This window comes from Struthio camelus, chromosome 5 (assembly GCF_040807025.1).
Source record: "Struthio camelus isolate bStrCam1 chromosome 5, bStrCam1.hap1, whole genome shotgun sequence".
Lineage (NCBI taxonomy): Eukaryota > Metazoa > Chordata > Aves > Struthioniformes > Struthionidae > Struthio > Struthio camelus.
In genome coordinates this window covers 6,655,119-6,723,007 of record NC_090946.1, presented here as the reverse complement: position 1 = coordinate 6,723,007, position 67,889 = coordinate 6,655,119, and the positions used below count along the sequence as shown (strand labels likewise).

At 59.1% G+C, this 67,889-nt stretch overlaps 1 long non-coding RNA gene across 1 annotated transcript; it reads left to right on the top strand.

The window, feature by feature from the left end:
- Window positions 1-37,904: 37,904 nt before the first annotated feature.
- On the top strand, window positions 37,905-40,159 carry LOC138067387 (uncharacterized). The gene is made up of 3 exons (XR_011141248.1): window positions 37,905-38,076; window positions 39,301-39,542; window positions 39,808-40,159. It is a non-coding gene; the product is annotated as an uncharacterized lncRNA (long non-coding RNA).
- The last annotated feature ends 27,730 nt before the right edge of the window (window positions 40,160-67,889 follow it).

Sequence of the window (67,889 nt, the reverse complement as noted above, 5' to 3'; positions counted from 1 at the left end):
GTGGTTTTAGGCTTGGCGGAGTGGTTTCAGCCCTGTCGCACTGCCTTTAGGCTCGGCGGAGTGGTTTCTGCCCCGGCGGTGTGGTTTTAGGCTTGATGTAGTGGTTTTACTGTCGGAGGAGTGGTTTTGGCCCTGGCACAGTGGTTTCGGCCCTGGCACAGTGGTTTCGGCCCCGACGGAATGGTTTCAGCCCCGACGGAGTGGTTTTCGGCCTGATGCAGTGGTTTCCGGCCCCGGCGGAGCGGTTTCGGCCCCGGCGGAGCGGTTTCGGCCCCGGCGGAGCGGTTTCGGCCCCGGCGGAGCGGTTTCAGCCCCGACGCAGTGCTTTTAGGCTTGATGGAGTGGTTTTAAGGTCAGCCGAGTGGTTTTGGCCGTGGCGGAGTGGTTTCAGCCCCGACGCAGTGGTTTCAGGCTTGGCGCAGTGGTTTCAGCACTGCTGGAGTGGTTTTGGCCCCGACGGAGTTATTTTGGGCCTGACGCAGTAGTTTCAGCCCCGACGCAGTGGTTTTAGGCTTGATGGAGTGGTTTCAGCCCCGACGGAGTGCTTTTCGACACCATGGAGTGGTTTTAGGCTTGGCAGAGTGGTTTCAGCCCCGACGGAGTGGTTTCAGGCTCGGCGGAGTGGTTTCAGCCCCGACGGAGTGGTTTCAGGCTCGGCGGAGTGGTTTCAGCCCCGACGGAGTGGTTTTCGGCTCAGCGGAGTGGTTTCAGCCCCGACGGACTGGTTTTCGTCTTGGCGGAGTGGTTTCAGCCCCAACACAGTGGTTTTAGGCTCAGTGGAGTGATTTCGGCCCCAACGGAGTGGTTTTAGGCTCAGTGGAGTGATTTCGGCCCCGACGGAGTGGTTTTCGGCTCGGCGCAGTGGTTTTAATATCGGCGGAGTGTTTTTGGCCCTGGTGGAGTCCTTTCCGGCCTGACGCAGCAATTTCCACCCCGACAGAGTGGTTTTGGTCCTGGCACAGTGGTTTCCGCCCCGACGCAGTGGATTTAGGCTCGGTGGAGTGGTTTCCGCCCCAACGCAGTGGTTTTCGGCTTGATGGAGCGGTTTCAGCCCCGACGGAGTACTTTTCGGCTTGATGGAGCGGTTTCAGCCCCGACACAGTGGTTTTAGGCTCAGCGGAGTGGTTTTAAGGTCAGCCGAGTGGTTTTAGCCCTGGCAGAGTGGTTTCAGCCCTGATGCAGTGGTTTTCGGCTTTGTGGAGTGGTTTCAGCCCTGACGCAGTGGTTTTAGGCTCGGCGGAGTGGTTTTAATGTTGGCAGAGTGTTTTTGGCCCTGGCGGACTGGTTTCAGCCGCGACGCAGTGGTTTCAGCACTGGTGGAGTGGTTTTGGCCCCGACGCAGTGGCTTTAGGCTTGGTGGAGTGGTCGCAGCCCCAACGGAGTGGTTTTCGGCCTGGCGGAGTGGTTTCAGCCCCGACGCAGTGGTTTTCGGCTTGGCGGAGGGGTTTCAGCCCCAACACACTGGTTTTCGGCTCAGCGGAGTGGTTTCAGCCCCAACACAGTGGTTTTAGCCTCGGCGGAGTCGTTTTAGGCCTTGCGGAGTCGTTTTGGCACCGAAGGAGTGGTTTAAGGCTTGGCGGAGTGCTTTCGTCCCCAGCGCAGTTTTTTTAGGCTTGATGGAGTGGTTTTAGGCTTCAATGAGTGGTTTTAAGGTCGGCCAAGTGGTTTTCGGCTCGGCGGAGTGGTTTCAGCCCCGACAGACTGGTTTTAGGCTTGATGGAGTGGTTTCAGCCCCAACGGAGTGGTTTTAGGCTCAGTGGAGTGATTTCGGCCAAGACGGAGTCGTTTTTGGCTCGGCGCAGTGGTTTTAATATCGGCAGAGTGTTTTTGGCCCTGGTGGAGTCCTCATCGGCCTGACGGAGCAATTTCCACCCCGCCGGAGTGCTTTTCTGCTTGGTGGAGTGCTTTCAACCCCAACGGAGTGCTTTTCTGCTTGGTGGAGTGCTTTCAGCCCCAACGCAGTGGTTTTAGGCTCGGCGGAGTGGTGTCAGCCCCGACGCAGTGGTTTTCGGCTTGGCGGAGTGGTTTCAGCCCCGACGCAGTGGTTTCAGGCTCGGCGGAGTGGTTTCAGGCCTGATGCAGTGGTTTCAGGCTCGGCGGAGTGGTTTCAGGCCTGATGCAGTGGTTTCAGGCTCGGCGGAGTTGTTTCAGCCCCGACGCAGTGCTTTTAGGCTTGGCGTAGTGGTTTTAATGTCGACGGGGTGGTTTTAGCCCTGGTGGAACGCTTTCAGCCCCGCTTGAGTGGTTTTGGCCCTGGTGGAGTGGTTTCAGCCCCGACGCAGTGGTTTTGGCCCTGGCGCAGTGGTTTCCGCCCCGACGGAGTGATTTTAGGCTTGGTGGAGTGGTTTCAGCCCCGAAGGAGAGGTTTTAGGCTCGGCGGAGTGGTTCCAGCCCTGACGGAATGGTTTTAATGTCAGCGGTGTGGTTTTGGCCCTGGCGGAGTGGTTTTCCACCTGATGCAGTGGTTTTAGGCTCGGCGGAGTGGTTTCAGCCCTGACGCACTGCTTTTAGGCTCGGCGGAGTGGTTTCAGCCCTGACGCACTGCTTTTAGGCTCGGCGGAGTGGTTTCAGCCCTGACGCACTGCTTTTAGGCTCGGCGGAGTGGTTTCAGCCCTGACGCACTGCTTTTAGGCTCGGCGGAGTGGTTTCAGCCCCGACGGAGGGGTTTCACGCTTGGCGCAGTGGTTTTAATGTCGGCGGAGTGGTTTTAGCCCTGGTGGAACGCTTTCAGCCCCGATTGAGTGGTTTTGGCCCTGGTGGAGTGGTTTCAGCCCCGACGCAGTGGTTTCAGGCTTGGCACAGTGGTTTCAGCACTGCTGGAGTGGTTTTGGCCCCGACGGAGTTATTTTGGGCCTGACGCAGTAGTTTCAGCCCCGACGCAGTGGTTTTAGGCTTGATGGAGTGGTTTCAGCCCCGACGCAGTCGTTTTAGCCCTGGCAGAGTGGTTTCAGCCCCAATGCAGTGCTTTTAGGCTCAGTGGAGTGGTTCTAGGCTCGGCGGAGTGGTTTTCCACCTGACGCAGTGGTTTTAGGCTTGGCGGAGTGGTTTCAGCCCTGACGCACTGCTTTTAGGCTCGGTGGAGTGGTTTCAGCCCCGACGGAGTGGTTTTCGGCCTGATGCAGTGGTTTTAGGTTTGATGGAGTGGTTTCAGCCCCGACGGAGTGGATTTGGCCCTGGCGCAGTGGTTTCAGCCCCGATGCAGTGCTTTTAGGCTCGGCGGAGGGGTTTTAAGGTCAGACGAGTGGTTTTGGCCTCGGCGGAGTGCTTTCAACCCTGACAGAGTGCTTTTCGGCTTCACGGAGGGGTTTCAGCCCCGACACAGTGCTTTTCGGCTTCACGGAGGGGTTTCAGCCCCGACACAGTGCTTTTCGGCTTCACGGAGGGGTTTCAGCCCTGACGGAGCGGTTTCAGCACTGGTGGAGTGGTTTTGGCCCCGACGGAGTTGTTTTCGGCTCGGCGGAGTGGTTTTGGCCCTGGCGGAGTGGTTTCAGGCTCGGCGGAGTGCTTTTAGGCTTGGCGTAGTGGTTTTAATGTCGACGGAGTGGTTTTAGCCCTGGTGGAACGCTTTCAGGTTTTGGCCCTGCTGGAGTGCTTTCCGGCCTGACGCAGTGGTTTACAGCCTGATGGAGCAGTTTCCGCCCCAGCACAGTGGTTTCAGCCCCGACGGAATGGTTTCAGCCCCGACGGAGTGGTTTTCGGCCTGATGCAGTGGTTTTAGGTTTGATGGAGTGGTTTCAGCCCCGACGGAGTGGATTTGGCCCTGGCACTGTGGTTTCAGCCCCGACGGAGTGCTTTTAGGCTCGGCGGAGTGCTTTCAGCCCCGACAGAGTGCTTTTCGGCTTCACGGAGGGGTTTCAGCCCCGACACAGTGCTTTTCGGCTTCACGGAGCGGTTTCAGCCCCGACACAGTGCTTTTCGGCTTCACGGAGGGGTTTCAGCCCCGACACAGTGCTTTTCGGCTTCACGGAGCGGTTTCAGCCCCGACGGAGCGGTTTCAGCACTGGTGGAGTGGTTTTGGCCCCGACGGAGTTGTTTTCAGCTCGGCGGAGTGGTTTTAGGCCTGACGTAGTGGTTTCAGGCTCGGCGGAGTGGTTTCAGGCCTGATGCAGTGGTTTCAGGCTCGGCGGAGTGGTTTCAGCCCTGACGGAGTGGTTTTAGGCTTGGCGTAGTGGTTTTAATGTCGACGGAGTGGTTTTAGCCCTGGTGGAACGCTTTCAGCCCCGACGCAGTCGTTTTGGCCCTGCTGGAGTGCTTTCCGGCCTGACGCAGTGGTTTACAGCCTGACGGAGCAGTTTCCGCCCCAGCACAGTGGTTTCAGCCCCGACGGAGGGGTTTTAGGCTCGGCAGAGTGGTTCCAGCCCTGACGGAATGGTTTTAATGTCAGCGGAGGGGTTTCGGCCCTGGCGGAGTGGTTTTCCACCTGACGCAGTGGTTTTAGGCTTGGCGGAGTGGTTTCAGCCCTGTCGCACTGCCTTTAGGCTCGGCGGAGTGGTTTCTGCCCCGGCGGTGTGGTTTTAGGCTTGATGTAGTGGTTTTACTGTCGGAGGAGTGGTTTTGGCCCTGGCACAGTGGTTTCGGCCCTGGCACAGTGGTTTCGGCCCCGACGGAATGGTTTCAGCCCCGACGGAGTGGTTTTCGGCCTGATGCAGTGGTTTCCGGCCCCGGCGGAGCGGTTTCGGCCCCGGCGGAGCGGTTTCGGCCCCGGCGGAGCGGTTTCGGCCCCGGCGCAGTGCTTTTAGGCTTGATGGAGTGGTTTTAAGGTCAGCCGAGTGGTTTTGGCCGTGGCGGAGTGGTTTCAGCCCCGACGCAGTGGTTTCAGGCTTGGCGCAGTGGTTTCAGCACTGCTGGAGTGGTTTTGGCCCCGACGGAGTTATTTTGGGCCTGACGCAGTAGTTTCAGCCCCGACGCAGTGGTTTTAGGCTTGATGGAGTGGTTTCAGCCCCGACGCAGTCGTTTTAGCCCTGGCAGAGTGGTTTCAGCCCCAATGCAGTGCTTTTAGGCTCAGTGGAGTGGTTCTAGGCTCGGCGGAGTGGTTTTCCACCTGACGCAGTGGTTTTAGGCTTGGCGGAGTGGTTTCAGCCCCGACGCAGTGGTTTTAGGCTCGGTGGAGTGGTTTCAGCCCCGACGGAGTGGATTTGGCCCTGGCGCAGTGGTTTCAGCCCCAATGCAGTGCTTTTAGGCTCGGCGGAGGGGTTTTAAGGTCAGACGAGTGGTTTTGGCCTCGGCGGAGTGCTTTCAACCCCGACAGAGTGCTTTTCGGCTTCACGGAGGGGTTTCAGCCCCGACACAGTGCTTTTCGGCTTCACGGAGCGGTTTCAGCCCCGACACAGTGCTTTTCGGCTTCACGGAGCGGTTTCAGCCCCGACACAGTGCTTTTCGGCTTCACGGAGCGGTTTCAGCCCCGACACAGTGCTTTTCGGCTTCACGGAGCGGTTTCAGCCCCGACACAGTGCTTTTCGGCTTCACGGAGGGGTTTCAGCCCCGACACAGTGCTTTTCGGCTTCACGGAGGGGTTTCAGCCCCGACACAGTGCTTTTCGGCTTCACGGAGGGGTTTCAGCCCCGACACAGTGCTTTTCGGCTTCACGGAGGGGTTTCAGCCCCGACACAGTGCTTTTCGGCTTCACGGAGCGGTTTCAGCCCCGACACAGTGCTTTTCGGCTTCACGGAGGGGTTTCAGCCCCGACACAGTGCTTTTCGGCTTCACGGAGGGGTTTCAGCCCCGACACAGTGCTTTTCGGCTTCACGGAGGGGTTTCAGCCCCGACACAGTGCTTTTCGGCTTCACGGAGGGGTTTCAGCCCCGACACAGTGCTTTTCGGCTTCACGGAGCGGTTTCAGCCCCGACACAGTGCTTTTCGGCTTCACGGAGGGGTTTCAGCCCCGACACAGTGCTTTTCGGCTTCACGGAGCGGTTTCAGCCCCGACGGAGCGGTTTCAGCACTGGTGGAGTGGTTTTGGCCCCGACGGAGTTGTTTTCGGCTCGGCGGAGTGGTTTTAGGCCTGACGCAGTGGTTTCAGGCTCAGCGGAGTCGTTTCAGGCCTGACACAGTGGTTTCAGGCTCGGCGGAGTGCTTTTAGGCTTGGTGCAGTGGTTTTAATGTCGACGGAGTGGTTTTAGCCCTGGTGGAACGCTTTCAGGTTTTGGCCCTGGTGGAGTGCTTTCCGGCCTGACGCAGTGGTTTACAGCCTGACGGAGCAGTTTCCGCCCCAGCACAGTGGTTTCAGCCCCGACAGAGTGGTTTTAGGCTCGGCGGAGTGGTTTCAGCCCCGACGGAGTGGTTTTAGGCTTGATGTAGTGGTTTTACTGTCGGAGGAGTGGTTTCAGCCCCGACGGAGTGGTTTCAGCCCCGACGGAGTGGTTTCAGCCCCGACGGAGTGGTTTCAGCCCCGACGGAGTGGTTTCAGCCCCGACGGAGTGGTTTCAGCCCCGACGGAGTGGTTTCAGCCCCGACGCAGTGGTTTCAGCCCCGACGCAGTGGTTTCAGCCCCGACGCAGTGGTTTCAGCCCCGACGCAGTGGTTTCAGCCCCGACGCAGTGGTTTCAGCCCCGACGCAGTGGTTTCAGCCCCGACGCAGTGGTTTCAGCCCCGACGCAGTGGTTTCAGCCCCGACGCAGTGGTTTCAGCCCCGACGCAGTGGTTTCAGCCCCGACGCAGTGGTTTTCGACCTCATGGAGTAGTTTAAGGCTCCGCCCAGTGGTTTTGGCCCCGACGGAGTTGTTTTAGGCTCGGCGGAGTGGTTTAGGCCCCCAAGGAGTGCTTTCGGCCCCCAAGGAGTGGTTTCAGGCTTGGCGGAGTGCTTTCGGCCCCCAAGGAGTGGTTTCAGGCTTGGCGGAGTGATTTCAGCCCCAACACAGTGGTTTTCGGCTCGGCGGAGTGGTTTTAGGCTTGACGGAGTGGTTTTAAGGTGAGCTGGGTGGTTTTCAGCCTGGCGGAGTGGTTTCAGCCCCGACGCAGTGCTTTTCGGCTCAGCGGAGTGGTTTCAGCTCCGACGCAGTGGTTTTAGGCTCAGCGGAGTGGTTTTAATATCGGCGGAGTGTTTTTGGCCCTGGTGGAGTCCTTTTCGGCCTGACGCAGCAATTTCCACCCCGACGGAGTGGTTTTGGTCCTGGCACAGTGGTTTCCGCCCCGACGGAGTGGTTTTAGACTCGGCGCAGTTGTTTCCGCCCCAACGCAGTGGTTTTCGGCTCGGCGGAGTGGTTTCAGCCCCGACGCAGTGGTTTTCGGCTCGGCGGAGTGGTTTCAGCCCCGACGCAGTGGTTTTCGGCTCGGCAGAGTGGTTTCAGCACTGGTGGAGTGGTTTCAGCCTCGACGGAGTGGTTTCAGGCTTAATGGAGTGGTTTCAGCCCTGATGCAGTGGTTTTAGGCTCAGCGGAGTGGTTTCAGCCCCGACAGAGTGCTTTTCGGCTCGGCGGAGTCGTTTCAGCCACCACGGAGTGGTTTTCGGCTTGATGGAGTGGTTTCAGCCCCGACGCAGTGGTTTTAGGCTTGGCAGAGCGGCTTTAACGTCAGCCAAGTGGTTTTGGCCGATGCACTGGTTTTGGCCCCGACGCAGTGGTTTTAAGGTGAGCCGAGTGGTTTTCGGCTTGGCGGAGTGGTTTCAGCCCCGACGCAGTGGTTTTCGGCTTGGCAGAGTCGTTTCTGCCCCGACGCAGTTGTTTTTGAACTGTCGCAGTGGCTTTAGGCTTTGTGGAGTGGTTTCTGCCCCGACGGAGTGCTTTTAGACTCGGTGCAGTGGTTTTTGGCCCCGACACAGTGGTTTTTGGCCCCGACGGAGTGTTTTTCCGCCTGACACAGTGGTTTCAGCCCCAACGGAGTGGTTTTCCACCTGATGGATTTTTTTTACGCTTGGCGCAATCGTTTTGGCCCTGACAGTGTTTTTTCATGCTCGGCAGAGTGGTTTAGGTCTCCGAGTGGTTTTCGCCCCGACGGAGTCGTTTCAGTCCCGACACAGTGGTTTTAGGCTTGACTGAGTGGTTTTAGGCTTGACTGAGTGGTTTTCGGGCTCACGGAGTGGTTTTAGGCTCGGCAGAGTGGTTTAAGTCCTGATGGAGTGGTTTCAGCCCCGGCCGAGTTTTCTCCCTAGCCCACCAGGCCCGGCAGCAGCCCGTACCATGTCTCCCCAGTCCCCACGCCTGGCACCAGGCTCCATCAGCCCCCCCACGCCCCGCACCACACTGCCCCTGCCCCCCAGCCCTCGCATCAGCACGGCCAACCTCCACTCTCCAGGCAGCAGGCAACATGGCAATGCAGCTCTACAGCCCAACACGTCCCACACCCAGCCACAGCCTCTTCCTCTGCTTCCCACCTCACCTCAAGCCACCTCTGCCCTCAGCGGCCCTGCCAGCACCAGCACCTCCAGCGCCGCCTCCGCCTCTCCGGCACCCGCTCTCCACAGGCTCCACACGCCGCCTTTCCCCCTCCAAGCGCTCCGCTTCACCGCACCGCCTGCCAAAACCAAGCACAACAAGGCCACGCGCAGCTTTCCTAGGGACCCTCTCGCACGGCCGGGCCTTTCCGTGGACAGCAGCCCCCCGACCCGCGCCTCCTCCAGCCTCGCCGCCCTCGCCGACACCCCGCCTCGCGCAGCCCACCCCCTCGGGCCTCGCGGGACACCGCAGCGCCTCGGGGGCAGCGCTCCCCCGCAACGCACCCTCCCGCCTCGCTTGGCGGCACCCTGCGCACAGCCCAACCTGCTCCCAGCACTTGGCCTTCGGCACCGGCCGCTCCAGGCCCGCGCCAGCCACCGCCGCTTCCTGCCTGCCCTGCCCGCAGCCCCTGCCCTGCCCGCGCACGGCGCCTGCCCTCCCCGCTGCCCTCTGCCGCCACCGACAGCCGACCGCCCTGCTCTCCTGGCCGCCTCGCCCAGGGCCACCAACCCCCGAGCCCAGCAGCTCCCGGCCCACTTGTTTTGCCAGGGGCCCCTCGGCCCGCTCTCGCCCTTCACCCCCACCAGAGCCGCAGCTCGGCCGAGGCGCCCGAGCGGCCCGGGCGGGCACAAGGGGTGGACGGGGTCGAGGGGACAGCGAGGGCGACACTGAGGGGGGACAGCGGGGACCGCGTCCCTGGCGCCGGCAGACCCCGCCCCGCCGCCCGCTCGCCCGCTCGGCGGCGCCCACGGCCGCCGGACGCCATCTCCGGCCTCTCTCCGCTCCCTCCTGCCCTCCGCCCGGGCCGCCGCGGGGATTGGCCGGCCGGGCCAGCTGCCTCTCGGCCATTGGAGGGCGCCTGCGCGCCGCCCGCCGCTGATTGGCGCCCCGCTCCCGCCTCTGGCCGGGCGGAAGGGTGTGGTCGGCGGCGAAGATGGCGGCGGGGTGGCTGGCTGTGGGGGGGCGCCTGGCGGCGAAGATGGCGGAGCGGAAGGGGAGGGCTCCCCATCCCGCCCCGTCCGGCCCCGCCCCGCGGCGCGGCGCAGTTGGAGAGCGGCAGGCTGCGGGACACGCGGTGGGTCGTGGCGCAGCCGGGCGGGCAGGGCTCGGGGGCGGTAGCGGCAGGGGAAGGGGGCGGGGGGCGGCGAAGGGGCTTTTCGGGGCCCGAAGGGCGGCGGCGCCTGCGCCGGGAGGCTGCGCGAAGGTGCTGGCGGCTGCGGGGCTGGTGCTGGTGCTGGTGCTGGGAGGCGGCGGGGTCGGTGCCGGGCGGGCCGGGGAGGGTTTGCGGCGGCCGGTCGGGCGGGGCCGGGGCCGAGCGGGGCTTCGGTGTCGCCCGGCGCCCGGCTGAGGAGGCCGGTGCGTCGCCGCTGGACGGGGGAGCGTTTGCGTCCGCCGCCTGCTCGCCCGGCGCCTGGGGAAGGGAGCTGAAGGGCGGCAGGGAAAGGGGTGGGGGAAGTAGGAGCAGGGTCGGAGGCGGGGCGGGGCGGGGGGGTGGGAGCGCGGGGCGTTTGCGGGGCGCTGGGCGGGAGGCGGCGGCGGCGGGAGGCTGGAGAGCGAGGCGGGGCGGGGGGCGGGTGGCGAGGAGCTGCTGAGCTCGGGCAGGCGGAGCGCGGAGCGGAGCGGGCGAGGAGGAGAGCGGGCAGAAGGGCGAGGTGGGGAGGGCGGGGCGGGGGCAGGAGGCGGCCTGGGGGCTGCTGGGGCGGGGCGGGGGCGGCGTGAGCGTGTGTGGCCTGGCTCCAGCTCGCCTGTCCTGTGGGTGGTGTTGAAGTGGTGTTTGTGTGCGCCGGAGACAGAGCTGGGTAAGCTGGAGCGAGAGGTGGGTTTTCCAGCTAGTCACCTTTAGCGGTGGCTGGTGCGTCGAGCTCTGAAGGTCGACACAGCGCGACTGGTGCGTGCTAGCAGTGTTGCCTCTTGTGTGTGTACTTCTGTGATGGGGGTGTGTTGGTTTGAACTGTGCCTGATGACATTGTTTGAGCTCGGTTGCCTGGTGGGAGTTGAGGAGCAGCAGTGGAGTGGGTGCTTTCAGCTGATGTGATGTTTGGTGTTGAGGGGAGTAGTGATGGCAGAGAGGTGTGTGCCTTGGGCAAGGCTTTGCATGGATGCTGGTGAAAGGAAGGGACTGGCTAAGTGTTTGCACCTTATAACAAATGGTTCAAACTGGCTCTGTCAGGGTGCTGCCTAGGATTGCTCCAAGAGCTCTTGCAGCGTGGTGCTGGGAGCCTGTGTCTTGTTCATGCCTGGGTGTATGTTGCTCCCTCGAGTGCAGTAGTGAGCAGGAGTTTGTGGGAGAGGGTGTGCAAGTACATGTGGTGGAAGATGCCTTTGGACTGGGTGTCAAAGGAGGTGAGCTGAAGTGATGGGGAAGGTGTCTGGGGGGGCTGCTTTTCAGCTGGTGGACTTGAAATGGGTGGAGCTGAGAGGGAGCTGGGTCAGGTGCCCTTGTTTAGTGGGGGGGGGGGGGGAAGGGAGGTTGTAGGTGAAGGCAGTGGAGTAGTTGTGGTTGCCCTGTGGCTGTGTCTGGAAGTGAGGGGTGGGCAGTGGTGCTTGGCCTATGGGAGTCGAGAGGCTTATTCCGGATGTGGGGTCATGTTACTTTGTCTGTTGGGTTTTTTTTTTTGGGGGGGGGATGGGGGGGATTGAACCTGGTTTGATTACTGTTGTGTGTTCCCTGATAGAGGGGAAGTAAGGCCAGGCTAGAGAGAGGGTTTGTGCTAGAACTAGTTTTCTGGAAGACCATTCTGAAGTTGAACTTTGTGTGCCTGCCCAAGAAAGTGGAGGCAATGTGTTTACTGCTGAAGGCCAAGAAGTTAGGCAATGACTAAGGGGAGTCTTTTTGTGTTGTTGCTTGCACCTGGTGTGTCTAGGTCATGTTTTGTGTTTGTGATCCTTGCAGAACTGTGTTTTGTAGGAGGAAGGTTTTGGGTGGAAAGGGTTGAGGGGAGCAGCTGATTTTCCTGGAAGGTTAAGAGAAGATGTGTAGCAACTTGTGTCCATTTGGGAAGTTGCAGTAGGGGACCAGTTTGGACTGGCTTAAACTTGCTGCTTGTTTGGGTGTGAAATGGATCTTTCACTTGAGGTCTTGGGAGTAGAGTAGCTTTCCATTGCGATATTGGTGGAATGAAGGTCTCTAGATCTGCTGCTTTTGAGCATGACTTGCTAATAGGCAAGCAAGCTGGCTTGTGTTTGACACATTACCCACTCACACAGTGGATGATGCAAATATGTTGTGTTTGTTAGCTATGGGCTCCTTGTATGGGAAGGAGGAGTGAAAAGGGAAGCAATGCTGAAGCAGTTGCTTGTGTTTTCCGAGGAAAACCTGAATGGAATATTGGCGACTGTTAGTCAGTGTTCATAACTTGGAACAGATTATGTGCGGTTTGGGCTTGGAATGTGAAAATGGCCTGAAAAAGGGTGTGTTAGGCATCGTGGATGAAAGGCAGAGATCTGGAATGGTTAAAATGCGTTTACCCTTTATGATGTTAGAGGAACTCTTTTGCTGTTAGGTGTTTCCTGTCTCCTGTGCCATTGTGGAGTTTCACTGGGGTTTGCTGGGCGAGATCCTGTGAGAGTTGGCTCTGTCTCAGCCAATGACTAGCAGCTGCATGTACTATTCTTGTTCTGAGTCAATGCAGGCTATCATCAGGATTTAGAGCTGCTGAAATGGTAAAGGAACTAGTATTGTAGCTAGGCAACAATTTTTTTTTTTCCTCTTGGCTTTTTTAATGTGACAGGAACTATTTAGACTTTGTTTGGAAAGACAGGACTGTTGTCTCCTGGTGTTACTTGAGTATACTGGCCTGTGTAAAAGCAGTAACTTTAAGATATTGCCCAGTGCTGTCATTGTTGAACAGAAATCAGTTTTAGCGAGTCACAAATGAAATACTTGCCCTCGATGTTTTTTAGTGGTTTCACCTGTGGTTCTAGTGAAGTAAGAGCTGCCAAACATTGCTCTGTAGTAAACATTTGGATTGCCCTAAGGTAGAAGAAAAAGTTTCAGGACTGGCTTTAAAAAGGGGGTCAAGGTTCTTGGAGATCTGTAGGCGTGTGACCTGGTGTAACATGAGATGCTTCTCCTGTTTGGACACTAGCAGATGTTGGTTTTGGAATTGTGATTCCTGGGGAAGTCAACTGCTAGCAAGAGAGGTGTGTGGCTATATCACTGGCAGAACTTGAGCTACTTTGAGTTTTCTATAGCTGAAGGTGTCTGTTGTGGGTTAGAGGTTTCTCTATAGCTTTTATAGTGTAGAGAAACTAAAATGTTTCCCTTTTTTTTTTTTTCCCTCCTCTCTTCCTGCTCTCCTAATGGTAGTGGAAGTACAAAGTTTGTATGACCCAAGACCCCAAGGTAGCATATTGGGTTTGTCATGGGGCAGTAAATGCAGGAGGATTTGCCTGACAAGTGTGAGCTTCTCAGAGCAGTGTTTGGCTAGTAGGTAGGTTGGAAGCAGTTTCTAAATGACATGTTAGTAGATGTGGGAGAGTAGGGAAGTAGTGCTGTAGACTCTCAGGCCTTGAAGCGACCTGACTGAAGCCTTAAAGCACAGTTGCTGCCTTAGTGGTTGTAAGCTGTGAGTTACCCATGTAAAGCATGGTTCGTGGTGGTGGTGGTTGTAGTTGTTGTCTCATTTCCATTGGCTAGCAGTTATGAAACCTAAGTGGCTTTACCTGTAGGGAGGGAGAAAAGAAAAGAAAGGATGTTGAGGGCTGAGCCTTGCTTTTTGAACTGCTGCCTTGTTGCATGCACGTATCGTCTTAAAGTAGAGTTTTGTAGCAGCTTCTGAAGATGATGCGTGGGAGAGAGGACATGGAGGTGTGAAGCCTTATTAATGGGCTAGAGAGGTTGCAGGTGCCTCATGCATGACTTGCCACTTGATGCTCAGGTTCATTGGATGTAATAGACATAATAGCATGTTGTTGTAGTTCTAGGCATTTGTGCAGGCTTTCTGGAAGAAATGACTGTGCCTGAAAGCAGACTAGTGACATGCCTGCGTTTCACCTTAGTTCTGCCTGAATGCTCTCTCTTGGTTTACAACTTGTGTAGTGTTTGTTTGTAATGTCAGCAAGGGCTTGATAGAAATTCCTCGTTTCTGCTGGTCTCTAGGGGTCAGTTGTTGAGCAGGACAAAATAAAATTAAAAAAAAAAAAGCAGGTGTTTGGGGCTAGAAGAACTTTCCTTCAGCAGGGGATCAGTCCTTCAGTGAGTAGTAGTGTGAAAGTGAGTGCTGGTTGAAGGGTATGGATGTTGCATGAGAGTAGCTTTGTCAGGGAGGGGGTACAAGGTGAGGTTCGCTAGAGTCTTAACAGCAGCTACCAGTAGTTATTTTTGTCCAGGAGAGAGTTTCCTGCTTTCCTGTGGGGGTTTTATTCTTCATATTCTGCTGGAAATTATTTTGGTACCAAAAAAAAAAAAAGGACTAACTTCTGCAATACTGTGGCTTCCTGGTGAAACTCTGTTGGAGATGTATATGGTGCTGGTATGAGTGCATGAGGAGGTGAGGACTAGATGGCAGGATGGTTCTTATCAGTTCAGAGAGTTGTGTGCAGGGTGCCAATTGTATTAGAGCAGGTAAATATTTGCAGGAAAGGCAGAAGAGGGAAATATTGGCTGTTATCAAGCTAGCATCTGGGATTGCCTGGCTAGTCAGTGTAGCTGGTGAACGTAAGTAATGGAAATATACTTGGGTGGACTTGAGGCTGAGCATGTGCATAGGTACGCGTTGCCAATTAGGCTTTATTTTTTGGCCCCCCCCTGTGGAACAGGGTTGCGTTTAGGACGTGAGTACTTTCCCATGCAAATCTAATGATTTTTTGTACTGGCTGCTGTAATGATGCTTCTTGAAGAAGGTTGTATTGAGTAGGCAGGACTGGAGAGAGTTGAGTGTGAGTGATCTTTTGCCCTTTGCTTGATAAGAGAGTTGATTTCCCAGGTAGGCCTCCTCAGCTTGGTGCAGTGAAATGTTAGGAGAAGTGGAGCATAACAATTTGAGAAGTGCTTTGAGATGCCTGCCTCGGTTCCTGTGCATGTCTCTGGTGCCTGTTGAAGGTGGGAGATGAACATTAGAGCAGAAGGCATCTGTCCGTGTAGCTGCTCCTGCAGTGGTCTGAGGCAGGAGTGCTTGTCACTGTGAATGGATGTAGGAAGCCTCTTTTGCCCTCCAGCTTTGTCTGAAGTGCCACTATGAATCTGCAGGCTAGTAATTGTAAATCAGAGGCAACGTGTGTATTGTGTTAGTAGGTGGAGACTTAATAAAAGCTTCGTGCTGTGCCTTTACCTGTCTAATTGGGGAATGGTTCCACCGAGGTGTATAAAGTGGAGACTGAAACTTGCCTTGCCTTGCCTTGCTGGAAGCTGGAGGCAAAGGCTAGAGAGGTCCAGGCTGCAGGATTATGGAGGAGCTGCAGGAGCTGCTGAGCCTTCAGCCAGGAATGTGTGCTGGAGGAAATGGAGTTTCCTCAGCATGAGGGTCATCAGTGTTTTCTTTTGGTGGGAAAAATGCAGTGGGTGATCCGTTGGCCGTAGAGGGGTGGCCAGGAGGAACGGGGTCGGTTTTGAGGAAGGTGGCTCCCGTTTAGTAGTTTTAGTAAGGCATAGCTAAACAAGAGATTTGAAAAGCATAGAGTGCTGTGAGTTTGGCACTGGAAGTTAATGCCATGCTGTCGAGTTGTTTAATTCTCGGGATGCTGATGTTTCAGCTTCAGTAGCCTGACCTGTCCTTCAGAGAGGAAGTGGTGATTTTTCCCCACCACTAAATGCAGGGAGCGTTTATGTGCAGCCTTCCGATGACTCTTTGTTCCCTCCTAGAATGTTAGTGTGGCCAAGACTGACGTTTTAAGCTAGAAGACTAGACTATAAAATAAGAGAGTAACTAGGAAAGGTTCCTTATGTGCAGGGAATCCGATAGCTTGCTTTTTAAAATGATGCCCTAGTTTGAGGCATCTGTCCTCGAAGCCACTGCAAGGAATTGTAAGTGTGACTTGGCGCATTAATTGCTATACCAGCTTTCTTTTACTGTAGCAGGATTTTGAGGTAAGCCTGGTGAACCTTCTGAGTGCCTCCTTCCCAGCTCTGTTTGTTTCAGTTATCCTGAAAGACCTGAAGCTCTCGGGTTAAGGAACGTTTAACGTCTCTTTGTGGGACCGTGTTTATTCACTGCAAGGCTAGTTGGGGAGTAATGTGAGAAGCTCGACTCGAGATGCTGAAATGCCAAGCGTTGGGCAGAATTGGTATGCTTTGGAGTCCGCAAGATGGCTTCCCTCTGTTCCACGTGTGACCTGTCCTGAGTCTACCCTAAGTGATGTCCTTCTCTGAAATGTAATCTCTAGGTGTGAATTATTTTTTTCTTACAGCCCAGTTTGTGAGTTGTGCTGCTGCTGCTTGGATGACCTTTGAGAATGTTTGTAGTGCTGCCATGCAATAGAGTTAGCATGTGTGCTTTGCTGTATTTCTACTTGTATGTGCTTATTGTCCATGGATGTCTTTGCAGTGTGGCAGAATAGCCAGCTTTAGAAACTGAGGAGTGCAGAGATCATTGGATATGCTGTTGATGCTCAAGCTTCTGTCGGTGAAGTCCAGTTGCCCAGCTACTTGTTGATGCTCGTTGCATGAACTTATCAGAAGAAGCAGTTGTGGATCTCTTTGGGGGGAAAAAAAGGATGGTAAGACGATGTGGCCAATCATGTTGAGAGTTTTGTTTGTTATGATATGAATGTCTATTAGGTAAGAGTACTTTTCAAATGTTGTAGTTTTGGCAGTAGTGTGTTGGGGATGTGTGAGCTCAGCAGGGGGAGCGTAGCACCAGACTGATCTGTTGCATCGACCCTTGAGTAACTGATGGGAAGAGTCTGTAGTGCTGTTCCATATGTTTCATTCATTCCAATGGAGGATTGGTCCGTGTGGGACAACTGGGCGTGGGACCGCCAGCACCTGAGGCAAAAGAAGAGGGGAACCCCGCAAAGAGTGACTCTGGCCATAGTAGGCGCAAGTATCCCGCGCAATGTACCCACAGCAACCGCTCCACCCTATGCCCCTTTGCTCTCACCTCCTAGAGATTTATCTGTCACTTGCTCTCTCTCTCTTTCTCCTACTTCTACTCTGCCAGCTGCTGGACTCTCCCCTAGGGGTCCCAATGTTTTACCTAATCTGGCAGCGTTATAGCTGGGCGTAGCAGGGGGAGCTCCCCCACCCGTTCCAGTGCTGCCTGTATTTACTAAGCAAGGCTGGAGCCCGAGTGATTTAGCATTGCAGGGAAGCAAGAAGCCCGGGTTGAGGGAAGACGCGGGAAGGTGTGCTCAGCTATTTTCTAATATGTGCACGGGGCAGTAGTATCGCCAGTTCTTGATGGAGGTATGGAGTGAACGCAAGTCCCTTCTCAGAAGAATGGGCTCGGTGGCAAGGAGCAGAATTGGGAAGCTGCTGAAGAATGCCTGAAGGTAACTAGGGGCCACACAAGGGATAGACAAGGGAGAGGCATTCTCGGCAAGAGGTATCTGTTTAGAAGCTGCATATCCAGAAAGGGAGACTAGGAGTAGAAAGGAGCAGGAGCTAAAGACAGAACTGGAAGGTAGGAAGGCAGCTGAGTTGTTGTTGCCTTTGACAACTGAACAGCTGCAGAATACCCCCCCAGGCAACTCCCTGCATGGGCCGAATTCATGCATGGCAAGGTTAAGCCCAGGCATGAAAAGGGCTGGGACCGATCTAACAGCTAAAAAAGGGAACCTGAAGCCCCGGGGGGAAGAGCTCATAGGGTGAGACCAGTGATATAGGCTCCCCCTGGGAGTAAGAACTAAGTCAAAGGGAAATAAGCCTCCAGACCCGTGAACAGGATATCGGGAACTGAGCAATGGGCTGTGGAGGAAAGCCTCAGGATTCAAGGTGGGCCTACTGGCGTTGTCTGGAGTGTGCTTGAAGCATCCCAGAAACAAGAGAATGGCCAAAGGTGTGGGGGGGTGTACTTTGACTCCTCCAGTGCCAGCTCCCAGAGAGAGAGACCTCCCCTAGGGAGGAATTGCAGGGCATGAAAGAAAAAAGAAAAGAGGAAAAAAACGAAAAAAGGGGAAAACCCCAAGCAATGCCCAGAAGGCAATTGGGTCTGCCTGTTGGGCAAGGGGAGGCTTATGAGTGGAGAAGTGATAATGGCCCATGTATCTAGATTGCAGTTGGTCCTCAGGGACAATTGGTGAAGTTGTAATAGATACAGGAGCACAAATGTCAATACTGACCCCACAAGGTGCCTAGGAGCTGGGTGTGTGACCCGGAGGGCAGAGAGTTAGAATTACTGGTGTGAAGGGAGCGAGTGTTGTGTGTGCCAAACTGCCAAGGGTTAATTCATGGCTCCCGGGCAAGAGGCGCATGTTGACTACTTGCTTTTTTGGAATATATTTGAACTTTCGATGTTTTAAACGGACGAATGTGGTGCCTGCCGGCTGGTGGTGTGTGTTCCTTCAGCTCAAACATGGGTACTAAGCCCCGTAGAAAGAGGGAGGCTGTAGTGTGTGTACTTTGCCCAGCCCTGCGCTCTCCGATTGAGAAATCGCTGGCGGACGACAATAGCCGGTCTCTGCTGCGGCGCGCAATGGGATTTCTGAAGCCAGAGCTGATTTGGAGAAAGGACAAATGATCTCCAAAGCCCACTCCCCATATGACCCGCCTCTGTGGCCAGTTGGGAAAGCAGAGGGGAAGTGGTGTTTGGGAATGAGTTATCAGGGCCCCCTTAACAGCTGCTGGACCAAATAGTGCAGCGTTAACAGCTGTATTGCAAGCAGCTGCACACCCCTGGATGGTGGCGCTAGCCAGGAAGGAGATGTTCTTTCTGGTCCCCTTGCAGGAAGAGGATAAAGAGGAGTTGGCCTTCCCTGGGGAGGGAATGCAATATGCCTTTACCAGACTTCCCCCCCACACACACACCCCCCACCCAAGGAGGGGGACAAGCATTCCCCCACGATTGCTCCTGCTGCCCTTGCTGAACTTGTACAGACAGTCGCACTGCCTCCAGATGGGAAACTGCACCAATAGAGAGATGGTGTTCTGATGGGAGGACCTTCCCCTGAGAAAGTGTGTGTGTGGGGGGGGAAGCAGCAGCAGCAGCAGCAGCAGTGTGGCAAGCACTACAGAAAGCAGAAATTGAGGTTCCACCTGAAAATGGTCAGGGACCAAGGAGGGGAGTCAAATGTTTAGGTCCTTGGTGGATAGTGGGCAGTGCAGGGATTCCTCCAGACGCGTCCAGAAAAATGAGAGAGCTGCAAATGGCCCAACCAAGGAAGGAGGTTGCAACAGTTGATGGGAGCTTGAGGCTCCTGGAGGAAGCGTGTGCCTGGGTTTTCTCTTAGTGCTTGTCCATTATGTTTGCCCTTATGGAAAGGCAAACCCTGGGGGTGGAAATGAGAACACAGAGAGGTGGTCCAAACTGGAACGGAAGAAATGGAAAGCATATCAGTCATTGGGACCAGTATGCCCCCGTGACCCTACTAGAGCCGAATGGGGTTTTGCAGAGCGTGCTACTTGATGTGTAACCTGTTCCAAACTGGCCCCGATCATGGCTGAGAGCATTTCTGAGCCTGAGTACGTGTTTGAATCGGATTGTAGATGGGTGCAGCTGCACACTTCTGACTTCATGTCAGAGTCCAATGCTCTGGGTTTTTTTAATATTCCACGTGTGGAGGGTTTAATGCTTAATAGGAAGTGTACTTATTTGAATTGTGTTGAAGTCGCACAGGATTTTGATTGAGCACAGTGTCCCAGCAGTGCACTGAAAGAACAATATACGCTTAGCAGAGCACAGCAATTGCAATATCCAGTTGAATCCCAGCATCAGTCTCCTGACCGGTCTCTAGAATATCCTCGTTGTCGCGACACCGAGTGTGTCCAGTGGCCAGGAAGGAAAATGGGGGTTGAAAGCAGCTCAAGCCTGCTGCTCTCTTCAGAGTTCCTTTGTTCCTTGTTGGGTTTGTAGACTTCGTGTTGGGCTGAACCACGTATGCGCTCCCCATCCTCGCCTGGCTGAGTAGTTTATAGCCAGGAGGTCTCCAGTGCCGAGTCTGCGTCCCATGCCTTATCACTTCAGGCCTGCACTTCTCTAAGTTGTACTCTGTGCCTTTGCTTCTCGAAGCCACTGCTGTTGTCCTGGGCCTATATTTCAGTGTGTTGAGAGTCATCAATAGCTGCCTGTACCTAGAAGGAGTGGGCCAGGCAGTTACAGGAGGAGTGTTTACACTTAGCTGATGTAGGCAGTTTGTCTAGAACAAAGGCATCTTGCAGTGTCCTTTGTTGTTGAGGTGATGTTAGCTCCTTGGCCAAAACTATGGTAAATCACTCCATCCTCTCCTGTGAGCCCTAAAGGGCGCAGAGTCTCTGCTTCTCTTGACAGCATTCCTCCCGTGTATTGGGGGGGGGGGGGGAAGATCCTCTGACCCCTGGTCATCCTTCACAGATGGGCTCCAAGCTGTGGGATAAGTAAAGCAGCTAACTTTCTTTGTGCCTTCTCCTTTGGAAGGCATTGTGGAGGAATTTTGGGAAAGGGGGCAGTAGTGAGATGGTAACAGGTGCAGTGAAATTTGAGTGCTACTAGTAGAAAGTATTCCGATGAGATTTCTCTCACCCATACAAGGATATTGGTGGTGATTAGCCCTAAAGCGAAAAGGAATAGTGTTATCCTCTAGTGTACGTGAGTACTAAGGCCAAAAAGTAATGCAAGCGAGTTCCTGGAACTGAGCTCTCTCAGCCAAACGTGCCCCATTGGGTAGAATTTTCTAGTAAGAAATAATCCAACTTTCTTTGTTTCAGGGCTTCTTCCCTGGGGGGGGTGGGGGGGGGGAAAAACGGGCGTATTCTCTCCTGTTTGCTAAGGAGGCAGCACTGGAAGAGATATTGTGACCTAGTACCCAGCCATGCTTTGAGACTTCTCTCTTGGTAGAGAAGCTTTGCTTAGTGTGCTGGCACCCTCAGTCCTTCTTCCAGGATACATGTTAACGAGCAGAAAACAAGCTCTCTGTATTCATTTCAAGTTGTTTGTCTTGGTTTCTGGGTGTGTATTTGTATGTATGTCTCTAGCTGAATACCCTCTGCAGTGATGTGTCTGAAAGGTCAGCTAAGGAGTTGTCCTTGTAGGGGCTAGGTCCTGGAAACATGCATTGGAAGCCCTAAAAGTGGCAGTGGTTGGAGACATCTGTAAATAAGCCTACTTTGAGAGGGGCTGATGATGGCAGAAGCATAATAAACATCTAAGCTAACATTTGAAAATGTTGAGCCTAAGATTCTCTTCCCTAGTGTTGGAAACCAACCTTGATTAGCTTGTGTTTGTTGTTGAAGATAGTCTACACATCAGCAAGGAGGTAGCTTTTGAAGAGCTGTGTTGTCTTGCCCTCAGCTTTCCAGGTAGCAGTGAAGGTAAGAGGCTAATAGTAGATCAGCTATGGTTCAACAAGGTCAGCATGACCAGTTCACCTGCTCCTGCGGCCCCTTTTTGGAAAAAGTCCTTCTACAATTCGTTGCCAGCTTCTCCTCTCCAGCGTTGAGGCAGAGGCCAGCTGGAGAAAGATGCTCTTGCATGTCCTAAGGTGAGGGGGACCCCCTTAGAACAGGGACTGACCCTGTGGGAGGACCTTTCCGCTGGGATCTGCCTTGGTTGCCCTCCATCTCAGCATGGAGCGCTTGAGGCAACAAATGGGCAATGCCAGGGCCTGTGCGCTGTAGGCCATAGTGCTAGAAAAGGTCTGGAGCTGCATCTCAGACCCCAGAGACCCTTTGACGGGACAGGTAAGCCCTGCAGAGCGCGAGGCCTGCTCTTGCTCCACCACGTCTCTGGAGAGAGCAGGGGACGCGAAAGCTTTTCTTCTCCTTGCCTCTTGGTTTTGCACCCCAGCAGAGTAGCTGGCGCTTTGTGGCAAAGACACTGTGTGTGTGTGAGTGTGTTCCGGCGGGAAGAGTGCGTGTCCTAGCTCTCGGGATGATCCTGATTCCTTCAGGGCCTGAGTTTTCTGCCGTTTAGTTTCCACCAAGAAAAGATCCCGACATGTGGTGAAGAGGCAGGGCTGCTGCTTTGGGGAAAGTGTAGCAGTGCTATGGAAACAGTTTGAGCCTAGGTTTCCAAGGAGCAGAGTCTCGCACAGGTCTAGCAGCAAAAGGAATTGATTATTTGTTGGTGGTGCAGCAAAGCAAGAGCTTGAGGTGGATGCCTCTAAGGAGGGACCCCGAACAAAGAGATTCTTTACAGTCTTATTTCCCTGCCTGCCAGGGAAGGTCTCGTTCAGTTTCTACTGAGTTGGTGGTCTCTCTCTTTCTGATTGGTCTTGGCCTACATCCCGGGCTGGTTGCCATGTCCTTGTCTTCCATGGTCCCTTGTCCTCTCAGAGGTGAACCACCACCCAGGTGCATCCCGTCTGGTCTCCTGTATGCATCCTGTTGTATGTCCTCATTAGGTAGTTGTGTGTCCTCATTAGCTGATTTGAACTGACCTTGTGGTTTTGTGGTCAGCAATGATTCTCGAGTTTGTTGACAGTTGGGCCTGGAGGCTTGCAGGCTTTGTTCACTTGAGATGCTAGTGCTAAGCAAGGGTTAGACTTGTGCTAAGCTAGTTACCATCTGAGTTACCATGTCCTTCTCTAACAAGCACAGGGTGGCCTGGCAGCGGCAGAGAGGCCAGGAAGCCCCCAGAGTTCCTTGCGCGCTCCGGTGGCGGCCATGGGCCGAGCAGGCCAGGCTCAGAAGTGAGCAGAGGTGCAGCAGCAAAGGCTGCTGTGTCTTAGAGGCCGCTGCCACCTCTGCCACTTGTTCCTGATCCAGGAGGAGAGGGTTCCTTGGCTGGCTCTGGCTGGAGACTTTGTCCTTGAAGCTCTCAGGATCAGGATGGTTTGGGCCACCAGCGAACAAGTGGAGGGCCTGACTCTCTTCTGCAAGGTTTCAAGGGCTGAAAGAGCAAGGACCAGAGCAGAGATCAACCCCCCCCTGGATCTGTGCAGACCCCAGGCTTCCCCTCCCCTGCTGCCAGGGCCGGTCCCACCTAGCTCTTCCCATGGCCAGGAGGAAGTGGGGGGACAAATGGCTCAGCTGCAAGTGTGTGGCCAGGAATGTCCCAAGGGCCCCTGAACTCTCTCTCCTCTCCCCCCAAGGCCCCTGCTGCGCAAGGGGAGCAGAGCAGTGGGGTGGGGTGCTCACTGCCCAGGGTGTGTCTTCCTCCCTGTCAGCCCTGGCTGACCTGCCACTGCCCTCACTCACCCTTGCAAATGTGCTGCAGCTCCTCCTCATCCTGCTCCCTCATCTGCCGTCCAATGAGCCCTAGGCACACACAGAGCCTGTCACAAATCCCGCTCGCCAGCGCACTGCCAGCAGCAGAGCTCCTTCCCAGCCCTGCTGGCGTGGCCGCGGGCCCTGCTCTGTGCAGGCAGGGCTGACTGCAGGGTGCTCTCCAGAGCGTAACACTCAAGGAGGCTGTAAGGGACTGGCCAAGGCCCCCACTATTCCCACTGGTGTGGACAAGGCTGGGAGAAGGTGACATGGAGCTGCCAGGCACGGGGCTTCCTGCACGGGGCAGGTGGGGCTGTGGCAGCCCCGGGGCTGGTTGTGGCTGCCAGCCCAAAAGCCAGGGCTGGGGCCAAGCTGCCCTGGGACAGAGAGGGACCCCAGCAGGGGTTGTGGCTCACCAAGGAACCTCACGGCTTCCTCTTGCAAGGGCTCCTGCGGGCTCTGCAGGTAGCGCAGGCTCTGGCGCAGGTATTCCGCTCTGTTGTTCTCCTTTGCCAGCTGGGGAGAGCACAAGGGTTGGTGGTTGGTGCCGAGCCTCCCCACTCAGCTGGCCAGCACCTCCACCTAGGAGCAGTCTCCCCTTCCTTCCCCTGCCAGGGCGTTCACGGTGCCCGGCCAGGAGGCGCGTAGCGCTCGGGTTTGGAGGGAGCAGAGGCCACAGTGTTCCCCAGGGATGATGAGGTGCCAGGTGGGCTGGAGTTGCCTGAGCATGCCAGAGGTGAGCGAGGGGCACAGCTGCCTGCACTATACACTGGGCCTGGAGGGGCCCAGGCCTTATGCAGGCTGGGTGCTTTGGGGCTGTGCTTACCAGGTACTCGCTGATGCGCCTTGTCTGTCCTGTCTCGGTGAGGTAGGTGAGCTGCTGCCATTTCAGGAACTTGGCAGCGCCCAGGAGGGCTTCCTGAGAGGCCTGCACAGCAGCAGAGAGTGAGAGATGCCACCGTGGCCCAGGGGAGGAGATCCTGTGCCCCCGTTCTTGTGGTGAGGCTCAGAGCCTTTCTTAGCCCGTGGTGGGAAGATGCCGCAGCTGGGCGCCAAGTCTGCCACTGGGTTCAGTGCCCCAGGCAGAGATGTGAGGCAACCACCATCTCAGGCGCCTTATGCTGCCAGGGCAGCAGGACAGAGATGGCCAAGAGGTGCTGAGCTGTAGCCAAAGCCAGGAGGAGGCTGAAGTGCTGCAGTCCCAGCGACGCCAGTGCAGGACTCGGGCAGAAGAGCCTCCCCTGGGGCTTCCCAGCAGGGTGCTGGGCTCCCTGTCCTGCTCAGTTGCTGTTGCCTTGTGGCCAGGCTCCAGAGCTTGGTAGCTGGGATGCAGGGCTGGTTCTCTGCCCTGATTGCAAGTGTCTGTGTCTCTGCCCTCCCCAGGCAGGGGGAGGCTGGGCAACGTGCTGGCTCTCGCAACCCCTTGAGGGTGCTGCACCCCTCTGCAGGGGCCAAGTGCCCTGGCCATGGGTAGGGTGAACTCTGTTGCTGTGGTGGTCATGCCTTAGAGAGCTGGGGCGTGCCCCAGCCCAGACACCTGTGTGTCCCCTGGGCAGAGCGTGGTGGGGCGGGAGGGGAGGAGGGCCGTGATGGGGAGAGCATAACCCTGGCTTTTTGACTCCTGCAGGACAGCTGGGAAGCCTGTGGGGCCTCGAGTGCTTAGGCTGTTTTGGCCATGGATGGCTGCCGAGCCTTGTTGGAGCAGGTAGAGGAGCTCTGGGAAATGGCCAGCTTCTCTGGGCCTGCCGGGGCTCTTGCTATGGCCCGCACTGGTGGAGGGCTGTAGGGAGGGAGCGGGGCTGTGAGGGGACCTCAGCTCTCTGTCCATCTGTGCAGGAAGAGGCATGGCAGGAGGATGAAGGCAGGGCAGTGGGTGGCTTGGTAGAGACAGGGAGGAGGCTCTGTGCCCTGCTCAGGGCCTCCGGAGGTTGGGCCTCAAGGTAACACCCATTCAAAGGGAGCGACTGCCGGCAGCCTTTGCTCTTGATGCTGAGGCCCAGCCAAGGTGGGGAAGGGGTCAGCATTGCCCTCCTGCAATGACTGGTCAGGTCAGAAATCCACACCTGGGCCACGCTCTGGACCTGGTCGTGCAAGTGGAAGAAGAGGAGGAGCAGGCTCCTCTGCACTTGCTTCCTCATCAGTTTTCTTGTGGTGCCCGCTACCATTGTCATCATATCTTTCAGGAGGTTGATGGAGAGGTTTCTGACGCAGCCGGACTCCTGGTGGGAAGGAAGAGGAGAGGAGCTCAGCCCTGGCTGCTCCAAAACCACGATGGGCAAGGGGCTCAATGTGGCTGGAGCAGCCTGGGCTGGCCATCCGCATCAGATCCTGGGGGACCCAGCGGGCCCCCGACTCTCTCCCGAGCCTTACATCATCGAAGAGTGGCAAGAGTTTCTCAGCCAGCTGCGGAACGATGAGGCTGGCCCTCTGCCCGTCCAGGAGATGGATCATGCTGCTGAGCAGAGCTAGGGCCTTCTCGCGGATGTCCGTGTCTGCGTCCTGCAGGCTCTCCATGAGGGCTGGCACCAGGGCCTGCATTTTCCTTGCCTGTGGGAAAGGCAACTTCCTTCAGCACAGCATTCTCGTGACTGAGGTGGTTTGGAGGTGGCTTGCTTGGTGCAGGGCTGGGGTCTGCCGCCGGCACCGGTGCCTTTCTCTTTGTGCAGCAGAGCCAGGGCCCTGTCCCAAAGGACTCCCAAAGTGGGCAGAGGAAGAGGACAGCTCTTGAGCTGTAAGCTACTGAGTTACCCAGCCCCTCCTGCCCAGCCCCAGGCCTCTGGCATGGCTTCAGCTGGCTGTCCCCGCTCGCTCACCATCTCAGGTCTCTCCCACAGCCTGAGGAGGCCCCTGAACACCAGCCTGCGCATCACCGAGCTCTGGCTTTGCAGGTATCTCAGGAAGAGGTTCAGGATGTGATGGTCCTCTCCTCTGAGGTCAGCACAGCCCAGCAGCTGAAACACACACAGCAGTGGCAGACTGACAAAGCTGCAGGACTCCCCATATCCTGCAGTGCTGGATCCAACCACCAGCTGAGGGCAAGGCCACCAGACCCGGGCAAGGGCCAGCCTGAAGGCAGCAGTGGTTGGGAGAGCCCCTGTGGCCCTGTCCTGTGCCTCAGGGCATGCTGTGCAGCTAGCTCGCTTGTTCCTCCAGGCCAGGCCACCAGCTGCAGCCTCTTACTGTCATGCCTCTGAGGAGCAGTTGAGTAGGGAGAGCAGGCACAAAGCAGATAGATAGGAAATACAGGTAGTGGCAAGCGTTCCCCCACCAGAAATGGACCGAGGTACTGCTCGGAGTGCACCCACCACCCTACTCCATTCATTGCCACCCACGGTGCAGTGGTGGGCACAAGAGAGCAGAGTGGTTTGAGGCACCCCAGAGATGCACTGCTGGCCGCTGAGCTCACCTCGACGAGGAAAGCCATAGCAGGGATCTCATGGGAGGGCTTCTCCCTGCTGAGCAGCTCTAGCAGGTGGTAGAAGATGTAGGCACGCTGGGGCCTGGGGGCCTTCCTCATCTCTCTGGCAGGGGGGAAAAAGGTAGCGTTGGCCTTGAGCAGGGCAGGCCAACCTCTTGTGGGATGGCACTGCCCAGTCTAGGTGTTCTCCCACAGGCCAGGCCAGGCCAGGCAGGGCGAGGCCATGTTTGTGCTCAGCTCCAGCAGCATTTGTTTTGCCGCTGCACCTTGCCATTAGAAAGGCAGTGCCCAACATGAGGAGGCTCGTTTTGGTGGAGGAGGCTGGAGAAGCTCCCTTCCTGCCCTGAAGTCTGCCTTGCAGCATAACCCATGTCCTGCGCACTGTGGAGTCATGCCCCGTGCCCCCACCCCGCGGGCTCTTGCAGTGTTCCCCTGTGCCTCCTGCCCCTTCCCTGCTGGGCTGCCCGGGGTGGGGGTGGGGGTGGGGGAGGCGACTGCTGCTGTGCATCACCCTCTTTTGTGCCTGGTAACACCAGCTCTCCTCCAGGAGCTCTCAGAGCTGGGCTGTGACAGAGCGAGACCACCCCCCGAATCCACACCCAGCCCTTTGTCGTTCCCCTGTGCCATCCCTCAGTGACGAGGGCTGAGAGTGCAGCTCCTTTGTGGAGAGCTGGGGCCGGCCTGTCAGCCACGAGGAAGGGGATTGTATAGGGTGTCCCACCAGTGGGGAGAAGGGCTAGGGGAGAGCGGGGAGGAGGGGGCTCTCACATGGCCAGCAAAGCCACTCCGCAGTGGTGGGTGGCGGCAGTGAGGAGCATGTCCCAGGCGCCCTTGCTCTCCATGGCAAGCACTTGGCTCTTGTAGTTAGCCCAGCAGAGCAGTGCTTTCATGGCCTCCGCTGCGCACCTGCCCGCAGAGGAAAGGCCAGGTCACCCTGGGAGCCCTGGCCTTGGCTCCAGGTGCAGGGCAGAGGTGGGGGAAGTGGGAGGCAGTACCTGGTGGGGCTGGAGGCAGCAGCCTGATGCTGTTGGCATTCCCCCCAGAAGACAGCAACCTCCTCTGGCATCATCTCGAGAGCGAGGGAAATGCGGAAGAGCAGTGCCAGGAGGAGTTGGGGGAAAAAGAGCTTCACCTCCTGGGGGCAGAGGGGCTGATGGAGAATCTCGTGCAGCGCCCTGGTTGCCTGCAACAAACCCCCAGAGACGGTTGTCAATGATGAGACGGTGTTGCCCTGGCCGAGCTTGGGGCGTGAGGCTCAGGCGCTGCCCTGCGCCCCAGCAGATGCAGCGCAGTGTGCGCGCGGCCTGGCTGTCTGGGCAGGGCTAAGTCATGGAAACTCTTGAGGCTCAGCTCCTGTTTGTGACATGGGCCCATCGAGCCTCCCTGCGTGGGCATGGACATCAACCTGGGGGGCGGCTCTCGCGTATCTCCTGTGTCAGCCCTTGCAGCCTGCTTGGGCTGTGCGTGGGCCCTGCCTGGCCCTGAGCCCGGCCCCAACCGCTAAGCCTGCCCCTCACACAAGCTTCCAGCCTGCTGAGGAAGGCCAGGAGATGCAGAGACCCAGGAGGCCAGAGAGCTGCCCAGGCAGGCCTCGTGCTTGTGCGCGCAGGGCTCCAGGCGGTGCTCGGCAGCCCAGTGCACTGGCCCAGCAGAGGCTAGACGCTGGGCAGAGCCCTGCTGGCCATGGCCCTGAGGTGTGTGCGCCCTGTGGGAGGTGCCAGCTTGGGGGGCAGATGGGGAAGGCGAAAGGGAGCGCTGCCTCTTGCCTGGGGAGGCAAGCGCAGCCCTGAAGGTGATGGAGGCCTCGCCTGGAAACTCACAGCCCACGAAAGGATGCCCGCGTTGTTCCCGATGAAGGCGGATGTCTTGCCCAGTGGTCCAGCAGCATGGGTCCCAGAGTCCTCCAGCAGCCTCAGTAGTTCGGGCAGCACCTTCTCTGCAGCGCCGGGCTCCGAGACCATCACCCGCCACATGGCCTTGGCAGCGCTGTAGGCCCCGAGCGCTCTGTCAGCAGGCTGCCTTGGGCGCGCCGTGGCCTGGCTGCCCTGGAGGGCCCAGGCTGGCCACCAGCCCTGCCTCTGCCCACTGCCCTTTGCTAGCAACAGCCAGTGCGCCCTGCCCCACCAGCAGCACGTGGCCGAGCTGCAGTTCCTTATGGCGCAGGCAGGCACCAAGGTAGCCAGGCTCTGCGGCTCACTCGAGCAGCGCTCCAGGCAGGCCTGATCACCTCTGCCTGCTGCAGCCCTGGCTCATGCACCAGCACTGGGGCCAGTCCCTCAGCAGGGGTCCTGGAGATCTCCACCTCTCTGGTAGCCCCCATGGCATGAGCTCCCAAGGCTGCTGGGCCCTGAGCCCTGCAGGCAGCTGAGCCCCGTACCTGTTGCATGCCGGCGAACAGTACAAGAGGCTCAGGACTGCCTCGTGAGGGTGTGCGCAGGTCAGCTCCAGAAGAGCCCTGTTCACGCTGTGCCGGGCAGATGCCTCTTTGATGGCCATCAGGCAGCTGCACATGCACCTCATGATGATGGCCACCTGCAGGGCACATGGCATGGAGGGAGGCATTTCTCCAGCTCCCACCGACAACTGCTTCCCTTCCCACCACTCCGTGCTGGCCTCAAAGGCTCTTAGGTGCCTGGGAGGGAGACCTGCGTTCAGAGGAAAAACAATGCCCTGCAGGCCTCGAGCCCTGGCCATGCCAGCCGCGGGTGACTTACGTGCTTCAGCTGAGAGGCGTCCTCTGTCACCAGCACATCCAGCATGTGAGCGGCTGCCTGTGTGACAAAGGCACTGGAGCAGCTCATGGCCCTGATGGCTACGACAATGAGATCTGCTCTCTCCGAGGCCTGGAGGTATTTTGCAAACATCTAGAGGAGAAAGGAGGCAGGGAAGAGAGAGGCATCACACGCAGTGCCCTCGTGCTGCTGGCTGCTGCCCAGCTGAGCAGTGAGAGCGGCTCTGGAGAGAAGCGTGTGGCAGTGCTGGCTCTGTGCTGCCAGGAGAGCCAGGAGCAGGGGTTGAGCTGGGCTGGGTGATGGCCCCAGGCAGGAAGTGGGCGGTTGGGCTCAGGGTGCCCCTCTGCTGCTCCTGTGGGGAAGCAGAGCTCTGGTGGGGGGGGGAGGGGGCCAGGCCACAAACTTGTGGCTAGTCCATGCTCAAGAACAAGGTGAGCCCCCTGCCCGATGATGGCAAGCACCCGTTAGTCCCCCTGTCAAAGGGTCCCTCTGTCCATCTGAGCATCATGCTGACCCCACGGCTGGCAGTCCCAGCAACGGAGACGCTCCTTACCGCCGTGATTTCCCTAACGTCGTTGGGCGGCGAAAGGCGGCTTTTTGCCTCTTCCCTGTCCTTTTGGATCTGCAGGTGCTTTGGGCTATCGTGGGACAGCTCCATGCCTGGCCAGGAGGGGAGACACACGGCAATTAGGAGGGAGGATGGTGACTCAGAGGTGGTACCCTGCAGGCCTCAGCGAGAAACGTTGCTGGCAGAGAAAGCAGGCGTGCCAGAAATGGATGGGGAGCAGGCTTTCCGGGGAAGTCCTGGGCCTATCGCAAGGCAGGTGGGAGGGGAAACGGCTTTTAAGACTACCACAAGGCAGAGGCGTTTGAGCAGCCGTTCTAGTAGGAAGCGAGACACAAGCCCTAAGAGGAGCAGGGGCTGCTGAAGGTTTTCCAGCCCGTTGGTAAGCGGGCGAGGGATTCCAGCAAGGCAGCTGACGGCCCTGCGTGAAGTCTAGGAGGTGGCTGCTGTTTATTAAGTAGTGTGTGCATGCCCCCTCTCTCCCCAGAGAGCTGGCTACAGGTCACATCCCCCATGGCCTCCTGCTTACGGGCCCGCTACACTGAGCCTGGGCTCTGTGAGCCCTGGCCTTTACGCAGTGCTTGCCCTGCGCCTACAATGCAGGAGTTTCTGGCGCTTTGCTGCTGCTGCGGAGAGTGGCTGAGGCAGCACGGTGCCTTGCCTGCCCTTGCCTGGCTCTGTGCGTGTGTGGAAGGACTCAGCCTGCGGCCGCTTCTCTTACTTTCTTCCTGTAGGATGAACGTGTACAGGTGATGAAGAGCTTCTGCAGCTCCGTGACTGGTGCCTTGGTCCTGGCAGGCACAGCACAGGATGACGTGTCCCACCAGCCCGCCCAGGATGGAGAACTGCTTCCTTCTGCAGTCGTCAGGGCCGTCACTGCTTCTTTCCAAGGGCGAGCGGACCTGGGGGAGGGAGGCAGGGCTGAAGGGTGCTGCTTGCCACCAAAGCCCCGAGGCCACATTTAAGCCGTGACTGGACCGCAGGTGAGCGGGAGCTGTGGAGGGCCTACCAAAGGGGCTGGGCAGGGAGGGCTGCCAGAGCTGTTGGGCCCACAGCGTGTGCCCAGGGCAGTGCTGCCCTGCCCAGGGCTGCGAGCAGAGGTGGCGTCTGAGAGAGCAGGGCCTGCAGAAGGAAGCCCACCGAGGCATGGCCAAGAGCATAGCTTCAGGGCAGGGCCTTGCTGAGTGCCCTACCTTGTAGCCAGGCTTCCCTTGGAGGCAGCGCGGAGCTGCAGAAGGCTCCGGAGCACCATGGAGGGGTGATGGGGCGGCTGGAGGTTGCCTGGACCTGAGGCGGCTTACCTTGAGCAAGGGAGGGATGACCAGGAGCTGCGTGAGCTCGGCAATGCGCCCCACAGCCCTCTGGCGCGTGGCTGCTTGCTTGGACCGGAGGAAGGGCAGCAGGACCTGGGAGGAGAAAAGCTGCTGGTCTGCGCGGTGACCTGCCAGCTGCTGCAAGTGAGGCAGCTCTGCTGATGCCCGCTCGGCTTTGCCCTTCAGCTCCTGGGAGCAGGAGCAAAGCCCGTAAGTGGGTTCTTGCCTTGCGAGTCCCCCCAAACTAGGGACAAGTCCCCTCGGCTGAGCGGCTGGAGCCAGGCAGGCAGCAGGCTCCCGTGGCTCCTGCAGCCTCTGCTGCTTGCCCGAAAGGGCCCGCTGGGCCCTCCTGTCGCGGAGGGCCAGGGCTTAGGGCTTTGCCTTCCCCTGCAGGAGTCGGGTGGGCAAGAAAGGACTCTTGACTGCAGCCAGGAGACACTGGGCTTGCAGAAGAGCACGGTGGGGAAGCCTCGCTCCCCCGAGGGAGACGCTCCTCTCCCTGCAGCATGCTCTCTGCCCCTAGCGCTGCGGGGCCGAGCAGAGGGAGGTCCCCTCCAGAGAGTCCCTTTGTTTTGGGGTGAGAAACAGTCGGTCCCTGTGAAGGCCACTCTTTGCGTAAATGCCACACCTGCAGGATGTTCTGCAGCTCCAGGAGAGCAGGCGAGAGACATGTGAGCACCAGCGCCTGCAGCATGCTGTCCAGGGCAGCCAGCGTCTGCAAGGAAGACAGAGGCTTGTGGCACTTCTTCCCTGGAGCCCCCTGCCTGCAGGAGAGGGGCTTGAATCCCTGCAGCCTGAGGGGGCCACCCAGGGCCCTGCGGTGCCCAGGGAGAGGCTTAGGGCAGAGGAGCTGCCGCACGAGGACCAGCTTGGCGACACTACACGGGGCCATCGCCAGGGCAAGGGGGAAAAGGCACGAGGGTGGGAAAGCCGCGCTGCAGTGCTGCTCTGGCTTGGAGCTTGCGCTCATCTCTCGGCACAGAGCAGCCGGGGACCAGCCCAGGGGGACTGTCGGGCTCTGCAGCCCTCGGCCAGGGCGTACCTTGGAGTAGAGGGCAGCCTGCAGGCTCTGCATGTGCTCTGTCGGAGGAAGGAAGAAGACCGCGCAGAAGCAGGACTGGAGGAGGCTTGTCTTCTGGTTGCCATCTAGCACCAGCTTCGCTTTGCTGCAAGGAGGGAGAGGCGCTGCTCAGAGCCGGCGGCTGACAGTGGCACCTCCAGAGCTCGTGGGCGGCAGAGCCTATGCTGCTAGGGCTGCGAGGTGGGGAGGCCCCTGGGGAGGTGCCTCTTCCTCCTGTGATGCTGGCCCAGGGACAGAGGACGGTCCGGCAGCATGTGCCCGATACCCTCTGCATCTCCTGCCTCAGCCTTCGTGAGCAAAGTCCAGAGACACTGGACAGGGTCCCGGGGCCCTCTCTGCCCTCCCGTCTCCAGCACTGTCAAGGCCCGTGCAGGGGAGAGCAGAGGCTCCGCAGACGCCTCGCTCAGACTGCCCCCGAACGGGAGATGCCGCCCAGCTGCAGCTGGTGCCGTCAGGTCCGTAGGCTGTGGAGGCCTTGAGCAAGGCAGGGGCTGGGGCAGCTACCTCATTGCAGCGATGGCGAGGAAGGCTTGCTGCCGCACCGCAGTGCTCAGCTGCTCCACGGGCTCCTCTCGCAACAGCACCTGGAGAGCGCAGCGAGGACGCGGCGTGGGAGCTGTCAGCAGCCAGCGAGGAGCCTGCCAGGCTGGCAGAGCCCAGGTGCCCCCGTCGCACCCCAGCGCTGGCACCCAGGGCAGCCCCCTCGTCGCCCCGCTCTCGGTGGCTTCTGGAGCCCTGCAGTGGGCAGGGCTGCGCTCACGAGCAAGGGCTCCCCACCTTCCCACGCTCACGCACCCCAGTCCTGGCCTCCCTGGTGTGCCAGTGCCCGGCTAGGCTTGCCCACTCCCCCAGGCCCCGGCCTGCGCCCTCACCTCGATTGCCTTTGCCAGATCCACCCTGCACAGGAAAAGCAGGACCCGCAGCAAGACATCCGTGCTGGCGCCTCTGCAGAGGATGCACACGTCGGCCAGAAACTGCAGCTTCTCGGCCTCTTCCTGGCAGCAGCAGGACGAGAGAGACGGAGAGCATAAGTGCGCCAGAGGCATGGGCAGCAGCACCGGAGCGTTTGCGGCCACGCAGTGGTGCGTGGCGTGCCTCTACGGGAGCAGCTCTGCACAGCCAGCAGCCCTTGCGGGGCCGCCTGAGCGTTGCACGTGCAGGGGCCACCCACCAGGAGATGCAGGCACAGCCCAGGCACAAGTGCCTGCCGTTACCTTGCCTCCGCTTCGCAGAAAGGTGCGCATGCTTCCCAGGGCTTCCTCCTCTCCTGGCAGAAGCTGCCCTAGATGTGACCAAGAAAGAGAGTGGGCAGAGCTGTCGGGGCTGGCAGGAGACAGGAACCAGTTGAGGCCTGTGCCCAGCTATGGGCTCGCAGCCCCCGGTCCTGCCCAGCCCAGGGGTGCCCACTCACTCACCTGGCTGCAATGGCTGGAGCGAGCACTGCTCCGGCTGCGAGCTGCTCCCTGAAGGGCCTCCATCCTCCTCCTCCTCCTCCCAGGCAACCCTGGTGGAGGTGGAGGGTCCACCCTCCTCCTCCTCCTCGTCCTCGTCCTCGTCCTCGTCCTCATCCTCGTCCTCCTCCTCCTCCTCCTCCTCCTCCTCCTCCTCCTCCTCCTCTTCCCAGGCCCTCCTGGGGTGGCTCTCTGAAGGGCCTCCGTCCTCCTCCTCCTCCTCCAAGGCTTCCTTTGGGTGCCTGGGAGGTCCATCCTCTTCCTCCTCCTTCAAAGCCACCCTAGGGCAGCTGATGGAGCCATCCTTCTCATCCTCCTCCCAGGCCACCCTTGGGAGCCTGGGGGATCTGTCCTCCTCCTTCAAAGCCACCTCAGGGCACCTGATGGAGCCATCCTCCTTTTCCTTCTCCCAGGCCACCCTGGGGTGCCTGGGGGGTCCATCCTCCTCCTTCTCCTTCAAAGCCGCCCTAGGGCAGCTGACGGAGCCATCCTTCTTCTCCCAGGCCACCCTGGGGTGCCTGGGGGGTCCATCCTCCTCCTTCAAAGCCACGCTAGGGCGGCTGACGGAGCCATCCTTCTCCCAGGCCACCCTGGGGTGCCTGGGGGGTCCATCCTTCTCCTTCAAAGCTGCCCTAGGGCAGCTGATGGAGCCATCCTTCTTTTCCTTCTCCCAGGCCACCCTGGGGTGCCTGGGGGGTCCATCCTCCTCCTTCTCCTTCAAAGCCACCCTAGGGCGGCTGATGGAGCCATCCTTCTTCTCCCAGGCCACCCGGGGGTGCCTGGGAGGTCTCCTCTCCATCCTGCAGGGAGGAAGAAAAGGGGGACGTTGGGAATGGAGGAGCCTAAGGCCAGGCCTGGCACCTGGAAACAGTTGCACTGTCCCCCTGGGCTTAGCAGACAGCCTGGCTGGAGAAGGCCGAGCCCACGGCTGTGGCTTTTCCATGCGAAAGGTGTCATTTGGAAAATGCCCGCAGGCTTTGCCAAGATGTTCTTGGAAGGAAAACCTTTCGCTAACCCCACCAGCAGAGGGTGGTTCCCTGCGGGACATTGGCATCCCCCTGCCCGCTGCAGGTGTGCTGGGCCCTGGCGCCAGCTCTCCTGCACCTTAGCTCCAGCCCCACCCCATCACCCTGCCTGCTCCTTCCTCTCCTGGCCATGGCCATGGCCGAGGGCCCCCTTGAGGCCCTGGGGAGCTGCTCAGCCCCAGCCCCAGCCCTCTTACCCAGGTCTGAGCTGGGGGTGCCTTGGGGAAACGCCTCGCACTGCGGGGCTGCCCGGGGCGACAGGGAAAGACATCGCGCGCTCAAGGGCTCCTTCAGCAGCCCTGCGTGCTCCTTCCTTTCCTGTTGCCGTCCTCCCGGACACTGCCTTGCTCATGCCATAGTGGTGCCCAACAACACCATGGGGCGCCATGGGGTCACAAAGGCCCCTGCTGTGACCCGCCGCCCTAGGGAGGGGCAGGGCACATCCCTTCAGGGGCGCAGGGCTGCCTGCCCCTCAAGGGCACCTCTGTCTGCCTCTGCGCCTCCATGGGGCTCTGGTCACAGACTCACAGAGCGGTGGAGGTTGGAAGGGACCTCTGGAGATCATCTAGTCCAACCCCTCCGCTCCAGCAGGGTCACCTAGAGCGGGCTGCCCAGCACCCTAGCCAGATGCCTTTTGACTATGGCCACGGATGGGGACTGCACGACCTCGCTGGGCAGCCTGTTCCAGCGCTCCGTCACTCCCACAGCAAAGACGTTTGTCCTCATGGTCCGACGGACCTGCCTGTGCTTCAGTTTGTGCTCACTGCCTCTCCTCCTGTCAGTGGGCCCCTCTGACAAGGCTCTGGCCCCATCCTCTTGACACCCTCCCTTCAGATATTTCTACCCATTGGTCAGATCCCCCCCCCAAGTCTTCTCTTCTCCACGCTGAACAGGCCCAGCTCTCGCAGCCTTTCCTCCTATGCCCCCATCCCTTCAGCATCTGAGGAACCCTCAGCTGCACTCACTGCACTAGCTCCATGTCTCTCTTGTATTGGGGAGCCCACCCCTGCACCCGGGACTCCAGGCGAGGCCTCACCAGGGCTGAGGAGAGGGAGAGGATGACCGCCCTCCACCTGCTGCCAATGCTTTGCCTACTGCAGCCCGGGAGATCATTGGCCTTCTTGGCCACAAGGGCACGTTGCTGCCTCGTGCTCAACTTGCTGGCCACCTGCACTCCCAGCACCTCACTCCCCAGCCTGTACTGCTGCACCAGGGTGTTTCTCCTGCAGGGCAGGACTCTGCCCTTCCTTGGCTTGAACTTCATGAGCTTCCCCTCTGCTCATCTCTCCAGCCTGTCGAGCTCCCACTGAACGGCGCTACAACCCTCCAGGGTTGCAACCATACCTCCCAGTTCAGAACAGCCGCAAACTCGCTGAGGGCGCACGCTGTCCCTTCAGCCAAGTTTCTGAGGAACAACTTGAACACGATTGAAGCCAGTATCGACCCCTGGGGTACCCCACTCGCTATGATGCACTAAGGCATCCAAAATAACTGTAGCTGTCTGCCATGCAGATAATTAAGATGATCCCCTAGGATAGGATTTAAGATTTACATCTTAATTTGGGGGGGCGGTGCGTGTGTAAAACTGCGTGTGAGCAGGTGCCCTTTTCTATTCACTAGGGACATAGTCGTTAAGGTCAGTGTTATCTCGAGAGCTATTCACAACGTGCCAAGTGGACACACACTGTTTGGTCAGCTTGGTCTGCCATTTTCCTGATGTACCAAAGCCAATACACAGCCTAAATAAGACCCCCCTCCCATCTCCAATCATTAAAGGAACAAATGCAGTAAATACCGGTGTTTTTTCTTGGGGAATGTGATGTCATTTTTTCCTACTATTCCTAATTAGGCTCGAAGCAAAAAGAAGAAGAGAGAGTGTTTCCAAAATAAAAGGAGTGTGTTTATTTTATGTTTTTCTTGAGGGAGTAGTCAAAGAAGCTGTTGTTCTCCTCACTAGGCAATGACTTCTTCGTGTCACCGTGCCTCACCTGAGGGGATCTGTTTCTAGCACCACCACCAACAACAACAGCACAAGTTAGAGCAGCAATTCTCCTTCGCTCTCCTGTCTCCAAGAGGCCACAAATCAAGCACGCCCTTTAATTTGCTTCCATTCTCCAACCCTTTGGGGCTGAAAGAATACCTCCTTTTCTTCTCTCTTCAAGTATGGCACCTCCTAGCTCCAGCTGCTGTTGAAGGACACCGAGACTTGCCTTGTTCCCCTTTCCCACAGCACTTCGTTCCAGGCAGCTCTCTCCTACCTCTCTCAGCTGTCTCTTTTCCTTCCTGAAGAGCCCTCCTCCAGGCTCCCGTTCCTTTAACAGAAAGGGTCATCTCTTTGACTAGTCTGCTCATGCTTTTCTACCTCTTTCTCAGTTCCAGGAAATCCTCTGGCACCCCAGTATTTCACAGAGTCACAATTGGAATTCGGGATTTCGGCTCACCACGTGGCGAGAGTCCTTTCCAGATGCTTTGATACATGCCTAGCACACGTGAGACTACATTCAGACAGGATTATCATTTTCCTCCGGTGGCAGACATAACGGCTAGAGACGTGCAGTCCTTCTGCAGTGCCACCGCTCTCTGGGATCGATTGGGTGAAGGGCTCTCTGGAAGGGCCCGTTTTTCTCCACAGCCTAGGGAGGGAGCCTGGAGAAGCAGTTCAGACCTTAAGTTTGGCTTCCTAAAGTTAGATGAGATAACTCCACCCCAGTTACTAGCCTAATGGGTTTTAAGACTGTCGGCTTCCTATCAAAAAGCCGCTTTTTTCCTTTTGCCTTCCTTTCCTGCTGTCTGCCTTCCTTTCGAGCCTCAGTTATGGGCACAGAAGATGGGGTTAACATGTCTTGGAAACCACACAGGACGTGTCTAAGGGGAGGAAGGGAAAGGAGAAAGACTGCAACGAGGAGGCCTAAGGCAGATGTAAGGCAGCAAAGATAACGGCAAACTGATACTAGCTCAGAGAGCCCGACACGGGCCCGCACGAACTCAGAGCGGTCCCGTAGGAGCCCGTAGGGCCCAGCACGAGTCCGTTGGAGCCCCTAGGGCCCAGTGCGGGCCCGTACCAGCCCACAGGGCCTGGCACAAGTCTGTATGAGCACGCAGAGCCTGGCGTGGGCTCGTACGAGCCCGTAGAGCGCTGTGCAGGACCGTACAGAATCACAGAATCACAGAATCATTTAGGTTGGAAGGGACCTCTGGAGATCATCTAGTGCAACCTCCCTGTTCAAGCAGGGTCACCTAGAGCATATTGCCCAGGATCACATCCAGACGGCTTTTGAAGATCTCCAGCGAAGGAGACTCCAGCACCTCTCTGGGCAACCTGTTCCAATGCTCTGTCACCCTCACAGTGAAGAAGTTTTTTCTCAGGTACCAGCCCACAGAGCTCGGCACGGGCCCATATGTGCTCAGCATGGGGGTGTACAAGCCTGTAGAGCCCCGAACAGCTCTGTATGAGTCCACAGAGCCCCGTGCAGGCCCATGGAAGTCCATAGAGCCCGGCAAGGGCCCACACGAGCTTGGCGGGGACGGGGGGACAGCGAGGGGGACACTGAGGGGGGACAGCGGGGACCGCGTCCCTGGCGCCGGCAGACCCGGACCCGGACCCGCCGCCCGCTCGCCCGCCCGGCGGCGCCCACGGCCGCCGGACGCCATCTCCGGCCTCTCTCCGCTCCCTCCCGCCCTCCGCCCGGGCCGCCGCGGGGATTGGCCGGCCGGGCCAGCTGCCTCTCGGCCATTGGAGGGCGCCTGCGCGCCGCCCGCCGCTGATTGGCGCCCCGCTCCCGCCTCTGGCCGGGGGTGGGGGGAGCGAGCGGCCGGCGGCGAAGATGGCGGCGGGGTGGCCGGCTGTGTGGTGGCGCCTGGCGGCGGCGGCCGGGTCCCGTCGCGTCGCGTCGCGTCCTGTCTGGTGCGGTGGCGCGGCGCTGCTGGAGAGCGGCAGGCTGCGGGACGCGCGGCGGGTCGTGGCGCAGCGGGGGGGCCGGGCCGGGCGCGGGGAGGCGGTCGGGGCGGCCGGTCGCTCTCGCCTGGGCAACGCGCAACGGTTGTGGCAGCGCCGTTGGCAGCGCGGCGGGACCGAGCGGGACGTGCGCGATGGTGCCGGCCGCGAGCTGCTGGCAGCACCGGCGGGCGGCGCGGAGGAGCGAGCGCCGGCAGCGGAGCGCTGGGTGTCTGCGGGCGCTGTTTGCCGGCCCGTGCAGCGAGTGCCCGGCGGGCTGCGGGCGGCGCCGGAGGAGGGAGCGTTGGCAGCCGGCAGCCGGGCTGTCCGGAGCGCCGGGGAGGGGGCAGCGCTCGGGCAAGGGCTTCCCTGGCGGCCCCGAGGCGGCCGGGTGGCGCTTCCCGCCCCGCCGGGGGCTCGTCCGCTGCCGGGGGCGGCAGGTTTCCAGCGCGGCTGCCGCCCTCCCTCGGGCTTTCTTCGGGGGCGGGTGTTGGCAGGCTGGTTCCCAGCCCTGTGGGAGCCGCTGGAGCCTGGTGGTGGAGCGGCGTGTTGTGGCGCTGGCGCGGGGTCCTTCCTTGTCTGTCTCTGCCCGTGCAGAGCTTTCAGCCTGTTTTACTGGCGAGGCTGTTTTGGGGTTTCAGCTGCCTGGGGAGCTGAGAAGCGTAGTGGGAGCTGTGTCCTGTCTCTGCAAGATCTCTGTCTGCTTCCTTTGTGGCCGCTGGGAGCTGATGTGCTCACTGAGAGCTCGGTTGTGTTTCTCGGTTGTGTTTTCTGTTGCCTGGGTCAGTTCAACGTGGCCGCTTTGTCTGTCTGCGGGGGCAACTGGGGCGTGCAGCTCCCGCTGCCGGAGGGCTGTGGGGTGTTTCAGTTCCCAGTAGGTCATGACCGACTGGGTTACGCTCCCCGGGGCTCCTCTCCGCAGGTAAGGCCGGTGGGAATGTCTCGTGCCAGGGGAAGGGGCTCTCTGGGACAGCTCTGGCTGGGTTGCAGTGTACTGGAGCGTAGGAGGGGCTGGAGGACTTTGGACTTGCTTCTCTTTGGCTTTGCTTTTTGGAGTTGTTTAGCAAGCTCCCGGCCTGGGCTTCCCAACAACCTGTGCTAATACAGGAGAGGGAGTGTGAGTTGTGTGCAAGAGCTGCTGTTGCTGTGCTGTGGTGCAGTGCCAGACTCGAGAGAGGGTCTCTCCTTTTCTAGGTGTCTGGGCGTCCCCTGCAGCCCACGCAGTAGGAACGATGTGTCCCCTCGGCATTTCTGTACTGTGCCGGCGCCTTCTCCCTGAAGGCAGGCCTCTTGGTGTTCAGCGCTGTCGCCTTGCACACGAAGGAGGAAGAGAAATGGGCCTGAGCTGCGTATGGGAGGAAGAGGCTTTTTGCCCATCCCTGGCACCGTGCAGAGAGCAGCGGCGCTCGGGCTCCTTCCGAGACCTTTGAGGCCTGGTAGGTGCCAGACAAGCTATGGCTCTGGTTTTGATTTATTTCATTATTGTTTTTTAATATTTGGGGCCACTAGTTGTGTGCGTTTCTGCTCTGTTTTCAGCAGGAGCCGTGCTCTGTGGATGCGCTGAAGGCCAGAAGGCAGAGCCGCAGTGCGCAGAGCCCCAGCGCCCGCTCCCCGGGGGGGACGCGGGGTCGGGCCCGAGTGTTGAGAGAGGGAAAGTGCCTGCTCCTGCTCTTTCTTAAGAGCTCTGTTTTGTTTTCCTAGGTGCTGGTTGCTGGCAAGAGCTGCTCTTTCATCTCTTGCCCACCCCTCCCGCAGCTCTTTGAGGCCCCAGCTTCAGACTCCAGCTGCACTGAGGAAGTGACCTGCTTTCCCAGAGACCCCCCTCACCACCAGAAGGAGCAAGAATCCGGCTTTGGCCTTCACGCACCCCTCCAGGAGCTGCCGCAGCAGGAAGGCGGCCTGCGCCTGCCAGCTCGTCCTGCTCCCCAGCAGGCGCCAAGTGGGACTCGGGCACGGTGGCACCGCGCGAAGGTTTTTGGGCTCTGGGCAATAAAACTTGTCGCGAGCCCCAGCTGAGGCGAGGTGCCACGTGCTGTGTTCTGTGCGCGGTCTCTGTTCACGCCTGCTCGCAGCTTGCCGAAGGCTGCGTTCTCCCTGCTCGGGGAAGAGCTCCTGGCTGCAGCGCTGGAGCGGAGAGGGGGCAGCCGGCAGCCGGGGCCATCTCGCTGCAGTAGGTGAGAGCTCCTGTCCCAAGGGGCTGTTTCTCCTGGCCCCCAGGTTGGCCCTTCCTTTGAGCAGGGGCCCTGGCAGCCCAGCTCCAGCCCGGGAGGCAGCAGGGAAGGCCGGGGCGACGAGGGAGCAGCGAGCGCTCCTTGGCCTCAGGGCTTTGTGTGGGGGCAGCCGCTGGGCAGGGTGTTTTTGTGCCCCCACCAAAGCCCTGAGGCTGGGGAGTGGGGGGGTCTGGGCTGAGGCCTGCCCCTGCTGCCCTTAAAGGCAAGGTGGAGAGGCTTTAAGGCTCTTCAAGTCTCTGGGGGCTCTTCAGGCAACTTGGAGTCCCTTAACTTCTTCCCAAGGAACTCCCAGTTACTTGAGGAACCACCTCAGGGACTCAGCCCCCCTGGGAGACCTTCCTTCTTCAGTTCTCCCAGTTCAGCTGAGTCCCTGAGGTGGCTCTCCAAGTAACTGGGAGTTCCTTGGGAAGAAATTGAGGGACTCCAAGTTCCCTGAAGAGCCCCCAGAGACTTGAAGAGCCTTAAAGCCTCTCCACCTTGCCTTTAAGGGCAGTGGGGGGCGTGGGGGCCAGGCCTGGCCCCCATTGGGCCACACCCCCCCCCGGGAGCCAATGGGGGCCCTGGAGGCCCCTGGGCTCCCTAGCCTAAGAGACTTGTGTGGGGGCAAAAAAGCCTTGCTGAATTTCTGTCCCCACACCAGTCTCTCAGGCTAGGGAGCCCAGGGGCCTCCAGGGCCCCCATTGGGCCAGGCCGGCCCCTGCCCCCCGGGGGAGCCAATTGGGTCCAGGCCTGCCCCCGACGCCCACCACTGCCCTTAAAGGCAGGGCTGGGAGACTTTCAGAGTCTTCAAGTCTCTGGGGGCTCTCCAAGTTACTGGAAGAACCACCTCAGGGACTCAGCCCAACTGGGAGACCTGAAGAAGAAAGGTCTCCCAGGTGGGCGGACTCCCTGAGGTTGGTCTTCCAGGTACTTGGAGCTCCTTAATGTCTTCCTCAGTGCCTCCTGGTTCCCTTCAGAGCCCCCAGAGACTTTAAGACTCTGACAGCCCCTAGGGACTTGTAAGGAACTCAGCTGACCTGGGAGCCCTGCAGAAGAGAGGTCTCCCAGGTGGGCTGAGTCCCTGAGGTTGGTCTTCCAGTTACACTGAGGGACTTGGGAAGAAATTAAGGAACTCCAAGCTACTTGAAGAGCACCCTGAGGCTTGAAGACTCTGACAGTCTCCCAAGCCTGCCTTTAAGGGCAGGGGTGGGTGTCGGGGGCCGGCCTCGACCCGCCCGGCTCCCCCGGGGGGCAGGGGCAGGCCTGGCCCCACTGGAGCCGCTCCCACTCCAGGGAGCTGCTCGGGGCAAAAAAGCGCCGCGGCCTCGCTGTGCCTGGGGCGCCCTCGCTGCTCGGCCACGTGCCCCCAGCCGAGTTGACGCCCAAACCTTGGCTGTCACGAGGAACGCCCACGTCCAGCCGCGGAAAGGTCGGGGCCCCGGGGACCTAGATGGCCCCGCAGCGGCCGTGGCTGCTTTCTCCACCGCCTGGGGGCCCGGCAGGGCCGGCAACGCTGCTCTCCCTGGAGAGGAGGCTGCTCTCCCCCTTGGGCTCCGGGATCGGGTCCCTGGGGGCTGGGGGCTGGGTCCGGCCGTCTCGCTGACTCCGCTGGCGCTGCCGCAGGGCCGGGCGGGCTGCAAGGGAAAGACAAGAGCCCTTGGTGGCCCGTCCTCTGCCCGGCTGCTGACGGCTGAGCTGCCGGGCGCTGCCCGGCCGGAGAGGGCTCCGCGGGCACAGGACCGCGGCTCCCTCCTCTTCCTCCTCCTGGTGCTGGGCAGGGCAAGGGGATCGCTGCCAAACTCCTCTGCCTCCTGCCTGCCTGCAGGTGCTGCACGAGCCCCTCCCCGCCTGGCTGGGGTGAAGCCAGCAGGGTGCAGTGTTGGGGGGGGGGGCTCTGGGGTGCCCCACAAGACAATCCAAGCATCGAGGGCGCTCCGAAAGGCAACCCGAGGAGCCGGGGCGCACGGAGAAGCGAGCGGCGGGCCGAGGAACCAAACGGAGGGCTCCGAGGTGCTCTGGAAGGGGAAAAAACACAAACAAACAAACAAACAAACCACCCCCAAGGCTCTGGGGAGCCAAAAAGCAAACCCCAGGGCTCCAGCACATCCCCACAGGCGAGCAGAAACATCTCAGACGCTTCAAAAGGCAAACCGAAGCCTAGAGAGCTCTCAAAGAGCTACAGCGGGGCTCCAGGAAAAGCACCCGAGGTGGCTAGAGCACCCTGCAGAGCACCCCAAGTGCTCTGGGGTGCCCCAAAAGGCATCTCCTAGGGGTGCAGGGTGCCCCAAAAGCCACACTGAGGGTCCAGGGGCACCCTGAAAGGCACTTGGGGGAAGCAGAGCACCACACAAGGCACCCCCCCCATTGCTCTGGGGTGCAAGGAAAGGCACTCCGAGGGGGCTAAGACACCCCAAAATACACACCAACAGGTCCAGGACGTACCTAAAAGGACAAGAAATGGGTCTGCGGTGCCCCAAAAGCCGCATCCCGAGCTCTGGGGCGCACCAAAAGGCACAGCAAGGGGACCAGAAGGCACTGAAAAGCACACCAAGGGGTCTAGTGGCCCCCAAAAAGCACACCAAGGGGCCCCGGGCACCCCGGACGGCACACCGAGGGGCTGAGGCACTCCAAAAGAAACACCGGGGGGTCCGCGCGGCCCGAGCAGCACAGTGAGAGGCCAGGAAAGCCCTGAAAGACGCGGCAAACACTCTGCGGGGCACCAAAAGTGACACCGCGGGCTCCAGGGCAGCCCCAAACGCGCAACGGGGGCACCGGGGAGCACCCACAGCCCCACTCGGGGCTCAGGCTGCTCCGAAACGCCCACCGAGGAGCCCGGGGCAGCAGGAGAAAACTGCTGAGGGCGCCAGGCCTCTCCGAAAGGCCCAACGCGGGGCCAGGGGCACCCCAAAAGCCACAACAACCCGCCTGGGACCTACCAACAAGCACACGACATGGCTCTGTGGTGCCCCAAAAGCCACATCCACAGCCCTGGGCTGCCCCAAAAGCCACACCAAGGGGCCCAGCGCACACCAAAAGGCACCCTCAGCACCTCTAAGCACCCCAAGAGGCCCACCAGACATCTCCACGGCACCCCCACACACCCTGAGGGCACTGCGGGCCCCCCCTCCACGCACCCCGAGGGCCCTGGGCGCACCAAAAGGCACGGGCAGGCACCCGCGACACACCAACACGCCCACCGAGCTCCCTGGGCCACCAGGAGAGCCACAACCAGGGGCCGCAGAGGCACCACAAGGCACAGCCAGGCCTCTGCGAGCAACCACACGCACCTCACAAGCCCTGGCCAGCACCAAAAGACACCCCCGAGGGCCCAGGACACCCCCAAAGGGGCAACGAGGCCTCTGATGAGCGCCCCAACCCCCTTCCAAGGGCCACCGGCAACCCTAACGGCACCACAAACGCCTCCGGGCAGCCACCGACCCCACACCAAGGCACCCAGCGGACACCACAAAGCACACCGAGGGCTCCCGCTGCCCTCCCGGAGCACACCCATACGGCCGGGCCACCCCCAAAGGCCCCCAAGACGCCAGCGCAGCACCCAGAGGCACACCGAATGCCCTGGGGAGCACCAGCGGGCACCACGAGGGCTCTGGGGCGTCCCCAGAGGGGCAGCGACGGGTCTGGGCAGCACCACGGGGCACCTGAAGAGCCCTGCGGCGGGCACAAACGCACACCGAGGGGTCACGGATGACACAAAAGCACAACATGGGGTCTGGGCACCCCCCAAAGCTACCCCGAGGGGTCGCAGGTGCCCCAAAAGGCACCAAATGACTCAGAGGCACCACAACAGACAGACCAAGGGGGCTGGGATGGGGCCAAAAACCACCCCCAGGAGTGTGCGGCACCCCAGAGGGCACACGGAGGGCCTCGGCCACCTCCAAAAGAGCCCCAATGAGACCGCAGAGCCCCTCCAAGCTCGCCCAAGCCTGCAGAGCCTGCCACAAGGCCGTCCGAGCACGCAGAGCCTGATACGAAGCTGTCCAGGCCGCACCCAAAGGCACGCGGAGGCTCCACGGCCGCACTCGAAGGCGCGCGGAGGATCCCCAACTCACCAGAACGACACTCTGACGCTCCCCGATCTTGTAGAACGACACTCGGAGGCTCCCTGGCCGCACCCAAAGGCAGTCGGAGGCTCCTCAGCCTCCTACAACGACACTCCGAGGCTGCCCGGTCTCCTACGACGATCCTCGGAAGCTGCCCGGTCTCCTACGACGACACGCGGATGCTCCCCTGACTCGAAGGCAACACTCGGATGCTGCCCAGTCTCCTAGAACGACATGCACAGGCTCCCCGGCTGCACCGAAAGGGACGAGGAGGCTCCCTGGCCGCACCCAAAGGCACGTGGAGGATACCCGGCTTCCTAGAACAAAACTAGATGCTCCCCGGCTGCTCCAAAAAGCACACAGAGGATCCTCCGCTTCCTAGAACAACGCTCCGAGGCTCCCCGGTCTCTAGAACGAAGTTCAGAGGCTGCACGGCCGCACCCAAAGGCACGCGGAGCCGGACCGGTCGACTGAAATGACACTCGGAGGCTGCCTGGCTTCCAAGAATGACGCTCCGAGGCTGCCCGGTCTCCTAGAACAACACTCGCAGGTTGCCCAGCTGCACCCAAACGCACGTGCACGTTTCCTGGCTTCCTAGAACGACACGCGGAGGCTCCCTGGCCGCACCCAAAGGCACACGGAGGCTCCCTGGCTGCACCCAAAGGCACACGGAGGCTCCCCAATCTCCTAGAAAGACACTCACAGGCTTCCTGGTCTCTTAGAACAAAATTCAGAGGCTGTTTGGCCGCACCCAATGGCACACGGAGGCTCCCTGGTCTCCTAGAACGACACTCGGAGGCTCCTCAGCTTCCTAGAACGACATTTAGAGGCTCCTCGGCCTCTTAGGATGACACTCGCAGGCTCCCTGGCCGCACTGAAAGGCAGGCAGAGGCTCCCCAGCCGCACCAGAAGGAACGCGGAGGCTGCCCGGCCTCCTAGAACGACATGCGGAGGCTGCCTGGCCGCACCCAAGGGCACGCAGATGCTGCCCGCTCTCCTACAACGATACTCGGAGGCTCCCTGGCCACACTGCAAGGTTCGTGGACGCTGCTCGGTTTCCTGCAACGACACGCGGAGGCTCCCCGCTCTCCTAGAACAACACGCGGAGGCTGCCTGCTCTCCTAGAATGACACTCCGAGGCTGCCTGGCCTCCTACAATGACACTCAGAGGCTACCTGCTCTCCTAGAACGACACTCAGAGGCTGCCTGGCCTCCTACAACGACACGCCGAGGCTGCCTGCTCTCCTACAACGACACGCCAAGGCTTCCTGGCTGCCCGGCCGCACACACAAAGGCACGAGGATGCTGCCCGCTCTCCTAGAACAACACTCGGAGGCTGCCCGGCCGCACCCAAAGGCACGTGGAGGCTGCCCAGACGCTCACAAAGGCACGTGGAGGCTGCCTGGCCTCCTACAATGACACTCGGAGGCTCCCCGCTCTGCTTGAACCCCATTCAGATGCTGTCCGGCCCTACCAAAAGACACGCAGTGGCTAACCGGCTTCCTAAAACGACACTCAGACGCTGCTCAGTCTCCTACAACCACACGCGGAGGCTGCCCGCTCCACTAGACCGACACGCCGAGGCTGCTCGGCCTCCTACAACGACACTCCGAGGCTGCTTGGACGTCCCCAAAGGCACATGGAGGTTGTCCGCTCTCCTACTATGACGCTCAAAGGCTGCCCGGACGTACCGAAACATATGCGGAGCCTCCCCGGCCACACCTAAAGACACGCACAGGATCTCTGGCCGCACCCAAAGGCACGCGGAGGCTCCCCGGCCTCCTCGAACGACACACGGAGACTACCCGGCCTCCTACAACGACACTCCGAGGCTGCCCGGCCGTACCCAAAGGTAGGAGGAGGCTCCCCGGCCGCACAGAAAGGCACGCGGAGGCTCCCCGGCCTCCCCGAACGATACTCGGAGGCTGCCCGCTCTCCTGGAATCACACTGGCAGGCTGCCTGGCCGGACCAAAAGACAAGTGGAGGCTCCCTAGTCTCCTGCAACCACACTCAGAGGCTGCCCGGCCGCACCCAAAGGCACACGGAGGCCGCCCAGCTGCACCCAAAGGCACGTGAAGCTTTCCCGGCCTCCTACAACCACACTCCGAGGCTGCCCGCTCTCCTTCAACCACACTGCGAGGCTGCCCGCTCTCCTAGAAAGACACGTGGAGGCTCCCCAGCCTGCTAGAACGACACTCCGAGGCTGCCCGGCCGCACCCAAAGGCACGCAGAGGCTGCCCGGACGCTCACAAAGGCACGCGGAGGCTGCCTGGCCGAACCAAAAGGCACGCGGAGGCTCTCCGGCCTCCTACGACACTGCGAGGCTGCCCCGATGCACCAAAAGGCACACGGATGTTCCCCAGTCTCCTACACCGACACGCGCAGGTTGCCCGTTCTCAGCTCGGTGGAGTGGTTTCTGCCCCGATGGAGTGGTTTTCGGCCTGATGCAGTGGTTTTGGCGCCGACGGAGTTGTTTTAGGCTCGGCGGAGTGGTTTTCAGCCTGACGGAGCAGTTTCAGCCCCGACGCAGTGGTTTCAGGCTCGGCGGAGTGGTTTTAAGGTCAGCCGAGTGGTTTTGGCCCTGGCGGAGTGGTTTCAGCCCCGACGCAGTGGTTTTAGGCTCGGCGGAGTGGTTTCTGCCCTGACGCAGTGGTTTCAGGCTCGGTGGAGTGGTTTTCAGCCTGACGGAGCAGTTTCAGCCCCGATGCAGTGCTTTTAGGCTTGATGGAGTGGTTTTAAGGTCAGCCGAGTGGTTTTGGCCCTGGTGGAGAGGTTTCAGCCCCGGCGGAGTGGTTTTAGGCTCGGCGGAGTGGTTTCTGCCCTGACGCAGTGGTTTCAGGCTCGGTGGAGTGGTTTTGGCCCCGACGCAGTGGTTTCAGGCTTGGCGCAGTGGGTTCAGCACTGGTGGAGTGGTTTTAGGCTTGGCAGAGTGGTTTTGGCCCTGACACAGTAGTTTCAGCCCCGACGCAGTGGTTTTAGGCTCGGCGGAGGGGTTTCAACCCCAACGCAGTGGTTTTGGCCCTGGCGGAGTGGTTTCAGCCCCGACACAGTGCTTTTAGGCTTGGCGGAGTGGTTTCAACCCCGACACAGTGCTTTTCGGCTTCACGGAGGGGTTTCAACCCCAACAGAGTGCTTTTCGGCTTCACGGAGGGGTTTCAGCCCTGACACAGTGCTTTTCGGCTTCACGGAGGGGTTTCAGCCCCGACGGAGCGGTTTCAGCACTGGTGGAGTGGTTTCAGCCCCGATGGAGTTGTTTGAGGCTCGGCGGAGTGGTTTCAGGCCTGACGCAGTGGTTTCAGGCTCGGCGGAGTGGTTTCAGGCCTGACGCAGTGGTTTCAGGCTCGGCGGAGTGGTTTCAGCCCCGACGCAGTGCTTTTAGGCTTGGCGCAGTGGTTTTAATGTCAGCGGAGTGGTTTTAGCCCTGGTGGAACGCTTTCAGCCCCGACGCAGTCGTTTTGGCCCTGCTGGAGTGCTTTCCGGCCTGACGCAGTGGTTTACAGCCTGACGGAGCAGTTTCCGCCCCAGCACAGTGGTTTCAGCCCCGACGGAGGGGTTTTAGGCTCGGCAGAGTGGTTCCAGCCCGGACGGAATGGTTTTAATGTCAGCGGAGTGGTTTTGGCCCTGGTGGAGTGGTTTCAGCCCCGGCGGAGTGGTTTTCGGGCTCGGCGGAGTGGTTTTCAGCCTGACGGAGCAGTTTCTGCCCCGACGCAGTGCTTTTAGGCTTGATGGAGTGGTTCTAAGGTCACCCGAGTGGTTTTGGCCCTGGCGGAGTGGTTTCAGCCCCGACGCAGTGGTTTCAGCCCCGACAGAGCTGTTTTGGGCCTGACGCAGTGGTTTCAGCCCCGACGCAGTGGTTTCAGGCTCGGCGGAGTGGTTCCAGCCCTGACGGAATGGTTTTAATGTCAGCGGAGTGGTTTTGGCCCTGGCGGAGTGGTTTCAGCCCCGATGCAGTGGTTTTAGGCTTGGTGGAGTGGTTTCTGCCCGGACGGAGTGGTTTTCGGCCTGATGCAGTAGTTTTAGGCTTGGCGGAGTGGTTTCAGCCCTGACGCACTGCTTTTAGGCTCGGAGGAGTGGTTTCAGCAACCACGGAGTGGTTTTCGCCTCGGCGGAGTGGTTTTAGGCTTGGCAGAGTGGTTTTCGGCCTGACACAGTGGTTTCAGCCCCGACGCAGTGGTTTTGGCCCTGGCGGAGTGGTTTTCAGCCTGACGGAGCAGTTTCAGCCCCGACGCAGTGGTTTCAGGCTTTGCGGAGTTGTTTCAGCACTGGTGGAGTGGTTTTAGCCCTGACGGAGTTGTTTTGGGCCTGACGCAGTGGTTTCAGCCCCGACGCAGTGCTTTTAGGCTTGATGGAGTGGTTTCAGCACCGACACAGTGGTTTCAGGCTTGATGGAGTGGTTTCAGCCCCAACGCAGTGGTTTTAGGTTCGATGGAGTGGTTTCAGCCCGGACGCTGTGGTTTTGGCCCTGGCGGAGTGGTTTCAGACCCGACGCAGTGGTTTTGACCCTGGCGGAGCAGTTTCAGCCCCGACGCAGTGCTTTTAGGCTTGATGGAGTGGTTTTAAGGTCAGACGAGTGGTTTTGGCCCTGGCGGAGTGGTTTCAGGCTTGGCAAAGTGGTTTCAGCACTGGTGGAGTGGTTTTGGCCCTGACGGATTCGTTTTGGGCCTGACGCACTAGTTTCAGCCCCGGCAGAGTGGTTTTAGGCTTGATGGAGTGGTTTCAGCCCCAAAGCAGTGGTTTTGGCCCTGGCGGTGTGGTTTCAACCCCGACGCAGTGGTTTTGGCCCTGGCGGAGTGGTTTCAACCCCGACAGAGCGCTTTTCGGCTTGGCGGAGTGGTTTCAGACCCGACAGAGCGGTTTCAGCACTGGTGGAGTGGTTTCAGCCCCGAAGGAGTTGTTTTAGGCTCGGCGGAGTGGTTTTAGGCCTGACGCAGTGGTTTCAGGCTCGGCAGAGTGATTTCAGCCCCGACGGAGTGGTTTTAGGCTCGGCGGAGTGGTTTCAGCCCCGACGGAATGGTTTTAATCTTGATGGAGTGGTTTTAAGGTCAGCCAAGTGGTTTTGGCCCTGGCGGAGTGGTTTCAGCCCCGATGGAATGGTTTCTGCCCCGGCGGAGTGGTTTTGATCCTGGCACAGTGGTTTCAGCCCCGACGCAGTGGTTTTAGGCTCGGCGGAGTGGTTTCAGCCCCGGCGCAGTGGTTTTAGGCTTGGCGGAATGGTTTTAATGTCGGCGCAGTGGTTTTAGGCTTGCAGAGTGGTTTCAGCCCTGACGCACTGCTTTTCTCCTCGGCGGAGTGGTTTCAGCCCCGACGCAGTGGTTTTAGGCTCGGCGGAGGGGTTTCAGCCCCGACGCACTGCTTTTCACCTCGGCGGAGTGGTTTCAACCCCGACGGAGTGGTTTTCACCTCGGTGGAGTGGTTTCAGCCCCGACGGAGTGGTTTTCGCCTCGGTGGAGTGGTTTTACGCTTGGCAGAGTGGTTTCAGCCCTGACGCACTGCTTTTAGGCTCGGCGGAGTGGTTTTCTACCTGACGCAGTGGTTTTCGGCTTGGCGGAGTGGTTTCAGCCCTGACGGAGTGGTTTTCGCCCCGGCGGAGAGGTTTTAGGCTTGGCATAGTTTTTTTGGCCCTGGCGGAGTTGTTTCAGCAACAACGGAGTGGTTTTGGCCCTGGCGGAGTTGTATTGGGCCTGACGCAGTAGTTTCAGCCCCGACGCACTGCTTTTAGGCTCGGCGGAGTGGTTTTAAGGTCAGACGAGTGGTTTTGGCCCCGACTCAGTGGTTTCGGCCCCGACTCAGTGGTTTCGGCCCCGACTCAGTGGTTTCGGCCCCGACTCAGTGGTTTTAAGGTCAGACGAGTGGTTTTGGCCCTGGCGGAGTGGTTTCAGCCCCGACACAGTGCTTTTAGGCTCGGCGGAGTGGATTCAACCCTGACAGAGTGCTTTTAGGCTCGGCGGAGTGGTTTTAGGCTCGGCGGAGTGGTTTTGGCCCTGGCGGAGTGGTTTCAGCCCCGACGCAGTGGTTTTGGCCTCGGCGGAGTGGTTTCAGCCCCGACACAGTGCTTTTCGGCTCGGCGGAGTGGTTTTGGCCCCACGGAGTTGTTTTAGGCTCGGCGGAGTGGTTTCAGCCCTGACGCAGTGGTTTCAGGCTCGGCAGAGTGATTTCAGCCCCGACGCAGTGGTTTTAGGCTCGGCGGAGTGGTTCCAGTCCTGACGGAATGGTTTTAGGCTCAGTGGAGTCGTTTTAAGGTCAGACGAGTGGTTTTGGCCCTGGCGGAGTGGTTTCAACCCCGACACAGTGCTTTTCGGCTTCACCGAGGGGTTTCAACCCCAACACAGTGCTTTTCAGCTTGGCGGAGTGGATTCAACCCCGACACAGTGCTTTTCGGCTTCACGGAGGGGTTTCAGCCCCGACACAGTGCTTTTCGGCTTCGCGGAGTGGTTTCAGCCCCGACGCAGTGCTTTTAGGCTTGGTGGAGTGGTTTCTGCCCGGACGGAGTGGTTTTCGGCCTGATGCAGTAGTTTTAGGCTTGGCGGAGTGGTTTCAGCCCTGACGCACTGCTTTTAGGCTCCGCGGAGTGGTTTTCCACCTGACGCAGTGGTTTTCTGCTTGGTGGAGTGGTTTCAGCCCTGACGCACTGCTTTTAGGCTCGGAGGAGTGGTTTCAGCAACCACGGAGTGGTTTTCGCCTCGGCGGAGTGGTTTTAGGCTTGGCAGAGTGGTTTTCGGCCTGACACAGTGGTTTCAGCCCCGACGCAGTGGTTTTGGCCCTGGCGGAGTGGTTTTCAGCCTGACGGAGCAGTTTCAGCCCCGACGCAGTGGTTTCAGGCTTTGCGGAGTTGTTTCAGCACTGGTGGAGTGGTTTTAGCCCTGACGGAGTTGTTTTGGGCCTGACGCAGTGGTTTCAGCCCCGACGCAGTGCTTTTAGGCTTGATGGAGTGGTTTCAGCACCGACACAGTGGTTTCAGGCTTGATGGAGTGGTTTCAGCCCAAACGCAGTGGTTTTAGGTTCGATGGAGTGGTTTCAGCCCGGACGCTGTGGTTTTGGCCCTGGCGGAGTGGTTTCAGACCCGACGCAGTGGTTTTGACCCTGGCGGAGCAGTTTCAGCCCCGACGCAGTGCTTTTAGGCTTGATGGAGTGGTTTTAAGGTCAGACGAGTGGTTTTGGCCCTGGCGGAGTGGTTTCAGGCTTGGCAAAGTGGTTTCAGCACTGGTGGAGTGGTTTTGGCCCTGACGGATTCGTTTTGGGCCTGACGCACTAGTTTCAGCCCCGGCAGAGTGGTTTTAGGCTTGATGGAGTGGTTTCAGCCCCAAAGCAGTGGTTTTGGCCCTGGCGGTGTGGTTTCAACCCCGACGCAGTGGTTTTGGCCCTGGCGGAGTGGTTTCAACCCCGACAGAGCGCTTTTCGGCTTGGCGGAGTGGTTTCAGACCCGACAGAGCGGTTTCAGCACTGGTGGAGTGGTTTCAGCCCCGAAGGAGTTGTTTTAGGCTCGGCGGAGTGGTTTTAGGCCTGACGCAGTGGTTTCAGGCTCGGCAGAGTGATTTCAGCCCCGACGGAGTGGTTTTAGGCTCGGCGGAGTGGTTTCAGCCCCGACGGAATGGTTTTAATCTTGATGGAGTGGTTTTAAGGTCAGCCAAGTGGTTTTGGCCCTGGCGGAGTGGTTTCAGCCCCGATGGAATGGTTTCTGCCCCGGCGGAGTGGTTTTGATCCTGGCACAGTGGTTTCAGCCCCGACGCAGTGGTTTTAGGCTCGGCGGAGTGGTTTCAGCCCCGGCGCAGTGGTTTTAGGCTTGGCGGAATGGTTTTAATGTCGGCGCAGTGGTTTTAGGCTTGCAGAGTGGTTTCAGCCCTGACGCACTGCTTTTCTCCTCGGCGGAGTGGTTTCAGCCCCGACGCAGTGGTTTTAGGCTCGGCGGAGGGGTTTCAGCCCCGACGCACTGCTTTTCACCTCGGCGGAGTGGTTTCAACCCCGACGGAGTGGTTTTCACCTCGGTGGAGTGGTTTCAGCCCCGACGGAGTGGTTTTCGCCTCGGTGGAGTGGTTTTACGCTTGGCAGAGTGGTTTCAGCCCTGACGCACTGCTTTTAGGCTCGGCGGAGTGGTTTTCTACCTGACGCAGTGGTTTTCGGCTTGGCGGAGTGGTTTCAGCCCTGACGGAGTGGTTTTCGCCCCGGCGGAGAGGTTTTAGGCTTGGCATAGTTTTTTTGGCCCTGGCGGAGTTGTTTCAGCAACAACGGAGTGGTTTTGGCCCTGGCGGAGTTGTATTGGGCCTGACGCAGTAGTTTCAGCCCCGACGCACTGCTTTTAGGCTCGGCGGAGTGGTTTTAAGGTCAGACGAGTGGTTTTGGCCCCGACTCAGTGGTTTCGGCCCCGACTCAGTGGTTTCGGCCCCGACTCAGTGGTTTCGGCCCCGACTCAGTGGTTTTAAGGTCAGACGAGTGGTTTTGGCCCTGGCGGAGTGGTTTCAGCCCCGACACAGTGCTTTTAGGCTCGGCGGAGTGGATTCAACCCTGACAGAGTGCTTTTAGGCTCGGCGGAGTGGTTTTAGGCTCGGCGGAGTGGTTTTGGCCCTGGCGGAGTGGTTTCAGCCCCGACGCAGTGGTTTTGGCCTCGGCGGAGTGGTTTCAGCCCCGACACAGTGCTTTTCGGCTCGGCGGAGTGGTTTTGGCCCCACGGAGTTGTTTTAGGCTCGGCGGAGTGGTTTCAGCCCTGACGCAGTGGTTTCAGGCTCGGCAGAGTGATTTCAGCCCCGACGCAGTGGTTTTAGGCTCGGCGGAGTGGTTCCAGTCCTGACGGAATGGTTTTAGGCTCAGTGGAGTCGTTTTAAGGTCAGACGAGTGGTTTTGGCCCCGGCGGAGTGGTTTCAACCCCGACACAGTGCTTTTCGGCTTCACCGAGGGGTTTCAACCCCAACACAGTGCTTTTCAGCTTGGCGGAGTGGATTCAACCCCGACACAGTGCTTTTCGGCTTCACGGAGGGGTTTCAGCCCCGACACAGTGCTTTTCGGCTTCGCGGAGTGGTTTCAGCCCCGACACAGTGCTTTTCGGCTTCACGGAGGGGTTTCAGCCCCGACACAGTGCTTTTCGGCTTCACGGAGGGGTTTCAGCCCCGACACAGTGCTTTTCGGCTTCACGGAGGGGTTTCAGCCCCGACACAGTGCTTTTCGGCTTCACGGAGGGGTTTCAGCCCCGACGGAGCGGTTTCAGCACTGGTGGAGTGGTTTTGGCCCCGACGGAGTTGTTTTCGGCTCGGCGGAGTGGTTTTGGCCCTGGCGGAGTGGTTTCAGGCTCGGCGGAGTGGTTTTAATGTCGACGGAGTGGTTTTAGCCCTGGTGGAACGCTTTCAGGTTTTGGCCCTGGTGGAGTGCTTTCCGGCCTGACGCAGTGGTTTACAGCCTGACAGAGCAGTTTCCGCCCCAGCACAGTGGTTTCAGCCCCGACAGAGTGGTTTTAGGCTCGGCGGAGTGGTTTCAGCCCCGACGGAGTGGTTTTAGGCTTGATGTAGTGGTTTTACTGTCGGAGGAGTGGTTTTGGCCCTGGCACAGTGGTTTCGGCCCTGGCACAGTGGTTTCAGCCCCGACGGAATGGTTTCAGCCCCGACGGAATGGTTTTCGGCCTGATGCAGTGGTTTTAGGTTTGATGGAGTGGTTTCAGCCCTGACGGAGTGGATTTGGCCCTGGCACTGTGGTTTCAGCCCCGATGCAGTGCTTTTAGGCTCGGCGGAGTGCTTTCAGCCCCGACAGAGTGCTTTTCGGCTTCACGGAGGGGTTTCAGCCCCGACAGAGTACTTTTCAGCTTCGCGGAATGGTTTCAGCCCCGACAGAGTGCTTTTCGGCTTCACGGAGGGGTTTCAGCCCCGACACAGTGCTTTTCGGCTTCACGGAGGGGTTTCAGCCCCGACGGAGCGGTTTCAGCACTGGTGGAGTGGTTTTGGCCCCGACGGAGTTGGTTTCGGCTCGGCGGAGTGGTTTTAGGCCTGACGCAGTGGTTTTGGCCCTGGCGGAGTGGTTTCAGGCCTGACGCAGTGGTTTCAGGCTCGGCGGAGTGGTTTCAGCCCTGACGGAGTGGTTTTAGGCTTGGCGTAGTGGTTTTAATGTCGACGGAGTGGTTTTAGCCCTGGTGGAACGCTTTCAGCCCCGACGCAGTCGTTTTGGCCCTGCTGGAGTGCTTTCCGGCCTGACGCAGTGGTTTACAGCCTGACGGAGCAGTTTCCGCCCCAGCACAGTGGTTTCAGCCCCGACGGAGGGGTTTTAGGCTCGGCAGAGTGGTTCCAGCCCGGACGGAATGGTTTTAATGTCAGCGGAGGGGTTTTGGCCCTGGCGGAGTGGTTTTCCACCTGACGCAGTGGTTTTAGGCTTGGCGGAGTGGTTTCAGCCCTGTCGCACTGCCTTTAGGCTCGGCGGAGTGGTTTCTGCCCCGGCGGTGTGGTTTTAGGCTTGATGTAGTGGTTTTACTGTCGGAGGAGTGGTTTCGACCCTGGCACAGTGGTTTCAGCCCCGACGGAGTGGCTTCAGCCCCGACGGAGTGGCTTCAGCCCCGACGGAGTGGCTTCAGCCCCGACGGAGTGGTTTTCAGCCTGACGGAGTGGTTTTCAGCCTGACGGAGCGGTTTCTGCCCCGACGCAGTGCTTTTAGGCTTGATGGAGTGGTTTTAAGGTCAGACGAGTGGTTTTGGCCCTGGCGGAGTTATTTTGGGCCTGACGCAGTAGTTTCAGCCCCGACGCAGTGCTTTTCGGCTTGATGGAGTGGTTTCAGCCCCGACGCAGTCGTTTTAGCCCTGGCAGAGTGGTTTCAGCCCCAATGCAGTGCTTTTAGGCTCAGTGGAGTGGTTCTAGGCTCGGCGGAGTGGTTTTCCACCTGACGCAGTGGTTTTAGGCTTGGCGGAGTGGTTTCAGCCCTGACGCACTGCTTTTAGGCTCGGTGGAGTGGTTTCAGCCCCGACGGAGTGGTTTTCGGCCTGATGCAGTGGTTTTAGGTTTGATGGAGTGGTTTCAGCCCTGACGGAGTGGATTTGGCCCTGGCGCAGTGGTTTCAGCCCCGACACAGTGCTTTTAGGCTCGGCGGAGGGGTTTTAAGGTCAGACGAGTGGTTTTGGCCTCGGCGGAGTGCTTTCAACCCCGATGCAGTGCTTTTCAGCTTCACGGAGGGGTTTCAGCCCCGACACAGTGCTTTTCGGCTTCACGGAGGGGTTTCAGCCCCGACACAGTGCTTTTCGGCTTCACGGAGGGGTTTCAGCCCCGACACAGTGCTTTTCGGCTTCACGGAGGGGTTTCAGCCCCGACACAGTGCTTTTCGGCTTCACGGAGGGGTTTCAGCCCCGACACAGTGCTTTTCGGCTTCACGGAGGGGTTTCAGCCCCGACGGAGCGGTTTCAGCACTGGTGGAGTGGTTTTGGCCCCGACGGAGTTGTTTTCGGCTCAGCGGAGTGGTTTTGGCCCTGGCGGAGTGGTTTCAGGCTCGGCGGAGTTCTTTTAGGCTTGGCGTAGTGGTTTTAATGTCGACGGAGTGGTTTTAGCCCTGGTGGAACGCTTTCAGGTTTTGGCCCTGGTGGAGTGCTTTCCGGCCTGACGCAGTGGTTTACAGCCTGACAGAGCAGTTTCCGCCCCAGCACAGTGGTTTCAGCCCCGACAGAGTGGTTTTAGGCTCGGCGGAGTGGTTTCAGCCCCGACGGAGTGGTTTTAGGCTTGATGTAGTGGTTTTACTGTCGGAGGAGTGGTTTTGGCCCTGGCACAGTGGTTTCGGCCCTGGCACAGTGGTTTCAGCCCCGACGGAATGGTTTCAGCCCCGACGGAATGGTTTTCGGCCTGATGCAGTGGTTTTAGGTTTGATGGAGTGGTTTCAGCCCTGACGGAGTGGATTTGGCCCTGGCACTGTGGTTTCAGCCCCGATGCAGTGCTTTTAGGCTCGGCGGAGTGCTTTCAGCCCCGACAGAGTGCTTTTCGGCTTCACGGAGGGGTTTCAGCCCCGACAGAGTACTTTTCAGCTTCGCGGAATGGTTTCAGCCCCGACAGAGTGCTTTTCGGCTTCACGGAGGGGTTTCAGCCCCGACACAGTGCTTTTCGGCTTCACGGAGGGGTTTCAGCCCCGACGGAGCGGTTTCAGCACTGGTGGAGTGGTTTTGGCCCCGACGGAGTTGGTTTCGGCTCGGCGGAGTGGTTTTAGGCCTGACGCAGTGGTTTTGGCCCTGGCGGAGTGGTTTCAGGCCTGACGCAGTGGTTTCAGGCTCGGCGGAGTGGTTTCAGCCCTGACGGAGTGGTTTTAGGCTTGGCGTAGTGGTTTTAATGTCGACGGAGTGGTTTTAGCCCTGGTGGAACGCTTTCAGCCCCGACGCAGTCGTTTTGGCCCTGCTGGAGTGCTTTCCGGCCTGACGCAGTGGTTTACAGCCTGACGGAGCAGTTTCCGCCCCAGCACAGTGGTTTCAGCCCCGACGGAGGGGTTTTAGGCTCGGCAGAGTGGTTCCAGCCCGGACGGAATGGTTTTAATGTCAGCGGAGGGGTTTTGGCCCTGGCGGAGTGGTTTTCCACCTGACGCAGTGGTTTTAGGCTTGGCGGAGTGGTTTCAGCCCTGTCGCACTGCCTTTAGGCTCGGCGGAGTGGTTTCTGCCCCGGCGGTGTGGTTTTAGGCTTGATGTAGTGGTTTTACTGTCGGAGGAGTGGTTTCGACCCTGGCACAGTGGTTTCAGCCCCGACGGAGTGGCTTCAGCCCCGACGGAGTGGCTTCAGCCCCGACGGAGTGGTTTTCAGCCTGACGGAGTGGTTTTCAGCCTGACGGAGCGGTTTCTGCCCCGACGCAGTGCTTTTAGGCTTGATGGAGTGGTTTTAAGGTCAGACGAGTGGTTTTGGCCCTGGCGGAGTTATTTTGGGCCTGACGCAGTAGTTTCAGCCCCGACGCAGTGCTTTTCGGCTTGATGGAGTGGTTTCAGCCCCGACGCAGTCGTTTTAGCCCTGGCAGAGTGGTTTCAGCCCCAATGCAGTGCTTTTAGGCTCAGTGGAGTGGTTCTAGGCTCGGCGGAGTGGTTTTCCACCTGACGCAGTGGTTTTAGGCTTGGCGGAGTGGTTTCAGCCCTGACGCACTGCTTTTAGGCTCGGTGGAGTGGTTTCAGCCCCGACGGAGTGGTTTTCGGCCTGATGCAGTGGTTTTAGGTTTGATGGAGTGGTTTCAGCCCTGACGGAGTGGATTTGGCCCTGGCGCAGTGGTTTCAGCCCCGACACAGTGCTTTTAGGCTCGGCGGAGGGGTTTTAAGGTCAGACGAGTGGTTTTGGCCTCGGCGGAGTGCTTTCAACCCCGATGCAGTGCTTTTCAGCTTCACGGAGGGGTTTCAGCCCCGACACAGTGCTTTTCGGCTTCACGGAGGGGTTTCAGCCCCGACACAGTGCTTTTCGGCTTCACGGAGGGGTTTCAGCCCCGACACAGTGCTTTTCGGCTTCACGGAGGGGTTTCAGCCCCGACACAGTGCTTTTCGGCTTCACGGAGGGGTTTCAGCCCCGACACAGTGCTTTTCGGCTTCACGGAGGGGTTTCAGCCCCGACACAGTGCTTTTCGGCTTCACGGAGGGGTTTCAGCCCCGACGGAGCGGTTTCAGCACTGGTGGAGTGGTTTTGGCCCCGACGGAGTTGTTTTCGGCTCAGCGGAGTGGTTTTGGCCCTGGCGGAGTGGTTTCAGGCTCAGCGGAGTTCTTTTAGGCTTGGCGTAGTGGTTTTAATGTCGACGGAGTGGTTTTAGCCCTGGTGGAACGCTTTCAGGTTTTGGCCCTGGTGGAGTGCTTTCCGGCCTGACGCAGTGGTTTACAGCCTGACGGAGCAGTTTCCGCCCCAGCACAGTGGTTTCAGCCCCGACAGAGTGGTTTTAGGCTCGGCGGAGTGGTTTCAGCCCCGACGGAGTGGTTTTAGGCTTGATGTAGTGGTTTTACTGTCGGAGGAGTGGTTTTGGCCCTGGCACAGTGGTTTCGGCCCTGGCACAGTGGTTTCAGCCCCGACGGAATGGTTTCAGCCCCGACGGAGTGGTTTTCGGCCTGATGCAGTGGTTTTAGGTTTGATGGAGTGGTTTCAGCCCTGACGGAGTGGATTTGGCCCTGGCACTGTGGTTTCAGCCCCGATGCAGTGCTTTTAGGCTCGGCGGAGTGCTTTCAGCCCCGACAGAGTGCTTTTCGGCTTCACGGAGGGGTTTCAGCCCCGACACAGTGCTTTTCGGCTTCACGGAGGGGTTTCAGCCCCGACACAGTGCTTTTCGGCTTCACGGAGGGGTTTCAGCCCCGACACAGTGCTTTTCGGCTTCACGGAGGGGTTTCAGCCCCGACGGAGCGGTTTCAGCACTGGTGGAGTGGTTTTGGCCCCGACGGAGTTGTTTTCGGCTCGGCGGAGTGGTTTTGGCCCTGGCGGAGTGGTTTCAGGCTCGGCGGAGTGGTTTTAATGTCGACGGAGTGGTTTTAGCCCTGGTGGAACGCTTTCAGGTTTTGGCCCTGGTGGAGTGCTTTCCGGCCTGACGCAGTGGTTTACAGCCTGACAGAGCAGTTTCCGCCCCAGCACAGTGGTTTCAGCCCCGACAGAGTGGTTTTAGGCTCGGCGGAGTGGTTTCAGCCCCGACGGAGTGGTTTTAGGCTTGATGTAGTGGTTTTACTGTCGGAGGAGTGGTTTTGGCCCTGGCACAGTGGTTTCGGCCCTGGCACAGTGGTTTCAGCCCCGACGGAGTGGTTTTCGGCCTGATGCAGTGGTTTTAGGTTTGATGGAGTGGTTTCAGCCCTGACGGAGTGGATTTGGCCCTGGCACTGTGGTTTCAGCCCCGATGCAGTGCTTTTAGGCTCGGCGGAGTGCTTTCAGCCCCGACAGAGTGCTTTTCGGCTTCACGGAGGGGTTTCAGCCCCGACAGAGTACTTTTCAGCTTCGCGGAATGGTTTCAGCCCCGACAGAGTGCTTTTCGGCTTCACGGAGGGGTTTCAGCCCCGACACAGTGCTTTTCGGCTTCACGGAGGGGTTTCAGCCCCGACGGAGCGGTTTCAGCACTGGTGGAGTGGTTTTGGCCCCGACGGAGTTGGTTTCGGCTCGGCGGAGTGGTTTTAGGCCTGACGCAGTGGTTTTGGCCCTGGCGGAGTGGTTTCAGGCCTGACGCAGTGGTTTCAGGCTCGGCGGAGTGGTATCAGCCCCGACGCAGTGCTTTTAGGCTTGGCGTAGTGGTTTTAATGTCGACGGAGTGGTTTTAGCCCTGGTGGAACGCTTTCAGCCCCGACGCAGTCGTTTTGGCCCTGCTGGAGTGCTTTCCGGCCTGACGCAGTGGTTTACAGCCTGACGGAGCAGTTTCCGCCCCAGCACAGTGGTTTCAGCCCCGACGGAGGGGTTTTAGGCTCGGCAGAGTGGTTCCAGCCCGGACGGAATGGTTTTAATGTCAGCGGAGGGGTTTTGGCCCTGGCGGAGTGGTTTTCCACCTGACGCAGTGGTTTTAGGCTTGGCGGAGTGGTTTCAGCCCTGTCGCACTGCCTTTAGGCTCGACGGAGTGGTTTCTGCCCCGGCGGTGTGGTTTTAGGCTTGATGTAGTGGTTTTACTGTCGGAGGAGTGGTTTCGACCCTGGCACAGTGGTTTCAGCCCCGACGGAGTGGCTTCAGCCCCGACGGAGTGGCTTCAGCCCCGACGGAGTGGCTTCAGCCCCGACGGAGTGGTTTTCAGCCTGACGGAGTGGTTTTCAGCCTGACGGAGTGGTTTTCAGCCTGACGGAGCGGTTTCTGCCCCGACGCAGTGCTTTTAGGCTTGATGGAGTGGTTTTAAGGTCAGACGAGTGGTTTTGGCCCTGGCGGAGTTATTTTGGGCCTGACGCAGTAGTTTCAGCCCCGACGCAGTGCTTTTCGGCTTGATGGAGTGGTTTCAGCCCCGACGCAGTCGTTTTAGCCCTGGCAGAGTGGTTTCAGCCCCAATGCAGTGCTTTTAGGCTCAGTGGAGTGGTTCTAGGCTCGGCGGAGTGGTTTTCCACCTGACGCAGTGGTTTTAGGCTTGGCGGAGTGGTTTCAGCCCTGACGCACTGCTTTTAGGCTCGGTGGAGTGGTTTCAGCCCCGACGGAGTGGTTTTCGGCCTGATGCAGTGGTTTTAGGTTTGATGGAGTGGTTTCAGCCCTGACGGAGTGGATTTGGCCCTGGCGCAGTGGTTTCAGCCCCGACACAGTGCTTTTAGGCTCGGCGGAGGGGTTTTAAGGTCAGACGAGTGGTTTTGGCCTCGGCGGAGTGCTTTCAACCCCGATGCAGTGCTTTTCAGCTTCACGGAGGGGTTTCAGCCCCGACACAGTGCTTTTCGGCTTCACGGAGGGGTTTCAGCCCCGACACAGTGCTTTTCGGCTTCACGGAGGGGTTTCAGCCCCGACACAGTGCTTTTCGGCTTCACGGAGGGGTTTCAGCCCCGACACAGTGCTTTTCGGCTTCACGGAGGGGTTTCAGCCCCGACACAGTGCTTTTCGGCTTCACGGAGGGGTTTCAGCCCCGACACAGTGCTTTTCGGCTTCACGGAGGGGTTTCAGCCCCGACGGAGCGGTTTCAGCACTGGTGGAGTGGTTTTGGCCCCGACGGAGTTGTTTTCGGCTCGGCGGAGTGGTTTTGGCCCTGGCGGAGTGGTTTCAGGCTCGGCGGAGTTCTTTTAGGCTTGGCGTAGTGGTTTTAATGTCGACGGAGTGGTTTTAGCCCTGGTGGAACGCTTTCAGGTTTTGGCCCTGGTGGAGTGCTTTCCGGCCTGACGCAGTGGTTTACAGCCTGACGGAGCAGTTTCCGCCCCAGCACAGTGGTTTCAGCCCCGACAGAGTGGTTTTAGGCTCGGCGGAGTGGTTTCAGCCCCGACGGAGTGGTTTTAGGCTTGATGTAGTGGTTTTACTGTCGGAGGAGTGGTTTTGGCCCTGGCACAGTGGTTTCGGCCCTGGCACAGTGGTTTCAGCCCCGACGGAATGGTTTCAGCCCCGACGGAGTGGTTTTCGGCCTGATGCAGTGGTTTTAGGTTTGATGGAGTGGTTTCAGCCCTGACGGAGTGGATTTGGCCCTGGCACTGTGGTTTCAGCCCCGATGCAGTGCTTTTAGGCTCGGCGGAGTGCTTTCAGCCCCGACAGAGTGCTTTTCGGCTTCACGGAGGGGTTTCAGCCCCGACAGAGTACTTTTCAGCTTCGCGGAATGGTTTCAGCCCCGACAGAGTGCTTTTCGGCTTCACGGAGGGGTTTCAGCCCCGACACAGTGCTTTTCGGCTTCACGGAGGGGTTTCAGCCCCGACGGAGCGGTTTCAGCACTGGTGGAGTGGTTTTGGCCCCGACGGAGTTGTTTTCGGCTCGGTGGAGTGGTTTTAGGCCTGACACAGTGGTTTTGGCCCTGGCGGAGTGGTTTCAGGCCTGACGCAGTGGTTTCAGGCTCGGCGGAGTGGTTTCAGCCCTGACGGAGTGGTTTTAGGCTTGGCGTAGTGGTTTTAATGTCGACGGAGTGGTTTTAGCCCTGGTGGAACGCTTTCAGCCCCGACGCAGTCGTTTTGGCCCTGCTGGAGTGCTTTCCGGCCTGACGCAGTGGTTTACAGCCTGACGGAGCAGTTTCCGCCCCAGCACAGTGGTTTCAGCCCCGACGGAGGGGTTTTAGGCTCGGCAGAGTGGTTCCAGCCCTGACGGAATGGTTTTAATGTCAGCGGAGGGGTTTCGGCCCTGGCGGAGTGGTTTTCCACCTGACGCAGTGGTTTTAGGCTTGGCGGAGTGGTTTCAGCCCTGTCGCACTGCCTTTAGGCTCGACGGAGTGGTTTCTGCCCCGGCGGTGTGGTTTTAGGCTTGATGTAGTGGTTTTACTGTCGGAGGAGTGGTTTTGGCCCTGGCACAGTGGTTTCGGCCCTGGCACAGTGGTTTCGGCCCCGACGGAATGGTTTCAGCCCCGACGGAATGGTTTTCGGCCTGATGCAGTGGTTTTAGGTTTGATGGAGTGGTTTTGGCCCCGGCGGAGTGGTTTTGGCCCCGACGGAGTGGCTTCGGCCCCGACGGAGTGGCTTCGGCCCCGACGGAGCGGCTTCGGCCCCGACGGAGCGGCTTCGGCCCCGACGCAGTGCTTTTAGGCTTGATGGAGTGGTTTTAAGGTCAGACGAGTGGTTTTGGCCCTGGCGGAGTGGTTTCAGCCCCGACGCAGTGGTTTCAGGCTTGGCGCAGTGGTTTCAGCACTGCTGGAGTGGTTTTGGCCCCGACGGAGTTATTTTGGGCCTGACGCAGTAGTTTCAGCCCCGACGCAGTGGTTTTAGGCTTGATGGAGTGGTTTCAGCCCCGACGCAGTCGTTTTAGCCCTGGCAGAGTGGTTTCAGCCCCAATGCAGTGCTTTTAGGCTCAGTGGAGTGGTTCTAGGCTCGGCGGAGTGGTTTCAGCCCTGACGGAGTGGTTTTAGGCTTGGCGTAGTGGTTTTAATGTCGACGGAGTGGTTTTAGCCCTGGTGGAACGCTTTCAGCCCCGACGCAGTCGTTTTGGCCCTGCTGGAGTGCTTTCCGGCCTGACGCAGTGGTTTACAGCCTGACGGAGCATTTTTCGCCCCAGCACAGTGGTTTCAGCCCCGACGGAGGGGTTTTAGGCTCGGCAGAGTGATTCCAGCCCTGACGGAATGGTTTTAGGCTTGATGGAGTGGTTTTAATGTCAGCGGAGTGGTTTTGGCCCTGGCACAGTGGTTTCAGCCCCGATGGAGTGGTTTCAGCCCCGACGGAGTGGTTTTCGGCCTGATGCAGTGGTTTTAGGCTTGGTGGAGTGGTTTCAGCCCCGACGCAGTGGATTTGGTCCTGGCACAGTGGTTACAGCCCCGACGGAATGGTTTTAGGCCCTGGCGGAGTGGTTTCAGCCCCGACACAGTGCTTTTAGGCTCGGCGGACTGGTTTTAAGGTCAGACGAGTCGTTTTGGCCCTGGCAGAGTGGTTTCAGCCCCGACGCAGTGGTTTTTGGCTCAGCGGAGTGGTTTCAGCCCCGACAGAGTGCTTTTCGGCTTCACAGAGGGGTTTCAGCCCCGACGGAGCGGTTTCAGCACTGGTGGAGTGGTTTCAGCCCCGACGGAGTTGTTTTAGGCTCGGCGGAGTCGTTTCAGGCTTGGCGGAGTGCTTTTCGGCTTGGTGGAGTGGTTTCAGGTCTGACGCAGTGGTTTCAGCACTGGTGGAGTGGTTTCAGCCCCGACGGAGTGGTTTTAGGCTTGATGGAGCGGTTTCAGGCCCGACGGAGTGGTTTTCGGCTTGATGGAGTGGTTTTAGGCTTGACGGAGTGGTTTTAAGGTGAGCTGGGTGGTTTTCGGCTTGGCGGAGTGGTTTCAGCCCCAACCCAGTGGTTTTTGGCCTAACGCAGTGGTTTCAGCCCCGACGGAGTGGTTTCAGGCCCGACGGAGTGGTTTTCGACCCCATGGAGTGGTTTTCGGCTCGGCGGAGTGGTTTAGGCCCCCAAGGAGTGCTTTTGGCTCCGACGGAGTGGTTTCAGGCTTGGCGGAGTGATTTCAGCCCCGACGGAGTGGTTTTCGGCTTGGCGGAGTGGTTTCAGCCCCAACCCAGTGGTTTTTGGCCTAATGCAGTGGTTTCCGCCCCGACGGAGTGGTTTTAGGCTCGGTGGAGTGGTTTCCGCCCCGACGGAGTGGTTTTAGGCTCGGTGGAGTGGTTTCCGCCCCGACGCAGTGGTTTCAGGCTTGGCGGAGTCGTTTCAGGCTTGGCGGAGTGCTTTTTGGCTTGGTGGAGTGGTTTCAGGTCTGACGCAGTGGTTTCAGCACTGGTGGAGTGGTTTCAGCCCCGACGGAGTGGTTTTAGGCTTGATGGAGCGGTTTCAGGCCCGACGGAGTGGTTTTCAGCTTGATGGAGTGGTTTTAGGCTTGACGGAGTGGTTTTAAGGTGAGCTGGGTGGTTTTTGGCCTGGCGGAGTGGTTTCAGCCCCAACGCAGTGGTTTTTGGCCTAACGCAGTGGTTTCAGCCCCGACGGAGTGGTTTTCAGCTTCGCAGAGTGGTTTCAGGCCCGACGGAGTGGTTTTCGGCTCAGCGGAGTGGTTTCAGGTCCAACACAGTGGTTTTCGGCTTTCATGGAGTGGTTTTAGGCTTGACGGAGTGGTTTTAAGGTGAGCTGGGTGGTTTTCGGCCTGGAGGAGTAGTTTCAGCCCCAACCCAGTGGTTTTTGGCCTAACACAGTGGTTTCAGCCCCGACGGAGTGGTTTTCGGCTTCGCAGAGTGGTTTCAGGCCCGACGGAGTGGTTTTCGACCCCACGGAGTGGTTTTCGGCTCGGCGGAGTGGTTTAGGCCCCGACGGAGTGGTTTCCGCCCCGACGGAGTGGTTTCAGGCTTGGCGGAGTGATTTCAGGTCCAACACAGTGGTTTTCGGCTTGATGGAGTGGTTTTAGGCTTGACGGAGTGGTTTTAAGGTGAGCTGGGTGGTTTTCGGCCTGGAGGAGTGGTTTCAGCCCCAACGCAGTGGTTTTTGGCCTAACGCAGTGGTTTCAGCCCCGACGGAGTGGTTTTCGGCTTCGCAGAGTGGTTTCAGCCCCGACGCAGTGGTTTTTGGCCTGGCAGAGTGGTTTCAGCCCCGACGCAGTGGTTTTCGGCTCGGCGGAGTGGTGTCAGCCCCGACAGAGTGCTTCCAGCCCTGACGCAGTGCTTTTCAGCTTGGTGGAGTGTTTTCAGCCCCGACGGAGTGCTTTTCGACACCATGGAGTGGTTTTCGGCTTGGCAGAGTGGTTTCAGCCCCGACACAGTGGTTTTAGGCTTGGCAGAGCGGTTTCAGCCCCGACACAGTGGTTTTAGGCTTGGCAGAGTGGTTTCAGCCCCGACACAGTGGTTTTCGTCTTGGCGGAGTGGTTTCAGCCCCGACACAGTGGTTTTAGGCTCGGCGGAGTGGTTTCAGCCCCGACGCAGTGGTTTTAGGCTTGGCAGAGTGGTTTCAGCCCCGACACAGTGGTTTTAGGCTTGGCAGAGTGGTTTCAGCCCCGACACAGTGGTTTTCGGCTCAGCGGAGTGGTTTCAGCCCCGACGCAGTGGTTTTCAGCTTGGCGGAGTGGTTTCAGCCCCGACGCAGTGGTTTTCGGCTTGGCGGAGTGGTTTCAGCGCCGATGGAGTGGTTTTCGGCTTGGCGGAGTGGTTTCAGCCCCGACGGAGTGGTTTCAGGCTCGGCGGAGTGGTTTCAGCCCCGACGGAGTGGTTTCAGGCTCGGCGCAGTGGTTTCAGCCCTGACGGAGTGGTTTTCGGCTCAGCGGAGTGGTTTCAGCCCCGACGGACTGGTTTTCGTCTTGGCGGAGTGGTTTCAGCCCCAACACAGTGGTTTTAGGCTCAGTGGAGTGATTTCGGCCCCGACGGAGTGGTTTTAGGCTCAGTGGAGTGATTTCGGCCCCGACGGAGTGGTTTTCGGCTCGGCGCAGTGGTTTTAATATCGGCGGAGTGTTTTTGGCCCTGATGGAGTCCTTTTCGGCCTGACGCAGCAATTTCCACCCCGACAGAGTGGTTTTGGTCCTGGCACAGTGGTTTCCGCCCCGACGCAGTGGATTTAGGCTCGGTGGAGTGGTTTCCGCCCCAACGCAGAGGTTTTCGGCTTGATGGAGCGGTTTCAGCCCCGACGCAGTGGTTTTCGGCTTGATGGAGTGGTTTCAGCCCCGACGCAGTGGTTTTAGGCTTGGCGGAGTGGTTTTAAGGTCAGCCGAGTGGTTTTAGCCCTGGCAGAGTGGTTTCAGCCCTGATGCAGTGGTTTTCGGCTTTGTGGAGTGGTTTCAGCCCTGACGCAGTGGTTTTAGGCTCGGCAGAGTGGTTTTAATGTTGGCGGAGTGTTTTTGGCCCTGGCGGACTGGTTTCAGCCGCGACGCAGTGGTTTCAGCACTGGTGGAGTGGTTTTGGCCCCGACGCAGTGGCTTTAGGCTTGGTGGAGTGGTCGCAGCCCCAACGGAGTGGTTTTCGGCCTGGCGGAGTGGTTTCAGCCCCGACGCAGTGGTTTTCGGCTTGGCGGAGTGGTTTCAGCCCCAACACACTGGTTTTCGGCTCAGCGGAGTGGTTTCAGCCCCAACACAGTGGTTTTAGCCTCGGCGGAGTCGTTTTAGGCCTTGCGGAGTCGTTTTGGCACCGAAGGAGTGGTTTAAGGCTTGGCGGAGTGCTTTCGTCCCCGGCGCAGTTTTTTTAGGCTTGATGGAGTGGTTTTAGGCTTCAATGAGTGGTTTTAAGGTCGGCCAAGTGGTTTTCGGCTCGGCAGAGTGGTTTCAGCCCCGACGGAGTGGTTTTAGGCTTGATGGAGTGGTTTCAGCCCTGACGGAGTGGTTTTAGGCTCAGTGGAGTGATTTCGGCCAAGACAGAGTCGTTTTTGGCTCGGCGCAGTGGTTTTAATATCGGCAGAGTGTTTTTGGCCCTGGTGGAGTCCTCATCGGCCTGACGGAGCAATTTCCACCCCGCCGGAGTGCTTTTCTGCTTGGTGGAGTGCTTTCAACCCCAACGGAGTGCTTTTCTGCTTGGTGGAGTGCTTTCAGCCCCAACGCAGTGGTTTTCGGCTCGGCAGAGTGGTGTCAGCCCCGACGCAGTGGTTTTCGGCTTGGCGGAGTGGTTTCAGCCCCGATGCAGTGGTTTTCGGCTAGGCGGAGTGGTTTCAGCCCCGACGCAGTGGTTTCAGGCTCGACGGAGTGGTTTCAGCCCCGACGCAGTGGTTTCAGGCTCGGCGGAGTTGTTTCAGCCCCGACGCAGTGCTTTTAGGCTTGGCGCAGTGGTTTTAATGTCGGTGGAGTGGTTTTAGCCCTGGTGGAACGCTTTCAGCCTCGACGCAGTCGTTTTGGCCCTGGTGGAGTGCTTTTCGGCCTGACGCAGTGGTTTACAGCCTGACGGAGCAGTTTCCGCCCCGGCACAGTGGTTTCCGCCCCGACGGAGGGGTTTTAGGCTCGGCGGAGTGGTTCCAGCCCTGACGGAATGGTTTTAATGTCAGCGGAGGGGTTTTGGCCCTGGCGGAGTGGTTTTCCACCTGATGCAGTGGTTTTAGGCTCGGCGGAGTGGTTTCAGCCCTGACGCACTGCTTTTAGGCTCGGCGGAGTGGTTTCAGCCCTGACGCACTGCTTTTAGGCTCGGCGGAGTGGTTTCAGCCCCGACGGAGGGGTTTCACGCTTGGCGCAGTGGTTTTAATGTCGGCGGAGTGGTTTTAGCCCTGGTGGAACGCTTTCAGCCCCGCTTGAGTGGTTTTGGCCCTGGTGGAGTGGTTTCAGCCCCGACGCAGTGGTTTCAGGCTTGGCACAGTGGTTTCAGCACTGCTGGAGTGGTTTTGGCCCCAACGGAGTTATTTTGGGCCTGACGCAGTAGTTTCAGCCCCGACGCAGTGGTTTTAGGCTTGATGGAGTGGTTTCAGCCCCGACGCAGTCGTTTTAGCCCTGGCAGAGTGGTTTCAGCCCCAATGCAGTGCTTTTAGGCTCAGTGGAGTGGTTCTAGGCTCGGCGGAGTGGTTTTCCACCTGACGCAGTGGTTTTAGGCTTGGCGGAGTGGTTTCAGCCCTGACGCACTGCTTTTAGGCTCGGTGGAGTGGTTTCAGCCCCGACGGAGTGGTTTTCGGCCTGATGCAGTGGTTTTAGGTTTGATGGAGTGGTTTC